Genomic DNA, 72,089 nt, shown 5'->3' with positions numbered 1-72,089 from the left:
AATCTGTGAGGCCAGATAATACCTCTTGAAATCAGAAACTGCCCGTCTATCCTCTTTATTAGGTTTCTGCTATATCAAAAGAGCTATATTGGATCTTTAGCTAGATCAGATAAAAGATATGAGAAAATAATTTAAATATTCATCTAAAGATACTGATGGGACACTATTGAGATGTGTATACCACCTGGAGAAGGAAGGTCATTTTTATGCTATTAACCCCAGATTTCTCAGCTTAAGGTTTCAACACTTTTTAATCTTTTCTTTTATTTTGTATGGGAATTATTTGGGAATTTGTCAAAGAAGTATTCGGTCAATAGAGAGTATAAAAGACGTAGTCCAATTAATCTGAGGACCTGCGTGTAAGATAAGTATCTGAATAAAGTGCAGGGCAACATCTAATAAGACATACAGACTGTTAAGAAATAGTAAGCTATCTGCATACATTACCATTTTTTCAACAATACTGTCCAAGTAATGTCTATTATATTCCCAATGTTAACTGCCACTGGTTTGGCCACTGTGGCAACAGCATAGAAGATAGATCCCATCCTTGCCGGGTGCCTCTATATTATTTAAACCATATAACCATATTCATACCCCTGACGCCACATCTCACACTCAAAAAAATTCCAATAGTAATATTTGCAATATATATTTAATCTCAATGATTATATCTGATCAATTCAATAAAAACTTCCGCATAATTATGCTTGTTCTAGTCAGTCCTCAGTCCTTTACACTCATCAGTGTTATTATCAAGGTCCTTTAGCAGATTATTAATTCCATCATCGGTTGCGTGAGTACTCACTTTTATCCTGACTGTGATATATACCTCTGTGGTGTTGAGACAGTAGACCTGTGGTGGAGTAATTCTCCCTGGGCAGAGAATGTCCTTAGCCAGCCTTCTCGTAAAATCAGGCTCGGGAGACCACTAACTCCACACGGTGCTGGCTTCCTGGTTGCCTGGAATGTATATGCGTTCCAACTTCCAAACATCTGGTTTTGCGGCAAGATGTTCGTGAGTTCACTTCTTTCTCTAACACCAGTTCTTCAGAGTATAATATCGTAATCTGTGCAATATGTATACGCTCCCATTCACTCCCAACGCGTTTCACCCCTGCAGGCTTCCTCTGGGATTGGGAATCTTCTGCAGGCTGGTCTCTTAAGTAGTCAGCACTCTGTGACATCAATATATACACCCACCATATCAATTAGGCACACCTGCTGACAGCCCTGCAATGTATCTAAACAATATAGCATTCTATAGAAACCAGAATGAGTATTAAACTAGATATATATTCCATGAATATATTACTCATATTTAGCAATCAGTGCAACTTCCTCATAATTAAATGGTATTTAGACAGTGTGTAAATATGTATAATGCGTCCAAACTAATTCAACATATTGTCTATTGGTTTTATTGTTTGTCTAAAAAACTCTCCAAATCAAAATCTAAATTCAGTCCTTTTGGTGCCAAAGTGGAAAGTTCAAATATCCATGTTGCTTCCTCCTTAGATATTTAAGTCATATAATCCCATCCTCTCCAAGACTTTTCGATCCTTTTTATGCCCAAAAATTTAAAACTTGAGGGGTCTGCATTATGCTTTTTGGCATAGTCATCTGATACACTGTGTGTTTCAACCCGTTTGCGTATGTTCCTACAGTGTTCACTCAACCTAATTTTTAGACTCCTAATGGTGCGGCCAACATACTGTAGGACGCACGGACATTCTAAGAGATATATCACCCCTGTAGTGTCACACGTGACTTTGTCTTTCACGGAAAAAGCCTTATAATTTGAATTTGACATAAATTCTTCTATTGGTTTTATGTTATGGATAGTAGTAATTTTACATGCTTGACACCTGTGGCAGTGATAAAAGCCTGTTCTCTTATCGTTTAGCCATGTTCCTTTTTTTATGGTTTCTTTTAGTGAAGTTGCGCTTTGCATCAAAACATTCTTTATATTCTGACTCTTCCTATAAATTAATGTTGTTTTTCCTTGAATTATCCCTTCTAATTTCTCATCTTTTAATAGAATGCTCCAGTGTTTCTCTACAATTTCAATGCTGACTCTTCATGGAGTGTTTTTTCTATGTATTCACATCCTTTTTCATGATCAATCATGGTATAAAGTGATGTGATATCGCAAGTCATAAGGAGGTTCTCTTCCTACCATTAAATGTCCTGAAGCGTGGTCAGACACTGTGTCATATCTTTCAGATAGCTTCTCTGTCTAGTTACAAGTGGTTGTAAAAATGTATCAATATATTCTGATAAATTGGCCGTCACTGACCCAATTCCCAATAAAATCGGTCTACCAGGCCGGTTGGTCAGGCCCTTATGAATTTTAGGTAGGAAATAGAAGACTGGAAGTCTTGGGGGTAAATGTATGAACCTCCGGATTCTTCAACTCCGGCGAGTTCAGCGTCTTCAGCGCTTAAATTTAAAGCGGCGCTGCCTTGTAAATTTTTTCACAGTCTTCTGTAAATCAACATAAGACTCAAACTTGTTGAGGTTCCTACTAGGTGCAAATTTTAAATATTTGTTTAGTGCTCTGATTTGATTATTGATAAGTTTCTGTTTACTTAAATTAAAAATGTCTTCTTTTTTATTTCCATTTCTATTTATCTTCTTATTTTTGGTCTTGTTCCTGATTGCTCAAACTCCTCTTTTATTTAAAGGCACATACATAACAGCCATAGGGCATTGATATAGAATCTTAACCCATGTCAAGAACTCAGGGCAAATGTTCTTAGACAGGATTTGCATTAAATCATTTTATGCAATTGATTAAAATGCATTCATGGCACCCAGTGGAAGGACAGAACATGTGTCTATAGAGTCAAGGGATAGCTGTAAGTTAATCTCCAAACATCTTACATTATTACTGGTAGATTTACCAGGCATAAAACCAGCATGATCTCTATGTATTATAGTATGTATAGCAAAGTCCAGTCTAATATCTAAAAATGAAGCAAACTTTTTAAGTTTATGAGAGATGTAGAGTGGTATATTAAACAATTGTGCCTTTATCTTGTTTGGAAAACACCACTATCAATGCATTCAACATAGATTTTTGTATTGAAATCCAAACAAAATTTAAACATTTATTTAAAAATATTAGATAAAGAAGGTCTTATCCTGCCCCCCCCCCAAAAAAAAAAAGATACACATACTGTTTTTAAAAAATAATAGCAACTAGCTACCTTTCACCTTCTCCAGTCTTTAATTCTTGAAATGAGTCAGCTCTTGCTTCTTTTTCTCCCAAAGGAAACCTTGATTGACAATTTGTGCATATATCACTCATGTGACCATTTTCAAGCCATCCCTCTCGCTGACAAAAATCTAAATTTCCTAGTTTCAGTTCAGAGAAATAAAGAAATAACAGACTAGTTTTAGATCTAACACAAAGCCTGTCTTCTACTCCATATGTTAATGCTGTCACTTGTCTCAGGAAGAAATAAAGTCAATAGAAAATGATACTGGATGTGATAAATGTCAATGTAATTGGTCACGATGAACAGCTAATGTTTATTAAAAGTGACAGGCTGAGGATTTTCTAAACTTGGGAAATAAATATTTGCCAGATTATTTACAATGGAGAGAAAACATGGAGACAGAATCCAGTTGATGCCCAGTAGCCAGATACAGAGACCAAAGACCCAGCAAGCAGTGACCTGCCTAAATGGTCCAGCCCACCACAAAGGTGAAAATCTTGGTGTGAGTATGGTTGAAAATTTTGCAGAGGTCCCAAAAAGCACATGGATTCCAGAATCTAATACAATTTACTGACATTCACCTACAAGACCCTCATCAATACCACCACTTTGTGCGCTAAATCTCATCTTAAAACAGTTTCCCTCTTACTCTCTTTGATCTACCTCTGGCCTCTGCCTTGCCTCATCTCTGGTAACCACCCCTCTCTCTTGCCTACAAGACCTCTTCCATGCCACTAACCACTTATGGAATTCCCTATCATGCTTGATCACACTCTCCCACAACCTTCATCATCATCATCATTTATTTATATAGCGCCACTGATTCCGCAGCACTGTACAGAGAACTCACTCACATCAGTCCCTGCCCCATTGGAGCTTACAGTCTAAATTCCCTAATCTACTCACACAGACTAGGGTCAATTTTGATAGCAGCCAATTAACCTACTAGTATGTTTTTGGAGTGTGGGAGGAAACCGGAGCACCCGGAGGAAACCCACGCAAACACAGGGAGAACATACAAACTCCACACAGATAAGGCCATGGTCGGGAATTGAACTCATGACCCCAGCGCTCTCTTGAAACCAATTTCGTCATTAGAGCTTAACCTACACCCACCTATACTACCCACACTAGTGCACTGGGCACATGTGCAAGACCTAGCAAATATATTTCTTACATGGTGGAACACATGGACATAGTTTCACGTATTGCCATTTTCATCACACAATCTCTCTGAGGGGAATATAACTTTACACTTTACTCAACTGCATACTATAATACTGAACAAAATTGATTGATACACAAATAGCATGCAATGTAATTAAGAATGAAACACAATCAAACCAACATCCATCATTTACCACCTTCAAAGCCAATAGGAATCTTCTTTCCTGGAGTAGTCTATCAAGAAAAGGAAAATACAAAATGCTAATAGGCAGTCGAAATTTTATAGCTACACTGCTAATGAATGATGTAGTATCTAGTAGTAACTAGTGGAGACATTATGGCACCAGCCAGTGAGAAGCAGCAGGTGTCATCCTCAGCAGTACATATTTTTACACAAGTCCACTACTACCCATAAATATAAATTTTTCAAAAACACATACTATATTTTATATGTGTATGTCACTATCAGCTATATCTCTAAGAGAATTAGTTGACTTGCATCTCCACACCCATACTGTATTAAACTTATACTTGCCCACTCACAGACTCCTTGCAAGACCTATCCAAACATACGTGGCAACATGTATAAGATACGTTTCACTAAATATGGCTGCTTTTCATTGTCCATAACCAGTAGAGAACAGTCAGTATCTTAGATGTTTATTGGCTCATCTTGCTCTTATAAGAGCTGTTCCCTATGTGCATACATACACACCACTGGAAGGTAGTGCCTGTTAGACATCTTTACATGATCTACTTGGCCTTCTTTTATAGCGTTATTGCCCAAAAGGTTTAAGGGGGGTTAACAAACCTCCCTTAACTAACAGAGACTGACCCCCTTATTTGTGCACAAGAATCAGCCTGGTCACTTTACATTCACGTTACATTTACTAACTTAGTGTCAGGGGTGTCTGCCCTCCTCTCTTAGTGCAGCCAACTAACCCTCTCAGGCCCTGAGCCTTAAGTCTGACCTGGAGGATCTCATTTCCTACTCACATATACCTCATAGCTTTTCCCAAGGAATAATGTTACATCAAAGCCCAGGGGTATTGGTCAATCCCAATGGGTGCACTGAGCTTCGCTGTGGAGCCCACAAGGAACTGAGTGTTCTGAATTCATGAAAACCTGTCAGGTGTTACTGAGATTGACTCAATGGAGAGAGTCAGCCTAACACTGCTGTGCTCCCCCCTAACATAACAGAGTTTTATTGATTCTTGTGACATTTGACCAGGATCAACAATTTAAAAAATCCTTAACATACATTTGAAATTTGTTGGCCAGTTATACCTATATCATGTAAATTAATGGCCACTCTCATTTCTTGATTACCTACCCAAATATTAATTGTGGACCCCTGGCATTTACCCAGTATAAGAATGGAGCATAATTCTTTTGAATGGCATTATTAAGTGCCTGTGACAGGACCCATCAAATCCACCTATAACCAGGCCAGCACCACAATTGCAACACAGTGGTTTGTGGAGATTGTTCTATCTAATCTGGTGCACCACCCACAGTTGAGGGGCGCTGGGCCAAATAAAATGAACCTAAACATGCTCCATCTGTAGAATCAGAGAAGGAAACAGCCATTTTAATTTATGGTGGTATTATTTATATACACAGTCATCACAGATTAATGGTATGACAACAATCAACTATTTACTTTATATCTGACTGTTATTTTTAAGCCTTTTATTTATTCCACTACAGTGTTGCTCTACATGTTAATTATAAGGTGATTTTTTATTGCTCCTCTGTGAGCTCATTGAATTATCCTCACATCAAAATCCACAGGGATCTCTCCCCACAATAAAAGTATCACAGAGCTGGGGATTTCTACTGTCAGATCTAGAATCCACAACACAGACATGACTGCTGAGAGGAGGAAGCTACCATTCCATTAGATGACTTCAGCTGCATGACACATATTGTAAGAACAAACCATCACAGTTTGCCTGTTATTATGAACACTCAATAGTAATATATTGAGCATAAATTGGCTTTATGGGAAACTGTTTCTTCAATGTTCGGGTTCAGATGCCCCCTTGGAAATTAGGTCAAACACCCTTCCTACATCTCCTAAAACAGGTATTGCATTTTATATTATAACACACAAATATCAACTTTAAATTTCAGTGTACAAATAAGCTTTCAAGTATTTGTGTGCTTCATGAAAAAACAGGCAGTATTTAACTTATGTGTAAAACAGAACACTTATTTGCACCCCTTCCATTGTAACATGGTTTTGTCCAGGAGACTGAAATGAGTATCCTCTTCATTTGAGATCCTTAATGAATCAGGCCCCATGTTTGTAAACCAAAGTGTAAATTGATGTTTTTGACACTTTAAATTAAGAATAAAATTTGCATATTTTCCACAAACTTTATATTAAGGAGATTTACACTAACCTCTTAATTATCTGCTTCTCTACTGTGGTGAAATAAGACTATAATAGAGCTGTTTCTAATTTATGTGATCTGATGATTTCAGCTGACAAATGTCTCCCAATCTTCCCCCTCCTTTTTTTAACACAAGGGCACTTGGTAGATAAGACCACTGTTTATTTATCTTTATTAGTTTCAGCAACACATGCTGCTTTTGGCAAAATAATTACTCCTTAATGAAAAAAAAAATGTTTTTTTCAACCATAAGACTCTAGGAAAAATAATTAAAATGTTTGCACATAATTTTGCAATCAATCGGGGAATATAACTGAAACAATCAAGTGGGCATCTCCCATGTTGTGCTATCAGCACATAAACTAGAGCCCCTCCATAACAGGTAAATACCTACTATTAAGGATCAGGATATTTAGGAACATTTTTGGGTCTTGGGATTCATGGATAAAAAAATCCATGACCATACCCCTTTACTTTTACTATCCTTCTCCATTTATTTCCCATTGTTTTCTGTTTTCTTGCCATTCCTTTACATATATTACACATTACTACCTACAGTGAATGCAAAAAGTATTCACATCCTTATTGGAATTGCAGGTGTCTATGATATAAAGCTTAAAATCAAATAAAATCTTTTCAAAACCCAATAAAATTTATTTCAGAAAAATCTAATGAAATAATGTCAGATTATTTCCACCTTTATTTTAACCTTGCAAACAACAAAACTCTAGCAAAAAAGCAAAAGCAAATTTCTAGGAAACATAAAAATATAAAAAACTATGGATGCATAAGTCCCAATCCCCAAACAAATGCTATGCGGAAACACCTTTGATTTTGATTTTTTTTTTTTAGCAAATCTCAACGTTGCACACCTGGCCTTTGCACATTATCCCACATTTCCCAGGAAATAGATCTATGAACAAGAGTGTAATTAGCAAAACTCTTATTTGTGCATTGCTGTGTTCATATACTTTTTTTTGATTCTTTAAAAAATGTGGTAGAGGACAATACTTTCTAGTATTACTTTTTTTTTTATAAATTAATTTTGTGTTCAAACCCTTATTGTAGCTCCTGTTTCTTCTCCCACTTGTAGGACTCGCCAGAGTGGGAAGACTTTGGTGTGAGATTGTCTGATTAACATATATTGCACAATGTAGAACTAATATTCCCCATGTTATTACAGAGCACAGCTTGAAGTATCTAGAATAGTAATAACAATGTCTTTGGGCAGAGGATCAATGACATTTTGATTACAGGATATATCTGTGAAGAAACTGGTGTCAAAGACATTAATCAGTCATTGGAGCAATTGTCTATGAAGACTGCTAATGTACAATTCAGACAGATCTTATTTTCTTAAAAAAAAAGTTTTTACATTTTTTTATTGTACTGTAATACAATCTATTTTAGTTTTAATTTTTGCAGAAAATGTGCCCCAATATGTTACTTTTACCTTTGTTTTATACCATGAAAAGGTGAATCTGTGCCACTGCAGTAAGTGAATAGCATAATTACGCAGAACTCCAAAGAGGATTTAATATACCGTATTTCCCCATGTATGAGATGCACCCATGTATAAGACGCACCTAATTAATTCAGTTATGTTGAAAGTAGTTTCAATGCTATTTTAGTATGTAAAATCCAGTGTGTAGTTTAAGGCTAATAGAACAGAACCGACAGAAAATTCAATGTTGATCCTTCCATAAATGGCTTACTAAATTCAAACTCCTACACGTGGCCAATGGTATTTAGAAAGTAGAAAAAAATAATAATAAAAGCTGTATTTCTATATTGTGCACCATTGATGTTGTACAAGGATGGAATGTACACAGACAAATGTAGAAGAGTTGATGTAGAAGAGATCAGCAACTAATATTATGAAATGATCTAATTGTGAATTTCTTATGAGTTGGCTCTGTCCCACTTATAAATCGACTTGGTAATTTAATAATATAGGGAAGTATATGTAAACTCACATACAAAAGGTAAACTAAAATTAGTTCAAAGTAGACTAAACTTCTAGCAAATAAGTGAAGATACTTGCTTTCTAAAATGGCCATTTCTTTATAAACCCAAGTGTAGGATATAGATATATATATATATACATATATATATATATATATATATATATATATATATATAAATATATGTAGTACTATAGAGGTAGAGCATGCTGTGATTGGTGAATGTGATGTATATTTGTCCATAATAGTATATTCTGTCCGTTATCTTTCCTCATAACATAGACTCTAGAATTCCAGAAATTCAGAGTGGTGGAATTGTATGGACCTTTAAAAAATTAACTTGGTGATCTGTATTGTAAAGACAAATTGTTTAAAAGTAAGTATCACTTTAAGCACATTTTGGATACAGGAAATAAATTGACATAAATTTAAAAAATAGCATTCAAATAATCAAATATTTTTTAGCTAAAACATGAGGCTATCCAAGATGAGCATGAAGTGATATTGGGATAGATAAACATTAGTTTCTGTTGGTGATTAATGTACTACAAAATAAAATAATATCAGTAAAATATGCTTAGAAATGTGCCATCTTTCCAGAGGTACCCAAGATAACTGTTGTAATGTTTGGTGATAGTTTATCATAGTTTGCAATATGTTGAAAGATAACAAATTACTTTTTTCAGGAAAAATCGTGGTCAGTGACCTCTTCCTCAGAATGTGTGAGGACAATCAGACTGAAGTCACAGTGTTTTTACTTCTTGGATTTCAAGGTCTATATAAATTCAAAATTCTACTCTTCATCGTCTTCCTCTTCTCCTACATTGTGGTACTAAATGGAAACCTTGTCCTTATTGTTTTAGTGTCGACAAGTGATCATCTCAAAATTCCAATGTTCATCTTCCTTAAACATCTAGCAGTAGCCGATGTCCTAATAACCACCACCATAATACCAATGATGTTAGATATTATATTAAGGGATGTAAAAGAAGTACCTGTCTCTAGCTGTATCATGCAGCTGTACCTGTTTTTAATTTTTGGATCAGTGCAATGTTTTCTTATTGTTATAATGTCTTTTGATCGCTATTTGGCCATTTGCAATCCGATGCGTTACAATTCAATAATGGTGCCTCACGTCTGCCTCAAAATGATTGTTGGATGTTGGTTATTGGTCTTCATTTTATCAAGTGAAATAATTATGGTTTGCCAGTTGCAATTTTGTGGTCTCAATTACATTGACCATTACTACTGTGACTTTGGCCCAATAGTAGAATTGTCTTCTTCAGACACTTCAATGTTGTTATTGGTTGATTTTTTCATATCTATTTTAGTAGCCTTCATTCCTTTTTTCTTAATTATCATAACCTACATCATCATTTTCTTCACAATACTTAACATTTCATCCAACAGTGGAAGAAAAAAAGCCTTCTCCACATGCAGCTCCCACCTTGCCACTGTATGTGCATATTATGGAACCCTGATCACAGTTTACCTGGCGCCATCTGATGAGAGCTCATTTAGCACAAACAAGTTTAGGTCTCTATTATACATTGTGGTGACTCCTATGATGAATCCCATTATCTACAGCCTCAGGAACCATGAGATCAGACGGACTCTTCAAAAAATGATTGTAAATATTCAAATACAAATGAAAACAAAATAAAAGAAGACATACAGACAGCAATAAAATATGGCCCTAAAACTGCAAGTCTACACATTTTTGATCATAAATACTGACTACAAAGTGGTCTATGAATTGAAAAAGGATAGAGCTGCCATGTGTAATAAAATGAAATATATTAATTTTCATAGGATTCAGATTCTGAATTAATGAGTTACCCTAAAAGAATAAGGGGTGACTGTTATGGACTTATTAAATATCATGCTAAGCAAGGAAACAAGAGGCTACCTTATCAAGATTTGTGTGTAAATTTTTTGTGTTATAGAAGAGATGATAGTTTAACAATTGGCCTGAAACATGCAACATTTTTATTATTATTATTATTATTATTATTATTATTATTATTATTATTATTATTATTAATATTTTGATTTTACACATTACATATTTTTTTGCATAGCACCTTTTTCCCAATAGGACTAAAATTACTTTACATTGTTGCAGAGCGTGAGGCAGCTTCCTTGGTCCATTTTTGTTAGAAAACATTTAAGCTGTCAGTATGTTTTGGACAGTTTGGGAGAAACTAGAGTACCTGGAGGGAACCCGCACATTGTCATATTTAATTTTTTCAAAAAATTTTATGATTTCCAAGGCAAATGATTAAATAGCTGTGGACTGGTTTGATGTTGTAAATAATACTGTAGGACACGAGCGGTTTATGTATACTAGTCGAAACTTGACTAATAAATATGGGAAAATTTGGCATCCGTGTAGGACTTCTCCTTATGCTATGGAAAACTGCAGTAGATGGATGATACTCCCTGGACAGACACCAAGGCACTACTATTTTAATATCCGGATATTATAAATAAATATGCTTATTTTGAAATGATAAAGACAGCTTTTTGTGACTAAGGAAACTTCACAAAAAAATTATTAAAATGTATATTTTATTCTTATATTTCATGTTTAACCACCAATAATTTCTGATTTACACTATGCTTAAATATTGTAAGTTTGATCTTATGACACTGTTACTACCCCTGCATGGGTTTAGCTTTAGTTTAATGTTGTTAAGGTTTTTTAATAATGCAAACAATTTCAATAAAAATATTGCTTAAATAAAAAAAAAAGTAGCTGTGGAAGTACATGATAATTTGGTTATTTACTATGATGAAAACATAATTTGCAATAATTATATCTACTGAGATCCTTATCAAACGCACAAAACAATTTCAGATTATCTCCTTCCAGAATCACAATAACATAATTCAATGATTATTTACACAGTATAAACAACTGTGAAAATAATCTTGATCTTTAGTGACATTATCACTTTGTGTTTGGTTCTTAATGATGTTTGCAAATTTTTTAACTTATTCATTGTATGTCTGTTTGTGGTTGACTGATTTGCATATCCTTGGTGCTTTTTTTGGCATTTTAAATCCTTTGGCAGTATTTTGCCTCTAAGCAGTAGATTGCAAAACGTTGCCTACTATCTGATTAATGCTCACCAAGGGCCTGATTCATTAAGGATCTTAACCTAAAAAACGTCTTATTTCAGTCTCCTGGACAAAACCATGTTACAATGCAAGAGATGCAAATTAGCATTCTGTTTTGCACATAAGTTAAATACTGACTGTTTTTTCATGTAGCACACAAATATCAACTTTAAATTTCAGTGTACAAATAAGCTATGAAGTATTTGTGTGCTACATGAAAAAACAGTCAGTATTTATCTTATGTACAAAACAGAATACAAATTTACACCCCTTGCATTGAACATGGTTTTGTCCAGGAGACTGAAATAAGAAGTTTCTTAAGTTAAGATCCTTAATAAATCAGGCCCCAAATAAATAAAGCATTTTGCACTTGCTGTAGGGTGCACTGTTATGTTATAGATGTGACAAATATGAGATTAGGTGCATCATGTGGCCATTAAGGTAATGCAATTTGGCACTTCATGGAAACATGACAATTTATGTTGCCAAAGTTCCGCAATTCTTGTGTTTGTGTTGAATCATTTAACATGTAGTACCCTTAGTCTACCACCAGATGTCATATTGAGGCATTCGATGTGCGCATGTGCAAGCAGTCCCATTCATGAACAGAATAACTTCTTAAAGAAATAAATTAATAAAAATGGCAGTGTAGCACCGCCATACAATATGTTATTAGCCAAATATAGCCTTCATTTGTGTGGCCAAAAAAATAGCCTGCAAGCCCCATGCCGAAAAGCACTGGTGCTACTTCTGACAAACAGTTGTTTTGGGAATCTGGTTAATAAGTAAAAATCAGAGCCCCGGAAACACCAGTTTCAGGGTCTGCCATCCCACTCCTGAAAAACTCTCCCTCAATTATACTATTATTAACTAACTAACTAACTAATTAACTAACTAACTGACTAACACAAGTGGCTTTAAATGTAGTTGTTTATTTTGTTTTCAATGGATTACAACTTTCCCAGTATATTACAAGAATATAGAAAAAAAAGATTTATAATAGATAACATCAAAAGTGTTTTATTTCAGTTCCAACAAGGATAACCCTTGTGACAGTGCTTCATTTATTTATACTGTACTTACTGGCCTTCTTGTTCTAGTTCTTACTTATTTACTTAAATCAACAATTCTGTAAATACATTTATACACTGAAAACTCCTTTAAAATAAATACATTACTGTACTATATCATGTTTATGTTTTACACTGTATGTGTGTACTGTACTTGTGTACTCTATGTGTGTACAGTCATGGCCAAAAGTTTTGAGAATGACACAAATATTATTTATTTAATATTATTGTTTTATTATTTATATAAGTATACTGTCTCAGTTTTTATGATGGCAATTTGTATATACTCTAGAATGTCATGAACAGTAATCAGATGAATTGCAATTAATTTCAAAGTCCATCTTTGCCATGACAATGAACTTTATACCCAAAACAACATTTCCACTGCATTTTCGTCCTGCCACAAAAGGACCAGCTGACATCAGGTCAGTGATTCTCTCATTAAAACAGGTGAGAGTGTTGAGGAGGACAAGGCTGGAGATAACTCTGTCATGCTGATTGAGTTAGAATAACAGACTGGAAGCTTTAGAAGGAGAGTGGTGCTTGAAATAATCGTTCTTTCTCTGTTAAGCATGGTTATTTGCAAGGAAACACATGCAGTCAATATTGCTTTGTACTTGACGGGCCTCACAGGCATGGATTTTGCTGCTAGTAAGGTTTCACCTAAATCAACCATTTATCAGATCATCAAGAACTTCAAGGAGAGAGGTTCAATAGTTGTGAAGAAGGTTTCAGGGCACCCAAGAATGTCCATCGAGCTTCAGGACCGTCTCCTAAAATTTATTTAGCTGTGGGATCGGGCACCACCAGTACAGAGCTTGCTCAGGAATGGCAGCAGGCAGGTGTGAGTGCATCTGCATACATAGTGAGGCAAAGACTATTGGAGGATGGCCTAGTGTCAAGAAGGCCAGCAAAGAAGTCACTTATCTCCAAGAAAACATCAGGGACAGACTGATATTCTGCAAAAGGCACAGGGATTCTACTACTGAGGACTGAGGTAAATTCCTTTTCTCTGATGAATCCCCTTTCAGATGTTTCTTGGAAAGCATTTGTCCGAAGAAGGAAAGGTGAGTGCTACCCTTAGTCCTGTGTCATGTCAACAGTAAAGCATCCTGAGATCATTTATGTGTGGGGTTACTTCTCAGCCAAGGGACTCACTCACAATTTTGCTTAAGAATACAGCCATGAATAAAGAATGGAACCCAAACATCCTCCAAGAGCAACTGTTCCCAACCATCCAAGAACAGTTTGGTGATGATCAAAGCCTTTTCCAGCATGATGGAGCAGCTTTCTGATAAGGCAAAAGTGATAACTAAGTGGCTCAGGGATCAAAACATTGAAGTTTTGGATCCGTGGCCAGGAAACCCACCACACAGTTTTAGTGCTTACATTAATTCCAGTGGAAGTTCAGAACACTTCAGCTATGGAATCTGCATATCGTTGTTGACTTTTATGCACCATGCGCTATAGCAGTCGTTGACCCTATTCTGTGACTTTACGCGGTCTTCCGCTTCATGGTTGAGTTGCTGTTGCTCCTAAATGCTTACACTTTCTAATAATATCACTTATAGTAGACCATGGAATATCAAGAAGGGATGAAATTTCATGAACAATCTCATCGCAAAGGTAGCATCCTAGCACAGCACCACGCTTGAATTCACTAAGTCCTTCAGAACAACCCATTTTGTATTACAAATGTTTGCAAATGGAGACTGCATGGCTAGGTGATTGATTATTTACACCTCTGGCAATGGGTCTGGCCAAATTCTTTTGTGCATAAATTGTATGTGTGCATACACCTCATCATCATAATTATCATCATCATTTATTTATATAGCGCCAGAAAATTCTGTTGCGCTTTACAATTGGGAACAAACAATAATAAAACAAAACTGGCTAATACATACAGATAGAGAGATAAAAGGGCCCTGCTCGCAAGCTTACAATCTATGGGACAATAGAAGTTTGATACACAAGGGTAAGTGCTACATCATATTGCCCATTGGTCTAGCAAGAATGCAAAGGTAAAAATTATTGAGTGGGCACAGCAGGGTTGTTGTCTTGTGTTAGTTGTGTAGAGGGTGGTAATAGGGTAACCTATAGAGATTAAGATGGTGGTTGAGGAATATTATAAGCTTGTCTGAAGAGGTGGGTTTTCAGAGAAAACGCTTGAAGGTTTGAAGACTCGAGGAAAGTCCTTTATATGGTAAAAGGAGGATGTAATGAGAGTGAAAGGGAGATGCAGATCTTGTGCAGAACGTAGTTGTCAAGTTGGTGTTAGGAACCCCTCCAGCCGGCACAACACAACCCGGAGTCTACTCTGCCAGTCAGGTGTTCACTGGAGCCCCTGATGGTGGGGACAGACTGGGCTGCAGACTGACAGAGGGTCGTGAAGTGTGTACCGGCTGGGGAGAACCCAGGCAAGAAGAGTCAGGTCCACGCAGAGGTCAAAGGCCGGCAGCAGGTAACAGTAATGATGAACAAGCTGAGGTCAGAGGTCACAGGCAAAGTAGCAGAACGGGTAAACAAGCCAAGGATCAGGGTCACAGGAAACACAAGCAAAGTCCAATACGAAGCCAAGGGTCATACACGGGAAGTCAAACGTAGATACAGGATACAGGAACTGGAACAAGCAGGTCAGCAGACTGGAGCACAGAAGCTATAACCGGCAATGAGGCAGCAGACCTCATTGCCTTAAATACCCAGCTGAACCAATCACAGGTTGAACACACTCCTGCAGGTTAATAGAGCAGTCACTAATAGAGCCAATCAGGGCTTGCCCCTGGCCTGCACAGTTGCAGGCTAATGCCTGTAATTGCCTCCTATAATCTGCCCATATTAATTAGCCCACAGGCTGTAGAACGCTGCGCCCGGCTTCCTCCTATTGCCGGGACGCAGCTCTGAAGCGTCTGCTGGTTGCCCCGGCAACGGCCGAGTTATGGCCGGAAATGACGTCCCGGTCGCCATGGCTACGGCCGGGACGCGGGTGAGTGAGTCGCGGCGGCTGGGCACCGCCGCGGCTCGTAACAGTACCCCCCCTTGAGGAGGGGTCGAGGGACCCCGACATCCCGGTTTCCTAGGGAATTTTTTGAAGAACTCCTTCAGTTTCTTTGGGGCATGGAGTTGTCTCCGCGGAACCCAAGATCGCTCTTCTAATCCGCGATTCCTCCATTGTATAAGGAAATGCACCTGTCCTTGAACATTTTTAGAATCAAGGACCTTTTGAATCACGAATTTTTGTGGCCCACTGGAACCTCTCCCAGGCACACTTGAAGACTGGGCTTAACCAGGATAAAGCACTGGCTTCAATAGAGAACAATGAAAGGTGTTTGGAATTCTTAACGAGCCTGGAATTTTTAACCTAAATGTGACGGAGTTCACCTGCTTGATGATAAGAAACGGCCCGATGAACTTAGGGCCCAATTTCTTGCAAGGTTGTCTGAGCCTGATATTTTTTGTAGACAGCCAGACTTTCTGGCCAACCTTAAGGGAGCAGGGGGTACGGTGTCGGTCCGAAATTTTTTTTGCAACAAGTGAGGCTTGTTTTAAAGATGAATGTACTTTCTTCCAGACAACTCTGAGATCCCTGGCAGTGGAACGGATCTCCTGGATACCAACGGACTGGAGTGAATACAAAGAGTTAGATCTGGGGTGGAAACCATAATTGCAAAAGAACGGAGAGGTTTTCGTGGATGAGTGACAGGAGTTGTTACAGGCAAATTCTGCCCAGGGCAACAAGGAGGACCAGTTGTCATGGAACTCCGATATGTAGCATCGCAAGAACTTCTCCAAGGACTGGTTAACCCTTTCAGTCTGCCCATTTGACTGAGGGTGGTATGCAGATGATAAACTGACCTTGATTCCCAGGAGGGTACAGAATGATCTCCAGAACTGCGCTATGAACTGGGAACCCCGATCGGAGACGATGTCTGTAGGGAGTCCATGGAGGCGGAAAATGTGTTGAATGAACAAGACTGCCAAATCTCGAGCAGTAGGCAGCCTAGTGAGTGGAATGAAATGCGCCATCTTGCTGAACCGGTCTACCACGACCCAAATGGTATTGTGTCCCGCAGAGGGTGGCAGATCGACTATAAAGTCCATGGACAGATGTGTCCAAGGTTTTGCAGGGGCGGCCAACGGAACTAACTGACCTACCGGGCGAGTCCTGGGAACTTTGTTCCTGGCACAAACTTCACAGGACCGGACGTGACTCTTGACGTCAGCAGACAGAGACGGCCACCATACAGTACGGGAAAGGATTTCCAGTGTTTTGTAGACTCCAGGATGCCCAGCAGTCCGACTGTTGTGTGCCTCATCAAGGACTGTCTTCCTTAGATGAACTGGGACAAACAAACATCCTGCCGGAGTGTTATCAGGAGCCAACCTCTGGAACCTTTGTAAGGTACAGCTCAAATCTTGAGTTAATCCGGCATGAATCATAGACACAGGAACAATAGGCTCTGGGCAGGTGACCGGAGCATGATGTGCCAGGAAACTTCTAGACAGGGCGTCCGCTTGAATATTTTTGGAACCAGGACGATAGGTGATAATAAAGTTGAACCGAGTGAAGAACAGCGACCACCGAGCCTGTCGGGGGTTCAGACGTTTGGCTGACTGTATATACTGTAAGTTCTTATGATCCGTTATAACGGAGATCTGGTGTGCAGCGCCTTCCAACCAGTGTCGCCATTCCTCAAAGGCCCATTTAATTGCCAGCAATTCTCGGTTTCCCATGTCATAGTTGGTTTCCGCTGATGAAAACTGACGGGAAAAAAAGGCACATGGATGTAAGCGGTGGGTCTGGGGGTCTTTTTGTGACAAGACGGCCCCAGCACCGACGTCAGACGCATCTACCTCAAGAACAAACGGTACCCTAGGATCCGGATGTCTGAGAACCTGAGCAGACACAAAAGCTTTCTTCAGGGTTTTGAATGCATTTACTGCCTGTTGTGACCAAACAGTTGGATCACCTCCTTTGCGGGTCAAGGTGACGATAGGAGCCACGATATCAGCAAAGCCGCCAATAAACCCTTCTGTAGTAATTGGCGAATCCCAGGAATCTCTGGACCGCCTTGAGGTTATTCGGTTGTATCCAATCCAGAATTGCTTGGACCTTGGTTGGGTCCATGGAGAAACCTTCTGAGGAGATTAGATAACCGAGGAAGGATACCTTCTGGACCTCGAACTCGCATTTCTCGAGTTTAGCGTAGAGGTGATGTTCCCGTAATTTCTGTAGGATTTGTCTGACATGACCCTGGTGCACAGACAACGATTTTGAATATATGAGGATGTCATCTAAGTAAACAACAACAAAGTGTCCCAGGAACTCACGTAACACCTCATTAATCAAATCCTGAAATACGGCAGGAGCATTACTAAGGCCAAACGGCATGACCAGGTATTCGTAATGGCCCGAGAGCGTGTTGAAAGCCGTCTTCCACTCATCACCTGCTTTAATACGTATGAGATTATAGGCCCCACAAAGATCAATTTTTGTGAAGATAGTGGCTCCTCTTAATTGATCAAAAAGAACGGAGATGAGTGGAAGGGGGTAGGTGTTCTTAACCGTAATAAGGTTCAGCCCTCGATAATCGATACAGGGTCTGAGTCCACCGTCCTTCTTGGGTACAAAGAAACACCCTGCTCCTACTGGGGACTTGGATGGCCTGATGAAGCCCTTCTCCAAGTTTTCGTCAATATACTCCTGCATGGATTTGGTCTCTGGACCGGAGAGAGGATACAAGCGTCCCTTGGGTAATTTAGAGCCCGGAATGAGCTCAATGGCACAGTCGAAATTGCGGTGCGGTGGTAGTGTGTCAGCAGCCTTTTTGGAGAAAATATCCCAGTAGTCATGATACTGAGAAGGGAGCTGCTCCGGAATAGACTGAATAATACGTAGAGGTAGTGTCAAGCAAGACTGTGTACAATGGGGGCTCCACTGGACAATTTCTCCTTTTGCCCAATCCATGACGGGGTTATGGCAGGATAGCCAAGGGTGGCCCAGAATTAAAGGAACCGATGGACATTCGATAAGACGTAAGACTATGGATTCCGAATGGAGAGCGCCAACGTTCAACTGTAGTGGTGGGGTCTTCCAAGTAATCTTGCCTCCTGGCAACGGACTACCATCTAAGCCACATACCGTAATGGCAGATTGGAGTTTAATCCGCGGAATCCCAGCAGAGCGGGCAAACTCGATGTCAAGGAAGTTGCCAGCAGCTCCACTGTCAATGAAGGCTGATAGTTTCGTAGAACGAGCACTGAACGTGAGCTGTGCAGGGACCAATAGTGCATTTTTCGGGGAAACGATCTGCAGACCTAAGTGAACTTTCTCCTCGTTCCCAAGGCATGCTCGTTCCGACTTGTTTGGGCAAGAACGGGAGAAATGGCCCTTTGTGCCACAATACAAACATAAGCCTTGTGTCCGTCTCCTGTCTCTTTCTTCAGAGGAAAGACGATATGCTCCCAATTGCCTTGGTTCCTCACCAACCTGGGAGATAGGAACGAAGGTGGATGGAGGTGATGCTGTTTCCTTTTCAGTTTTACGCTCCTTATATCTCCTGTCAATTTTAATGGAGAGGTGCATCAGATCCTCCAGAGAGCTAGGAGATGGGTATTGCACCAAAGAATCTTTAATCTGTTCGGATAGGCCGACACGAAACTGACTACGTAAGGCAGGGTCGTTCCATCCACTATCAGGTGACCATCTACGGAATTCAGCGCAATATTCTTCTGCCGACCGTCGGCCTTGTTTCAAAGACCGTAGATGAGCTTCCGCAGAGGCCACTCGATCCGGGTCATCATACAGTAGACCCAATGCCTCAAAGAAGGAGTCTACGGACTGAGTGGCAGGACTGGTCTGTGGCAAAGAAAACGCCCAGGACTGGGGGTCACCCTGTAGAAGGGAAATAGTAATCCCAACTCTTTGCTGCTCTGAACCGGAGGAGCGGGGTCTCGTCCGAAAATAGAGCTTACAGCTCTCCCTGAAGTTCCGAAACAGGGTTCTATTTCCGGAGAACCGATCCGGTAAATTCATTTTGGGCTCACAGATGGGATCTAGAGTAGGTTGTGAAGTTTTTGTGGCTTTTTCTTGAACAGACATACGCTCAGCCAATCCCTGCATCCTCTGATACAAGGACTCAACATGGCCTGCTAGGGTTTGTGCCGGAGACGGTGTGGATCCACTTGCATCCATTCTAACCTTGTCTCCGTGAGTGGGCCGGTTATAATGTTAGGAACCCCTCCAGCCGGCACAAAACAACCCGGAGTCTACTCTGTCAGTCAGGTGTTCACTGGAGCCCCTGATGGTGGGGACAGACTGGGCTGCAGACTGACAGAGGGTCGTGAAGTGTGTACCGGCTGGGGAGAACCCAGGCAAGAAGAGTCAGGTCCATGCAGAGGTCAAAGGCCGGCAGCAGGTAACAGTAATGATGAACAAGCTGAGGTCAGAGGTCACAGGCAAAGTAGCAGAACGGGTAAACAAGCCAAGGATCAGGGTCACAGGAAACACAAGCAAAGTCCAATACGAAGCCAAGGGTCATACACGGGAAGTCAAACGTAGATACAGGATACAGGAACTGGAACAAGCAGGTCAGCAGACTGGAGCACAGAAGCTATAACCGGCAATGAGGCAGCAGACCTCATTGCCTTAAATACCCAGCTGAACCAATCACAGGTTGAACACACTCCTGCAGGTTAATAGAGCAGTCACTAATAGAGCCAATCAGGGCTTGCCCCTGGCCTGCACAGTTGCAGGCTAATGCCTGTAATTGCCTCCTATAATCTGCCCATATCAATTAGCCCACAGGCTGTAGAACGCTGCGCCCGGCTTCCTCCTATTGCCGGGACGCAGCTCTGAAGCGTCTGCTGGTTGCCCCGGCAACGGCCGGGTTATGGCCGGAAATGACGTCCCGGTCGCCATGGCTACGGCCGGGACGCGGGTGAGTGAGTCGCGGCGGCTGGGCACCGCCGCGGCTCGTAACAGTTGGGAGATATTTTGAGACAAGTGAGGAGATGTTGGTGCAGTTTGTTGATGGCTATGTATGTTAGTAGAAGAATTTTATATTGGATTTGTTGAAAAACTGGCAACCAATGTATAGACTGACAGAGTGGCTCAGCAGAGGAAGAACAGTTTGGCCACTCAATTAGTGTCATAAGGTGTGGTTGGGCACCCAAATAACCCTTACACTTTATCTACACTATTTTATGGTACTGTATGGATACATCAATTTATGTGTGCATACACCTGCAATATTCTACTGATGTGTGTTTTTTTCAAATAAAACGTAATTTCAGCTAAAAATATCATCACTTTGTAGTATGGGTGCACACCCAAATAATCAGTTGCCTTTATCTACAGGGAAGTGATTTGAACAGGATGGATTAAGGATTCTCATGGTGGCCTGAAACTTATTGCTCCTTAGTACAGAGAACTGGAAGCAGGTGTACTTCCGCCATGGATGCTGTTTGGCTTTCACGTTCTACACTCTACATTCCCCCTCCCTAAAACACCTCAAACCCCTGACATCATCCAGCGAAAGCAACTTGGAAATAAAAGACAGAATTGCAGACTGTATTGTTTTAGATTTAATACTGCAGAGTTGATAAGTCCATAGTGGAAAGTACGGTGTAGTACTCTTGTATGTACGTCCTCCTCACAAATTATTGTGAATAATGAGGTATGGAGATGTCTATGGGAAAAAGGGGAGGTCAGGTCTGTTATTGCTGTGGTGTACAAAGAGGAAGGGGGAGGCAGCTTACAGGAAGTGTGAAACAGCTGTAGACCCTGTGACATAAAAAAAGAGTGGAAGGGGTTAAAAACAGGAAAGTCAGGATCTTATCTAAAATCAGGAGGTGGATTCTCCCTGTTTGCTAACTATTGTTCCAGCAACTCTTTAACACAGTCTGAATGGCAGCAAATGGGAGACCACTGATGTCATGCTCTACTTCCACCCCTGTTACCTCCCAAACTCTTCACACCACCAATCACAACAGGACAATGATTGAGGGGTTGACCCAGTGAGGTAGCCAGGATTGAGTGTCTTGTGAGAAGGGACAAAAAGGAGATATCTGGGGACGGGATTTTGCTGTTGGAGAATCTTGAGAAAGCAAGGACTTGGATTGATTGAGAATAACCGTATTCTCTCAGGGCCAAAAAGGAATGCTTGAAGCAGGAGCTTCTTGAGGCAGATCGGACAGTGTACCTCAAAGATTGATTCTGTTACCACTCCATCGGGAGACACTAGAAGATTTAGGGAATGTGTGATCCTACATGCAAAGGGAGACTAATACCCAGGGTCCCACCAAGCTGGCGAAGAGTTGGCCGAGTTGCTGGGATCAGCAATATACACAGACTCACCTTACTGATCAATATTTCTGACCCACTGGGATTGTCAGCTGTGGATTTTTTTTACCAGGAGTTTGGGCCTGCTAGGACTCTGTGCTGGGAGGTAACCCGCTGGGTACTTAGTTGGGGAGATTTTACTTGCACTGGTGATTTTCTGACACTTCCTTGGGGAGCACTGTTGTATTTTACTAAGTGTGTGAACTTTGTTTACTGAAAGGGATTATTATCTATTTCCTGCCTCCTTACCTGCATGACCTGTGAACCTATAGGATCGGGTATCTAGTGAACTTTGGTTCCAATCCTGATGTCCTCACAATCAGCTTAAAGTGCATCTTTAGCTTTGACATAGGATGCGCTTAAAGCCTATTTTGCTAAATGTGTGCATTTTGCTTACTATTCAGAGTGGCACAAATCTCAAGATAGTTCATGTACTTTAAGATAGTTCAATGTACAACCTTTATTATTAAATTCCCAATCATTGAGTTGTCTTTTATTTCAAACTAAAATATTTTTATAGGTAACACTATACATTGTCAAATACAGTAAGTACGGAAAATGTGTTATATGTATAACATAAGATTAGCTTAGGTAGATAGCACTGTAATATGTGCTGCATTGTATTGTTCATTCAGAGCAAAAGTGTATCATAGCATAACACTACATATGTATATGCATAAAAGTCTTCTGTCTTCATTCAGTTCAATGTCAATCAACTCTCAGATACAGCAGGAACTGAAACTGCATCATATAAGCGAGCAATGATAGACAATAAATTGAAGTGTTATTCTACACTGTTCTACAGGTGCTGGCGTATGTATGCCTCTAGTGCAATGGTGTGTCCTATGCAAAATAAAACAGCCCATTTAGGTAGATGACATAAAGCTTGTTTTGTTATTTAATTTAAACAAAAAGAGAAAAGGCAAAGTTTCTGGAATAAGGTGCACTAAATCTTCTAATTGATAATATCGATGATTGCCATCCTATAAAACATAACTTTTATTAGGTAGTAACTTAAAAGCGAAATATACTAAAATATAGCAATTAAAATCCCATGGATATAGATAAAAAGCTGGATACACTCAGTATAGTACCTATATAATCCCACTATAAGTTATATGGTACAGAGGTATAATAGTGTGATTAATATGAATAAGTCAGATAGTAAATAAAGAAACATACGCCATAATAAGCAATTGTTATGTCTCTAATATAATGTCTGTTAAATAACAGGCTATACAGGCTTGATAATGTCCAGCTAGCAGATAGAGGTTGAAATAAATATCCCAATTACCTCTTATATTAATCACAAGCGTTGGTATGTAATCCCTTCTGACTAAATCCTGCCGATCAACAGTCAGTTGATAAGCAAACTACCCTGCAGCACACTCAATAGCGTAACATGAAAGGTATGTCAGAAACGCTATTACAGAATAATTGTTGCTAGTATGCAATCCCTTCTGACTAATTCCTGCTGATCAGTAATCGGTTGATGTGCAGACTACCCTGCAGCACACTCAATAGCGCTGCATGGAAGATGTCTCAGAGGCGCTATCACAAAATGATAATAGCTGTTATGGGGAGTGTATTGCTAATCAGACTCCTCTTAGTACAAACATCAAGTGTTGCCAGCTAATGGCGTATTAGCTGGCAATACTTGATGTTTGTACTAAGAGGAGTCTGATTATTTAACTACCCCTATAAGCCCAGAGTTAGAGGGGGAACTTAGCAGGCAGTTAGCAATACACTCCCCATAACAGCTATTATCATTTTGTGATAGCGCTTCTGAGACATCTACCATGCAGCGCTATTGAGTGTGTTGCAGGGTAGTCTGCACATCAACCGATTACTGATCGGCAGGAACTAGTCAGAAGGGATTACATACCAGCAACAATTATTCTGTAATAGCATTTCTGACATACCTTTCATGTTACGCTATTGAGTGTGCTGCAGGGTAGTTTGCTTATCAACTGACTGTTGATCGGCAGGATTTAGTCAGAAGGGATTACATACCAACGCTTGTGATTAATATAAGAGGTAATTGGGATATTTATTTCAACCTCTATCTGCTAGCTGGATATTACCAGCCTGTATAGCCTGTTATTTAACAGACATTATATTAGAGACATAACAATTGCTTATTATGGCGTATGTTTCTTTATTTACTATCTGACTTGTTCATATTAATCACACTATTATACCTCTGTACCATATAACTTATAGTGGGATTATATAGGTACTATACTGAGTGTATCCAGCTTTTTATCTATATCCATGGGATTTTAATTGCTATATTTTAGTATATTTCGCTTTTAAGTTACTACCTAATAAAAGGTATGTTTTATAGGATGGCAATCATCGATATTATCAATTAGAAGATTTAGTGCACCTTATTCCAGAAACTTTGCCTTTTCTCCTTTTGTTTAGATTACACTTTGAGTTTCAAGGTTGCACCCCAATCACCAATCCAGAGACCCTATTTAGGAGATATTTATAGGGATATGTGTATTAATATTGGGTAAAATCTTATAGTCAGTGCGGTGATACAAAACTCTACTCTATATGAACCAATTTTTGTTATTTAATTATTAGATACAGTAGGTATGGACAAATGTGTCATTCCCCTAACTTTACATTATAGACATTTAGATAACACTTCATTATTTTAGTACATTGCAGGAGCAGAGCTAGAGGGTTTTTTTTGGGCAGGGGCGGGAATTTAGTGCCCGACCCCCATTTTCATTCCTAGTCTGTCAGCACAATATAGACATGTGCCTACACGCAGTTTAAACTGCAATCAGAGAGGTCTGGCAAGGATACTCTATCTGCCATAGGCACAAGTGCATAGTGTGCGGCTGCAGACAGCCCAGCCCTGCTTAGGGGTCGATTGCCCTGATCGCCTTCCTCCCTCTGGATCTATCCCTACTACATTGCACTGTGCATAATTCATATAATATCATAGTTATTCCTAGTCGGGGATAGTGAATGCTCATCAAGAAATACTAAGCTTAGCTTAGGATGCCTAGTGGGTTAGAGGAAATTGCTTGAGTTTATATTTTATGAGTGAAAATATACCCGTTTTGAAATTTAAGTAATATGAGCGGATTGAGGAAAAAAATACATGCTGTAATCCTAAAATTGCTCGCTTAAAATTTGCATGACACCCTATTTTATGCATGATCTCAAAAATACACTGCGTAATGAACTAAGAACTTATATGCCCAAGCTGTGAGGACAGATAATATCTCTAGAAATCAGAGACTGCCAGCTCATAATTTTTACTAGGTTTATATTATATTGAAGATCTGTGAAGATCTGTTTTGGTACTAGAAGTTATTAGATTTCTGCTAGATCAAAAGAGCTGTCTTGGAGACCAAATTGTCAGGCTCTAATAAAATGGAACTACTAACCGGTATTTTCGCTACTGAACAAGGAGCTGTGGAGTCTTACCTACCTTTGGTGTTCACTACGAACCCCCGCAAGGAGGTTTGGACTTTGCTGCAAGGGGTACGTCGGTCGCGGTCCTCCAAGACAGTTACCAGTGTAGTGATGGATAAGAGAAGGGAATTGTATTGGAATTTGTCAAAGGGGTATTGGGTCAATAGGGAGTACAAAATATGTATCCTAGTTGATCTTAGGACTAGAGCAGGGTTGTCCAACATGCGGCCCACTGGCCGCATGCGGCCCAGCACGCCTTTAAATGTGGCCCAGAAAGAGTTTTGGTTGTGGCAAGGGGGCAGCACTGTTAATGGAAAAAAAAAATCCTGCAAAAAAAAGAAAAGAGAATACTTACCTCACGGTCACGTCAGCTGGTACTTCGGCTCCCTCCCTTGTCTCTCCTCCTCCGTGCGGTGCTCGCAGTGAATGTCGGGCGTGATGTTATCACGCCCCAACATCCATTGCGGAGCGCAGCACAGAGGAGTCACCCGCGTGAGAAGAACAATCAGCAGCACGGAATTGGAGAAAAGAAGAGAAGAGGACAGGAGAACAAGCCGATTAAAAGGTAAGTTAAGGGGGATTTTTTTTATTATTTCAAGGGACGCTGACCAGTGAATAAAAGTCACCTGGTCCTGGAGGATCATGGACCTTATCTCCCTGCTACATACTTCTACTTGTAATACTAATGGGACATTATATATTATTCTCTTTGGCCCATTATAAGTTGTTATCCCTTAACTAACATAGTGGTGTAATTAGCAAAACAGGTCACAATTTGGGGTCACAGTGGTGTATATGTCAGGTACAGCAGGCCTGGTCAGGGCATCCTGATATACAATGCCTGGCTTAAATGCACTTTATTGATATTGCATCGAAACAATACAAAAAGTGATTATAGTATAATAACTAGAGAGGATTTTTTGAACAGGGCGATTGAAAGGTAAGTATAGGGGGATTTGAAAAAAAAGTGATATATATACATATATATATATATATATATATATATATATATATATCACTTTTTTTCTCATATATATGTGTTAACTATGTTTTCTATGGGTTTTTTTGGATGATCAGCTATCGTTATTGTTAGTGTATCTTATGTGTGGCCCAAACCAACTCGTCGTCTTCCAATGTGGCCCAGGGAAGCTAAAAGGTTGGACACCCCTGGACTAGAGTGTAAGAAAAATATCTGAATAATGTGTAAAGCACTATCCAATGAGACATACAGATCATTAATAAATAATATATATCATCTACATACATTGCCAATTTTCAACTATCTATACCGTCTAAGAAATGTCTATATTATTCCTAGTGTTATATGCCAATAGTTTGTGACAGCCGCATAGGTGACAGAATGCATCCCTGCCTGGTGCCTCTTGATTATATAAAGGGGGAAGAAGGAAGCCACCTGACAAGTACGGAACAGACATAAGACGTTGATGTAGAATCTTAATTTCAAGAACTCAGGACCAATGCTCATTTTAACCAGGATTTGCCATTAATAGAATTATTATATTTCTAAACAAATGAAAGAAATTCCTACCTAGCATCCAGTGGTAGCACAACTCATGTGTCTATATAAGTCTTCAGATATCTTGCATTAATACAGGTAGATTTACCATGTGTAAGTCATTCTGGTCTCTATGTGTTATAGTCTATATAAGAGAGTTCAGTCTTGTAGCTAATACTTTTGCAAATTTATTAACATCTGAGTTGATGAGCAGGATCTCACACGCTCCATCAGGTTAGCCTCTACTCTCTAAGGCTTCAAGCCTGCTCTTAAGACTCATTTCTTTATTCAAGCCTATCACCCTTCCTCCTAACTCCCTTGTCTCGGCTTTTTCTCCCAATCTCCTGTTGGTACCACCCTATTTGTGTCTCCCCTTTCAATTAGGATGTAAGCTCCCATGAGCTGGGCCCTCTTTCCTTGTGTTCTCCTTATAATATTCTACCATCTTCTGTACCTCTTGGCCTGCTTCCCGAGCCCGGTTTTCTTAGGCTTAGGCCTACTTCCTGCTGATTACTGCCAACACTCTCAGTCGCTGTCCCTCATATAATATGATCTACATTACCGTGTTACCTGTCATTTTATTCATTCAGTATGTCTGGTCTTTTCATTTTAATCTTCTTATATCATTTTACGTGTAACGGATCCCTGCATTCTGTATATGTCATGTACGGAGCTGCAGACCCTTTGTGGCACCTTATAATTAAAAGATAATAATAATAATAATAATACATTTTGGGTGGTGTGATCCACAGTTATTCATTCTGTGACATAGGATAGTATGATGTGTTAGTATTAACAGTAAGAATATTTGATGAGCACTATGTAATATTGAGACAAACACAATTCAATTATTTTATGTAAGAGGATACAGTGCGTTGCCTAGTTTATGTTTAAATTGTTAGAAATACAGCTATAAAAACAAATTAAAATGGACAATATCATCAATTCCGCATTATAGACATACCTATAGCATACAATTCTGTGTCTGCATGGACCTAAAAGGATAAAAGAAAAACAAGCTGATATAAGGTGAGATAACAAAAATTTAGGAAACAGAATGTCTCTTTTGCTTTCTTTTTAGGCTGAAATATATCAAGCGAATGATGTAGAAAATCTCACCCAGCTCAGAGTTATTTAATGCACATAGTATATGCTCATAGTATATTCACAATACAGGAATCTACATTTTTAAAGAGGATTTTTCTTTTTCCTTTAAGAAATGTAACAATGGTGTCCATGTGATGAGTATATAATCCGGTAAACAATAGGATCAACTTAAGCGTTTCAAGCGTTTCTCGTGGTTAACCTGCAGTTTTATCAGAAGCGTATAACTTTTCCTTTCCATGTAGTCTGCTTTTATAGTCAAACAAAAGTCAATATAATTGCATTGTTAATCAACGACCAACTGAGTAAGTAATGGGAGAGGCTGTATAGCTGAACTTGTAATAAACAAGATTTCTCAACTAAAACAACAGTTGTAAAAAAAATAAGCATCTTTAACCAGGTCTCATATTACTATATATAAAAGAGCATATACAAAATATGTTATCAAACATAACTGGTTTTTAAAAAGCAACACAGATTTTTGCAGTGCACATGCTCTAATAGTAAATAACTAAACCTTCTACCTAAAGTTTCATCAGAATTGAACTGATGTCTAATGTGATATGCAGGAGGTATATAATCACCGGGTAAAGGTAGATTAAAGTTGCTCCACAGTTGGGACTCAACATGGATCCAAAATTAAATGGCTCCCACCAATATAATTATACTATGGAACACATAATTTCTTAAAATACAAAAAGAGACAGAAAATATCCAAACTCATAATAACACCACTATACTCCTTCTCATGCATTATATATATATATATATATATATATATATATATATATATATATATATATATATATATATATATATTTATTTATTTATTTATTTATTTATTTTTTTATTTGATTTTTTTTTACATAATTACATAGCGGTCTCATCCCACGAAAGCAAAGTTCTTGTCGTACATCTGACATATTGGATGTTACGGGCACGTTGTAAAACATAGCTAACATATCTAGTTTAATAATAATAAGTTTTTATGAAAGTTTGTATGATAGTGTTGTTTGAAAAAAAAATACACATTGCTCTTCTGCAAACACACTGATCATCACTTTACTGTAGTTGAACAATATTATAACATAGTGCAGAATTGACTGACACACAAATAATGCACAAGTGCCATTAGAAATTAAATAAAAACAAACCAACATCCATAGTTTAGCACCTTCAAATTGATAGGAATCTTCTTTCCTGCAGAGTCCATCAGGAAAAGGCAAATACAAAATGCTAATAGACTGACCGAATTTTAATTTTGTAGCTAAACTGCTAATGAATGAGGTAGTCTAAACTGGAGGAATCAGAATGGCACCAGCCAATGGGAAGCAACCGATGTCATCACCAACACATATTTTTAAACGAGCCCACCAGTACTCACAAATATATATGCTTCCTATTATAAATATATTACTAATATGTGTACGTCAAAATCAGCCATATATCTAAGAGTCATGGTGGACTTTCCTCTCCACATCCATAATGTACTGAATTTATGCTTGTCCACTCACACAGTCCTTGCAAGACCTCATAAGTGGCAACAGGTGTAAGATACTCTTCACTCTATATATGGCTGCTTTTCATGGTCCATAACCAGCAGAGAACAGTCAGTATCTTAGATGTTTATTGGCCCATCTTGGTCTTATAAGAGCTGTTCCCCAAGTGCATACATACACACCACTTAAAGGTAATGCTGCTAACATCTTTACATGGTCTACTTGGCCTTTTTTTATAGAGCTGTTACAAAAAAAAATGTTTGAGGGGGTTAACAAGCCCCCTTAACTAATGCAGAATAACCCATCTATTTGTGCACAAGACTCAGAATTGTCACTATATAATTCATGTTACATTTAATTACATTGTGTCAGGGGTGACTGACCTCCAGTCTTTATGCAGCCAGTTAAACCACACCGGACCTTAGCCTCTAAGTCTGAGCTGAAGTATTTCATTTCCTACTCAGACATAGCTTATAGCTTCCAAGGAATACTATTACATAAAACCCAAATTCAAGCCCAGGGGCATTGGTCAGCCCCAAGGGTGCAGTGAGCTTTGCTGTATAGCCTGGATGAAGTGAGAGTTCCCAGTTCATCAAAACCTGTCTGGTGCTACTGAGATTGACTCAATGGAGAGAATCACTGAGAAGGCAGCCTAACACTGCTGTGCTCCCCCCTAACACATCAGTCCTTCAAAGTTCATTGGAACTATGTCAGAGCAGAGGTGTGCTTTTGCTCGTCAGACCCCACTCCCAGATCCCTACTGGATCACCAAGTAAGCAGTTCTTTATTACATATACATTTTTAACATATTTTACATTTTTACATTATATTTTTTTAAGTATTTCCCCCATTTTTGTGGGGAAAGGTGCCCCATACAATTTATTATTACATTAAATTGCTTGAAGATGAATTTTATTGATTCTTGTGACAATTAAAAAAAAAAAACCTTTACATACATTGAAATGTCTTGGCCAGATATACCTTTATCATATGGTAATTAATGCTTACTCACATTTCTTGATTAATCACCCAAATATTAATTGTGGCCCCCTGGTACAGACTTAGTACAAGGATGAGGCATAATTCTTCTGCATGGCATTATCGAGTGCTTGTGTCAGAACCTGTCAAATACACTATTCACCTATAACCAGGCCGGCACCCCCATTGCCAGACAGTGGTGGGTGGAGTTTGTAAGGGAACAGACATTTTAATTTATGATATATATATCTATATACTGCTCTACTTGTTAATTAAATGTTAAAAAAAAATCACAGGTGCTTTGTGAGCTCATGGAATTATCCTCATATATGTATCCACAGGGATCTCTCTCCACTATAAAAGCATCACAGGAGCTGGGAATTTGTACTGTCAGATCTAGAAGCCACAACACAGACATGACTGCTGAGAGGAGGAAGCTACCATTCCATTAGATGTCTTCAACTGCATTAAACATTGTAAGAACAAATCATAGTAGTTTGCCTGTTAGCATGGACACTCTATTATAAAATAAAGACCATAAATTGGTTTTATGGCAGACTGCTTCTGGAATGTTTTCCTTCAGATATCCCTTGGAAAATAGGTCAAACATCCTCCCTATATCTCCTAAAACAGGTATTGTGTTCAATATGAACTACGTAATTTTTTCCATCCATTATATGTCATTCACAAAAATACTGCTTGATGTGACAATTTCCCAAAGAGTAATGGCCATTTTTGTGAAGATTTAGAGTTGACCCCGTGACTCTGATGAGTCCAAGTATATACAGTAACAGTTCTCAGGATTTATGGCCAAAATCTCAGGTTGATCAGCTCACATACATTTACTCAATGATTTTGTTTCCTGCTGTTGAGGTTGCTTAATTTATGGCTATATATAATTATTGGTTGCTTTTACATCCACTATGTTGGCAATTTTCAGTGTTACAAAGACTCTCTAAATGTATCTAGTGCACAGATAAATAGAGTATGTATTATCTGCACAGCAAACTACTTTCAGAGACTATTACCTGTGGACGCTAATTATAAATATAAATATAAATGCCCAATTTGGTATACAGTAGCAGAAGAATTCCATATAGAGTATAGAGTCTCCTATATAAAAATAACAACAAAATAAAAAGGACTGAGCTTTATATTGAGAGTAAATTAGTTATAATAATTTAAGATACTAGTCACATACATTTATAATTACAAAAACAAACATCTCATGTAATACAAATTATTACCATGAAAAACAGTTAAATACAATTTATTCACTGCAAATGAGCACATTGATTATTGTACGATGTGTGAACAAGTAAATTATCTTGTGGCCATAATAAAATTTCTGTGTCCTCCAAACGCTTCATTCAGATTATTAGTGTTAGTTCTTTAAAGGGTAGATAAAGAAGCCCAAAAAACTACTCCTGGGATGATTTTGCCAATAAGAGTAAATTGATGTTCTCGACACATTTAATTAAGTTAAATTTGTAATTTTTTTTTTAAGAAAATCTGTTTTCCAAATTGTTATTAAGGGAATTGTAAATCTCTTTATTATTCTGCTTTTCTCCTGTGGTAAAATAAGACTATATTAGAGCAGTTTCTAGCTTCTCTATATGTGATCTGATGATTTCAGCTGACAAGAGTCTCCCATTCTTCTCTTTCTCTCTTCACCACAAAATAATTTCTAGATAGGACCACTGTTTATTTATCATTTTTACTTTCAAGAACACATGCTGCTTTTGAAAAAATAATTAACACTTAATACAAAATCAAATGTTTTGTTTTTTCAACCATAAGACTCAAGTAAATTAATTTAAAATGCGCAGAATTTTGTTATTAATCGGGGAATTTAATTAAAAGAATAAAGTGTTCATCTCCCTTATTCTGCCATCAGCACATAAACTAGTGCCCTCCATAACTGGTAAATGCCTACTCTTGAGGATCAAGATATTTATTAACATTTTTGGGTCTTGGGATTTATGGATAAAGAAATCAATGACCATACCCCTTTACTTTTACTATCCTTCTCCATTTATTTCCCATTGTTCTCTGATTTTTCACCATTCCTGGCTACTGTTACATGCATCCTTTATGTATATTATACATCACTACATACAGTGGATACAAAAAGTCTACACACCCCTATTGAAATTGCAGATGTCTGTGATATAAAGCTTAAAATCAAGATAAATCATGTCAGTCCAATTTCCACCTTTAATTTGGCTTTGCAATCACCAAAGTTCAAGTGAAAAATAAATGGCCAATTTTTTGGAAACAATGGAAATGAAAGAAAACTTTGGTTGCATAAGTGAGCACACCTCGAACAAACACTTTGCAGAATAATCTTTAGCTTTTAATTTTTCAGGAATATTTTTGAATAAATCTCAATGAATGTTCCACACCTAGACTTTGCATTAGATCCAACTCTTCTCTGCAAAAAAAATATAAGGTCCATCAAACTGCGAGGGGACCTCCTGTGTACAGCCCTTTTCCGTTCTTTCCAGAGGTTTTTGTCTTTTAGAAATAGATTTTTTGATCAACCCTTATTGTAGTTAACGTCCCTCTCTGACTTGTGTCAGGTGGTTTCTTCTGTGTCTAGTAGCAGCTATTGTGTGGGGAGCAGTTGCCATTAAAAGCTGTGTTCATGTAAAGTTCAATCTAGTGGAACTAACATTCCCTGTTTTAATACACAGCTTACTACTCTAGCTACGTCAAGCACAGCTTGATGTATATAGAATAGTAATAATAATATATTTGGTGTAGAAGATCAATGTATTTTGCTTATATATCTATGGAGAAACTGGTATGGTGTAACAATAAAGCCAACAAGTATTTGTGCTGCATGAAACACAGCCAGTATTTGAATTATGTGCAAAATAATAAACTAATTTGCACCCCTTGCATTGTAACATGGTTTTGTCCTGGAGACCATTTACTCTTTTTTTGCCTTACTTTCCTTAATGACCAAGGCCCAAAGAGTTTACTGTATGCAGGATATAGTTTGTTAGCAAATCCTATTTTGCATGGGGTGACACTGTCATAGAGGCATACAGAGGAGATATAGGGGTGTAGCATGTTCTGATTGGGGAATGTGATCCTTGAAACATCATGCACATTCCTTGACACACTGCATAAATCCTTTAGCACAAAATAAAGCCAATTTTACATAATACATAAACCCATTCAATGCAATTAAACTCCATTTCACAAAGTACAGATCCCTTACCAAAGTCAACAGACGATTTTGAAAAGACTATTTAGAAAAGTGGGACGAGAGAAAGTTGATTATAGAGAGAAAACATTAAAGATTTTTGGCAAGCCATTAATTATCACCCTTTCTGCTTTGCTGGTTGTGCACTGAGCATAGTTCATATAACTTTCAACATCTGAGTAATATCACCTGCTGTTGATATTGACAGTGGTATGGACCCTAGAATGAGGGTGAGCATATTGGACGATACTGGAGGAAAGAGTTGAAAATTAGTGTCAGGGAGGTTGGAGAAAGCTAAATGTAGATATTGTGTGGTGAGATTGGGGGGCACTGGAGTTAAGATGGGAAGGGTTTAGCTGATATATATCTTTTTTAAACATTGTAATTAGGCAATATGGGATAGCAAGGGAATTACAACTTAGCGGATTCAACTAGGTGTCAAAGGGCCTTAGTCACTAAGGAGAGCAAAGCATAAAAAGGAGTAACTTTGCACCTGGGCAAAGCCAGGTTGCATTAGAGGTGGAGGTAAATTTAAAATTTGGGCACAGATTTATAGTTGGGATAGGGCATGTCCTAGATTAGTTTTAAATTTTAGTGTAACAATAAAGCCAACAAGTATTTGTGCTGCATGAAACACAGCCAGTATTTAACTTATGTGCAAAATAATAAACTAATTTGCACCCCTTGCATTGTACCATGGTTTGTCCTGGAGAACATCTACTCATTGTTTGCCTTACTTTCCTTAATGAGTCAGGTCCAAAGAGTTTATTGCATTCAAGACATAGTATGTTAGCAACTCCTATGTTGCATAAGGTGACACTGTCAAAGAGGCATACAGAGGAGATATAGGGGTGTAGCATGTTGTGATTGGGGAATGTGAATTTAGGTGAGTGACATCCCCAATTTCCCCATTTACTGCAATGGATAAAACATAAAATATGTTGTAACACAAAACTGGCATGGGAATTTATTTGTACCCCTTAATATATAGCACTTCCCAATGATAGGATATTTAAATGAAACCAGCCCAAACTGATACAGGTAGCAAGTTTTTGTCCACAATAGTATCTCCTGTCCATTAACTTTGCTTTACTCATAACATTGATTCTAGAATTCCAGAATGGTAGAATTGGACCTTTAAATAACATTTCACTTCATGATCTGTAGGATAAAGGGAAATAATTTAAAAGTAAGTATAAATTTATATAGAGGAAAACAATTGACATAATTTAAGCAAATAGTATGCGAATAACCAAATTGTTTTTAATTAGGACATGAGGCTAGCCCAAATGAGCATGAACGGATATTGGGATGGATAAACAATAGTTTATGTTGATAATTAATTTAGTCCAAATTAAACAATATCTGTAAAATATGCTTTGAAATGTGCTCCCTTTCCAGAGGTACCCTGGCTAACTGTGTAATGTTTGGTGATAATTTATCATTGTTTATAATATGTTCAAAGATAACAAATTACTTAAACAGTGTTAACTTTCTTGCAGTAAGAAAAGTGTTGTCAGTGACCTCTTCCTCAGAATGTGTGAGGACAATCAGACTGAAGTCACAGTGTTTTTACTTCATGGATTTCAAGATCTATATAAATACAAAATTCTACTATTCATCGTCTTCCTCTTATCCTACATTGTGGTACTAAATGGAAACCTTGTCCTTATTGTTTTAGTGTCGACAAGTGATCACCTCAAAATTCCAATGTTCATCTTCCTTAAACATCTAGCAGTAGCCGATGTCCTAATAACCACCACTATTATACCAATGATGTTAGATATTATATTAAGGGATGTAAAAGAACTATCTGTCACTGGCTGCATGATTCAGCTGTTCCTGTTTTCCAATTTTGGATTTGTGCAAGGTTTTCTTATTGCTGTAATGTCGTATGATCGATATTTGGCCATTTGCCACCCGATGCGTTACAATTTAATAATGATGCCCCACGTCTGCCTCAAAATGATTGTTGGGTGTTGGTTATTGGTCTTCATTTTATCAAGTGAAATAATTATGGTTTGCCAGTTGCACTTTTGTGGTCTCAATTACATTGACCATTTCTTCTGTGACTTTGGCCCAATAGTTGAATTGTCTTCTTCAGACACTTCCATGTTGTTATTGGTTGATTTTGTCATTTCTATTTTAATGGGTGTCATTCCTTTTTCCTTAATCATCATAACCTACATTGTCATTTTCTTCACCACACTTAGCATGTCATCCCACAGTGGAAGAAAAAAAGCCTTCTCCACATGCAGCTCCCACCTTGCCACTGTATGTACATATTATGGAACCCTAATCACAGTTTCCATGGCACCATCTGACAAGAGCTCATTTAAAACAAACAAGTTTAGGTCTCTATTATTCATTGTGGTTACTCCTATGATGAATCCCATTATCTACAGCCTCAGGAACCATGAGGTCAGACGAACGCTTCAAAAAATGATTGTAAAAATTAAAATACAATTGAAGACAAAATAAAAAAGACATACAGACAGCAATAAAATATGGTCCTAGTACTGCTAGTCTACACATTTTTTTAAGGTCAGTTGTAATCATTAATACTTACTACAGCATGTTCTATGGATAGGACGAGGAATGCTATGGCTTAGTGAGCCAATTCTTGAAGTATGTTTTGTACATTTCTGCTTTGGCCTGTTTTGATTTAGAAGATCCAAAAACTGTATTCTAATTGTTACCATCTGTCATTGATAGGCGCTGCCATGTTTAATAACTTGAAATACTAATTTTCATAGAATGTGGTCTCTGAATTAATGGGTTACTCAAAAAGAACTAAGATGTGACTGATATGGACTTAGTAAATATCATGTCAAATGGGTGGCACACTATATTCCCTTTAAAAAAGAAGAAAATTAGAGTGTGATTTGTGACTGTCATAACATTTTTATGTATAAAAGGATTGTGTTACAGATGTGATGGTGGTTTAACAATTGGCCTGAAACATGCAGAGTTTTTATTATTAGAATTATTTTTATTAATGTTTTTAATTCTAAGAGAGTTCTATAATTTTCTAGTCAAATAACCAAATAGCTGTGAAATTACATGATAGTTTGATTATTTACCATGGTAATCCTTTAACATTTTTTGTAGGTTATAAATTGACAATTAAACTAATTTGCTATAGTTATACCTACTATGACAAAGAGGCTTATTTGTCACACCTCTACTGTATAGAGATAGTAACTGTGGCCTGCAGACTATGACAAAGAGGCTTATTTGTCACACCTCTACTGTATAGGGATAGTAACTGCGGCCTGCAGACAGACCTCTTGGTTTCTCATGCAGCACACAAACATACAGGTGCACCACATGAGTGTAATTAGTTTGTTGTATTCTTTGATTGGGTTGTAGTGCTTGGGTGGAGGATAAAGACTGTTCTTGAGGGTGACTGATGCCAGTTTCTTGGCCGGTGACTAGGCAGGTGAACTTTGTCTAGCTAGAGCGTGGGTTGTATGGTGGAATCCTGACAAAAGTCTGCTGTGTTAATTGTGATATGAACAATAAAAAGCACAATTTTTCCAAGCAAGAAGATGTTTGTGTCTGTCATCTGCTGGGTGTTAATATCACATTGGTGTCATTGTTGGATTTCAAAGGACAGTCAGATCCCGCTATCCCTCCAACCAACCAGATGCAATTACTTATCAATACAACATAGCACAGGGCAGCTTTAGTATAGAAGATACAACAATGCCTGTTCACCTTTGCCCTCTAATCAAATTATTCTGTATTATTTTTCTCAAGGTTTCTCCTTAGTGAAGTGGGCAGGATAGGAGCCTCCATGACATGATTAATGGTGTATCGCATCATTTTGGCAAAATGATGCATTACAAATTTCCTTTCTCCACCACCAAAACGACCCCCCTGCTGCCCCCTCCGTCTTCGCATTCCACATCTCCCTTCCGGGATCTAACAGAGGTGAGGTGTAAAAAGTTGGTAAGTGTGATTCATGCATTCAATCAATGAATGATGCTGTAGTTCAATGCTATAATCACCGTTACCTGTATCTGTGATGTCCTTGCAGGCTGCCCTTCCCCATCTCGGACTGCATTGTTAAAATATATAACGCCAGAAATCAGCTATTGGTATTCACTGTTTGTGATAAAATGATTTTATCACAATAATAACATAAAAACATATTAATTGGGCAAATATTATCTTTATTACACATAGTTTTCAAATATGACATTTTTCATTAAAGACATTTGCTCGGTCTGTAAAAGACAGTACAGATTGTCTATATATGTTAATTTGTGAGTTTGTTAATCCAGTAATAAATACATTTCAGAATGCAGAAGGTTGTGGTGACATTATATATAGTAACATATTATAATATATTGTTAAATATATTATTACATTACATATATGATAAGACACACATTTAAAATATGGCATTGGACACAAGTAGTGAAGCCACAGTTCAGCTAATTCCTATTACTGCATAACAATTACAGGAACGGTGCACAATGTCTTTAATTCAGTTGACCTCCTGAGTTATACACTAATTATTTTATTTATTTCCCAATGCTTTCCATTGTAGATCTCAATATACTCCTGTAAGCCACACTGACTCATTACAATAACCCCCACAGGACTGATACAAATGTGTAACTAAGCAATATAACAATGAGCTCATTAAATACAAACGTTATGAGCTACAATGAAGATATTTAAGACTTGACAGAGAAAGATCCGCAGACAATACTTCTGATATTCTTATGGAATTGCCAAATAAAATGTTTGTTTATGTTGTGTGATTAATAAGGCAATTAACAAACCTTCACATGAAGCAATCAATTCTCAGATTTTGTTTAAGATGTAAATATTAATTTGTATTATGTGCAATAGTTTGTGTACAGAAAAGTATCAGTGCATTATAGTTAGACCAACAACAGTAACCCAGTTGTTTAGTTATATGTAATATAATTGTAGTAATAAAGTTTCCACTGTGATTGTTACAATGCAAGGAGTGAAAATTAGTATTCTGTTTTGCATATAAGTTAAATACTGACTGTTTTTTCATGTAGCACACAAATATCAACTTTAAATTTCAGTATACAAATAAGCTATCAAGTATTTGTGTGTTACATGAAAAAACAGTCAGTATTTAACTTATGTGCAAAACAGAAAAGTAATTTTCACCCCTTGCATTGTAACATGGTTTTGTCCAGGAGACTTAAATAAGAAACTTCTTAATTTAAGTTCCTTAATGAATCAGGCCCCTGGTGTGTAAAAAGGGTTACATTTTGCAAGATACATTTTCACCCAGACTAGTGGGTTTGGGGAAATTGTTGGAGTCTACAGTTTATGATTGAAAATATTCCAGATTTGAAATTTAAGTAATTTAAGTGGATTGAGTGAAAAATGCATGCTGTAATCCTTAAATAGCATACTTAAATTCGGAGATACCCCATTTAATGCTTGATCTAGAATATACACTACGTTAGAGATGTCCTGGATGGACCCAGAATTTATATGTACAAGCTGTGAGGCCAGATAATATCTCTTAAAATTAGAAACTACCAGTCCATCCTCTTTACTAGATTTCTGCTATATCAATAGACCTATCTTGGATCTTTTGTTAGACCAGATAAAAGATATGAATTTTTTTAAAAAAATATTCATATAGAGATACTGCTGGAATACTAGTGTAATACGTATACATATACCAAAAAGAGAATAAAGGTCATTTTTATACTATTAACCCAGGAGGTCTCAGTGCAAGGTTTCAACACTTTATAATCTTTTCCTTTATCTTGTATGGGAATTTTTCCAAGACGTATTGGGTCAATAGGGAGTATAAAAGTTGTATCCCAATTAATCTTAGGACCTGACTACAGGATGAATATCTAAATAATGCGCAGGTCAGCATCCAATTCAGATTGTTAATAAATAGTAAGATATCTGCATACATTACCAATTTTCAACTATCTATACTGTCTAATTAATTTCTGTATTTCTGTAATATTCCCTAATGTTAAATGCCAATGGTTTGACCCCTGAACAAAGTCCTATCCTGCTAGCTACCTTTCACCTTCTCCAACCTTTAATTCCTGCAATGAGTCAGGTCTTGCTTTTTTCTTCCAAAGCAGCCTATGATGAATTTTTCAACTGGTGGATCGAGGCCAAAATTCTGAGCTCCCTGGAGACCTTGATTGACAATTTGTGCATAATCCAGTCATGTGACCATTTCCATGCCATCCCTCTTGCTGGAAAAAATCTAAACTTCCTAGTTTCAGGACGAATGTTTACCATTAGAGTGGCGGCAGGAATCCTATTCAGCAGTCCGCAGAACTCACGAATGGTAATGATGGACAGCAGTTCAGCGAGTAGATAGTCAGCTCTTTGGACGAGGAGCAGAACAGGAGCCAGGAACCCATGGAAGGTACATGAAGATCAGGCACTAAGAACAGGGTGGAGGTGCCTTTTAAACTTTGGAGACAAAACTCCAACCAAAAGGAAGAGGGACAGTGTAATTGACAGAGTAATGGAAAGATGGCGGCACCCAGCCCGGACCGAGCAGACGGCAGGAGAAGGTAAGTAAGCCGGGGATCGCGTATATGGCCCGATTCCCCGGCGCGTGATAGTTTAGAGCAGTATCCAATGAGATATACAGATCATTAATAAATAATATATATCATCTACATACATTACCAATTTTCAACTATCTATACTGTCCAAGAAATGTCTATATTATTCCTAGTGTTGTATGCCAATAGCTTGGCCACTGTGACAACCACATAGGTGACAGAATACATCCCTGCCTGGTGCCTCTTGATTATATAAAGGGGAAGAAGTAAGTCACCTGGCAAGTACTCAACAGCCATAGGACATTGAAGTAAAATCTTAATTTCAAGAATTCAGGACCAATGCCCATTTTAACCAGGATTTCCCATGAATAGTTTTATTATATTTTTATTGAAACAAATTCCTACCTAGCATCCAGTGGTAGCACAACTCATGTGTCTATATTAGTCTTCAGATATCTTGTATTTGACATGACTTACCAGACGTAAAGTCAGTCTGGTCTCTATGTATGTATGGGGAGCACGGTGGCTCAGTGGTTAGCACGTCTGCCTCACAGCACTGGGGTCATGAATTCAATTCTCGACCATGGCCTTATCTGTGTGAAGTTTGTATGTTCTCCCCGTTCACGTGGGATTCCTCCGGGTGCACCGGTTTCCTTCCACATTCCAAAAACATATTAGAAGGTTAATTGGCTGCTATCAAAAATGACCCTAGTCTGTCTCTCTCTGTCTGTCTGTGTGTGTATCTTAGGGAATTTAGACTGTAAGCTCCAATGGGGCAGGGACTGTTGTGAATGAGTTCTCTGCAGAGTGCTGAGGAATCAGTGGCGCTATATAAATAAATGGTGATGATGATGATGTATTATAGTATATATAAGAGAGTTCAGTCTTGTAGCTAATACTTTTGCAAATTTTTAACATCTGAGTTGATGAGCAGGATCTCACATGCGCCATCAGGTTAGCCTCTACTCTCTAAGGCTTCAAGCGTACTCTTAAGACTCATTTCTTTATTCAAGCCTATCACCCTTCCTCCTAACTCCCTTGTATCAGCTTTTTCCCCCAATCTCCTGTCGGTACCACCCTATTTGTGACTCCCCCTTTCAATTGGGATGTAAGCTCCCATGAGCTCGGCCCTCTTTCCTTGTGTTCTCCTTATAATATTCTACCACATTCTGTACCTCTCGGCCTGCTTCCCAAGCCCTGTTTTCTTAGGCGTAGGCCTACTTCCCTCTGATTACTGCCAACACTCTCACTCACTGTCCCTTATATAACTTGATCTACATTAACATGTTACCTGTAATTTTATTCATTCAGTATGTCTGGTCTTTGTACTTTGTTCTTCATGTATCATTTTAAGTGTAATGGATCACTGCATTCTGTGTATGTCATGTGCGGAGCTGTGGACCCTTTGTGGTACCTTATAAATAAAAAGTAATAATAATAAATGTAGGGTGGTATGATCCACAGTCAATCATTCTGCGACATAGGATAGTATGATGTGTTAGTGTTAACAATAAGAATATTTGATGAGCACTATGTAATATTGAGAGAAACACAATTAAATTATTTTATGTAAGAGGATACAGTGTGTTGCTTAGTTTATGTTTAAAATGTTAGAAATATACAGCTGAAATGTATCAAGCGAATGATGTAGCAAATCTCACCCAGCTCGAATTTATTAAATGCATTTAGTATATGCTCATAGTATATTCACAATACAGGAATCTTCATTGTTGAAGAGGATTTTTCTTTATTCCTTTAAGAAATGTAGCAATGATGTCCATGTGATGAGTATATAATCCGGTAAACAATAGAATCATCTTAAGCGTTTCTCGGCGGTTAACCTGCAGTTTCATCAGAAGCGTATAACTTTTCCTTTCCATGTAGTCTGCTTTTATAGTCAAACAAAATTCAATATAATTGCTTTGTTAATCGACAACCTGCTTAGTAAGTAATGGGCGAGGCTGTATGGTTGAACTGCTAATAAACACGTTTTCTCAACTAAGACAACAGTTGCAAGAAAAATAAGCATCTTTCACCAGTCCTCATATTAACATATAAAAGAGCATATACAAAATATTTTATCAAACATAACTGTATTTTAAAAAGCAACACTTTTTTTTGTAGTGCACATGCTCTAATAGTAAGTAACTAAACCTTCTACCTGATGTTTCATCAGAATTGAACTGATGTCTAATGTGATATGCAGGAGGTATATAATCACTGCGTAAAGGTAGATTAAAGTTATTCCACAGTTGGGACTCAACATGGATCCAAAATTAAATGGCTCCCACCAATATAATTATACTATGGCACACATAATTTCTTAAAATACAAAAAGAGACACCACTATACTCCTTCTCATGCATTACATATATATATATTTATTTATTTATTTTTTATTTGATTTTTTTTACATCATTACATAGCGGTCCAACAAAATTCTAACTTTTCAAGTGTCTCATCCCACAAACGCAAAGTTCTTGTCGTACATCTGACATATTGGATGTTACGGGCACGTTGTAAAACATAGCTAACATATCTAGTTTAATAATAATACGTTTTTATGAAAGTTTGTATGATAGTGTTGTTTGAAAAAAAATACACATTACTCTTCTGCAAACACACTGATCATCACTTTACTGTAGTTGAACAATAGTATAACATAGTGCAGAATTGACTGACACACAAATAATGCACAAGTGCCATTAGAAATTAAATAAAAACAAAATACAAAAAGAGACAGAAAAGATCCAAACTCATAAAAATACAATTATACCCCTTCCCATGCATCACAATGATGATATGAGGAATTCCCCTTCATTAATTATATATATATATATATATATATATATATATATATACAAGTTAACCCGTACATGATACTCATGCATTCTAGTCAAATCAAGCTACTTAAGGTCTTAAAAAGGTTCTTGTTATGCATTTGGACCTAGCCCAGGCCTCCTCAGGGGAAGAGCGTTACTTACCGACGCAAGCGTCCTTTTTAATGTGTGTTCATGAGGTAAAATTAACTCACGAAAATGAGTTTGAGCCCTCAACTCGTAAATTTAGCCTTTACTACCCCTCCCATGGGGGGAAGGGGGGATGATGGAAGTTAACTGACTTCAATATTATAATTTTTTTTGTCAAATAATGTCAGTATACCAAATTTCAGGTCAATTGGATGAGCCCTTTCTGAGAAAATAGTTTTTTCCATACACACACACACACACACACACACACACACACTCTAACACACGCCGCTAGGCTTTTACTTTTATATATTAGATAATGCTATGAATTTAGTAGGTCAGTGTATAACTCCGCCCAGCAGGTGGCGCTGCAGCTTGTTTTTTTTTTTTTTTTCACACACAGACTAACACACGCCGCTAGGCTTTTATATTATAGATTATATATTATTTTTTTTACATAATTACATAGAGGTCCAACAATATTCCAACTTTTCAAGTGTCTCATCCCACAAAAGCAAAGTTCTTGTCGTACGTCCGATATATTGGATGTTGCAGGAACATTTCAAAGCTTAGATAACATTTCTAGTTTAATCATAATAAGTTTTTATGAAAGTTTGTATGAGAGTGTTGTTTGAAAAAAAAATACACATTACTCTTCTGCATACACACTGATCATCACTTTACTGTAGTTGAACAATAGTAAAATATAGTGCAGAATTGACTGACACACAAATAATGTGCGAGTGTCATTAAACATGAAATAAAAACAAACCCACATCCATAGTTTAGCACCTGGAAATCGATAGGAATCTTCTTTCCTGCAGAGTCCATCAGGAAAAGGCAAATACAAAATGCTAATAGACTGACTGAATTAAAATTTTGTAGCTAAACTGCTAATGAATGAGGTGGTCTCAACTGGAAGAATCAAAATGGCACCAGCCAATGGGAAGCAACCGATGTCATCACCAAAACATATTTTTAAATGAGCCCATCAGTACTCACAAATATATATACTTCCTATCTACTATATAAATGCCTAGTGGCGTGTGTGAAAAAAAAAAACAAGCTGCAGCGCCACCTGCTGGCCAGAGTTATACACTGACCTATATATTTCTTAAAGGAGAAGTGACAGTTGGGAGTGGTTGGTGGTTGCCAGGGGTGACAGTGGGGAGTTTTTAACACCTTAAGTAGCTTGATGAAGGATGTGGCGATGAAGATGAAGGATGAGGTGATGGAGAAAAATGATGAGGTGGTAACATGTGGACCAAACCACGTTAAAAAAGGGCGCTTGCGTCGGGAAGTAACGCTCTTCCCCTGAGGAGGCCTGGGCTACGCCCAAATGCATGACAAGAACCCTTTTAACACCTTAATTAGCTTGATTTGACTAGAATGCATGAGTATCATGCACGGGTTAACTTGTTATAAATATATTACTAATATGTGTATGTCAAAATCAGCCATGTCTCTAAGAGTCGTGTTGGACTTTCCTCTCCACATCCTAATTGTACTGAACAAATGCTTGCCCACTCACACAGTCCTTGCAAGACCTCTCCAAACATATGTGGCAACATGTGTAAGATACGCTTCACTCTAAATGTGGCTGCTTTTCATGGTCCATAACCAGCAGAGAATAGTCAGTATCTTAGATGTTTATTGGCCGGTCTTGGTCTTATAAGAGCTGTTCCCCAAGTGCATACATACACACCACTTGGAGGTAATGGTGCTAACATCTTTACATGGTCTACTTGGCCTTCTTTTATAGAGCTATTACAAAAAAATGTGTGATAGGGTTAAAAAGCCCCCTTTACTAATGCAGTAATAACCCACCTTTGTGCACAAGACTCAGAATTGTCATTATATAATTCATGTTACATTTACTTATTTTGTGTCAGGGGGGACTGCCCTCCTGTCTTTATGTAGCCAGTTAAACCACACAGGCCCTTAGCCTCTAAGTCTGAGCTGAAGTTTTTAATTTGCTACTCAGATATGGCTTATGGCTTTCTTCCAAGGAATAATGCTACATCAAACCCAAATTCAAGCCCAGGGGCATTGGTCAGTCCACAAGAGTGCACTGAGCTTTGCTGGATAGCAGAGGAGGAAGTGAGAGTTCCAAACCTTTCTGATGTTACTCAGATTGACTCACTGGAGAGACTAAGGTGACAGCTTAACACTGCTGTGCTCCCCTCTAACACATTAGTCCTTCAGGGTTCATTGGAACTATACGAGAGCAGAGGTGTGCTGCTGCTTGTCAGGCCCCACTCCCATATCCCTACTAAATCACCAAGTAAGCAGTTCTTTATTAAATATACATTTTTACGTTATATTTTTTAAAGTATTTCCCTTATTTTTGTGGGGGAAGGGTGACCCATAGACACTTAGTATTAAATTAATTTGCTTGTACATGAATTTTATTGATTCTTGTGACAATTAAAAAAAAACCTTTACATACATTTGAAATGTCTTGGCCAGATATACCTCTATCATATGGTAATTAATGCCTACACACATTTCTTGATTACATGTCCAAATATTAAATGTGGCCCCCTGGTACAGACTTAATACAAGGATAATTATTTTTCTCGGCATTATCGAGCGCCTGTGGCAGAACCCGTCAAAGAGAGTATTCACTTATAACCAGGCCGGCACCGCCATTGCCATACAGTGGTGGGTGAAGTTTGGAAGGGAACAAACATCTTGATTTATGATGCTCTACATATATATATATATATATATATATATATATATATATATATATATGCTGCTCTACATGTTAATTAATTGCAAAAAAAATCACAGGTGCTTTGTAAGCTCATGGAATTATCTTCACATATAAATCCACAGGGATCTCTCCCCACTATAAATGCATCAAAGAAGCTGGGAATTTATACTGTCAGATCTAGAAGCCACAACACAGACATGACTGCTGAGAGGAGGAAGCTACCATTCAATTAGATGTCTTCAGCTGCATGAAACATATTGTAAGAACAAATCATAGTAGTTTGCCTGTTAGTATGGACACTGTATATTAATATACAGACCATAAATTGGCTTTATGGCATACTACTTCTGGAATGTTTTCCTTCATATATCCCTTAGAAATTAGGTTAAACATCCTCCCTACATCTCTTAAAACAGGTATTGTGTTTAATATGAACTACGTAATTTTTTCCATCCTTTATATGTCAATTACAACATTACTGCTTTATGTGACAATTTCCCAAAGAGTAATGGCCATTTTTTGTGAAGATTTAGAGTTGACCCCATGACTCTGTTGAGTCCAAGTATATACAGTAACAGTTCTCAGGATTTATGGCCAAATTCTCAGGTTGATCAGCTCACATTTGTTCACTCAATGATTTTGTTTCTTACTGTTGAGGATGCTTAATTTACGGCTATATATAATTATTGGTAGCTATTACATCCACTATGTTGGCAATTTTCAGGCTTACAAAGACTCTCTAAATGTGTCTAGTGCACAGATAAACAGAGTATGTATTATCTGCACAGCAAACTACTTTCAGAGACTATTCCCTGTGGACGCTAATTATAAATATAAATATAAATGCCCAATTTGATATACAGTAGCAGAAGAATTCCATATAGAGTATAGAGTCTCCCATATAAAAATAACAAGAAAATAAAAAGGACTGAGCTATATAACCAGTGTAAATTAGTTATAATAATTTAAGATACTAGTCACATACATTTATAATTACAATGACAAACATCTCATGTAATACAAAGTATTACCATGAAAAACAGTTAAATACAATTTATTCATTGCACATTGATTATTGTACGATGTGTGAAAAAGTAAATTATATTGTGGCCATAATAAAATTTCTGTGGATTTCAAACACTTCATTCAGATTATTAGTATTAGTTCTTTAAAGGGTAGATAAATAAGCCCAAAAAACTTCTCCTGGGACTTTAAGAATGGGATGATTTTTGCCAAAAGTAAATTGATGTTCCATACACATTTAATTAGGTTAAATTTGTACATTTTATTAAAAAACAATCTGTTTCCCAAATCGATATTAAGGGAATTGTAAATCTCTTTATTATTCTGCTTTTCTCCTGTGGTAAAATAAGACTATATTAGAGCTGTTTCTAACTTCTCTATATGGGATCTGATGATTTCAGCTGACAAAAGTCTCCCATTCCTATCCTTCCCTCTTCACCACAACAGAACTTGGTAGATAAGACCACTGTTTATTTATCATTTTTAGTTTCAAGAACACATGCTGCTTTTGACAAATTAATTAACCCTTAATGCAATATTAAATGTTTTGTTTTTTCAACCATAAGACTCAAGTAAATTAATTTAAAACGCACATAATTTTGTTAATAATTGGGGAATATAATTAAAAGAATCAAGTTAGCATCTCCCTTATTCTGGCATCAGCACATAAACTAGTGCCCCTCCATAAATGGTAAATGCCTAGTCTTGAGGATCAGGATATTTAGGAACATTTTGGGATTTATGGATAAGGAAATCAATGACCATACCCCTTTACTTTTACTATCTTTCTCCATTTATTTCCCATTGTTCTCAGATTTTTCACCATTCCTGGCTACTGTTACATCCATTCTTTATGTATATTATACATCACTACATACAGTGGATATTAAAAGTCTACACACCCCTATTGAAATTGTAGATGTCTGTGATATAAAGCCTAAAATCAAGATAAATCATGTCAGTCCATTTTCCACCTTTAATTTGGCTTTGCAATCACCAAAGTTCAAGTAAAAAACATATAGCCAATTTTTTGGAACTAATGAAAATGAAAAAAAAACTATGGTTGCATAATAGTTTTTCTGCAAATACTTTGCAGAATAACCTTTAGCTTTTAATGTTTCAGGAATATTTTTGAATAAATCTCTATAAATGTTCCACACCTGGACTTTGCATTAGATCCAACGCTTCTCTGCAAAAAAAATATAAGGTCCATCAAACTGCGAGGGGACCTCCTGTGTACAGCCTTTTTCCGTTCATTCCAGAGTTTTAGTCTTTTAGAAATAGAATTTTTGATCAACCCTTATTGTAGTTAACGTCCCTCTCTGACTTGTGTCAGGTGGTTTCTTCTGTGTCTAGTAGCAGCTATTGTGTGGGGAGCAGTTGCCATTAAAAGCTGTTTTCATGTAAACTTCAATCTAGTGAAACTTTTATTCCCTGTTTTAATACACAGCTTACTACTCTAGCTACGTCAAGCACAGCTTGACGTAGCTAGAATAGTAATAATAATATATTTGTTGTAGAGGATCAATGTATTTTGCTTATATATCTATGGAGAAACTGGTATCAGAAAAATCAGTCATTGGAGCAATTGTCTATGAAGACTGCAAATGTACAATTCAGACAGATATTACTTTTTAAAAAAATATAGATTTATTTTACACTGTAACTGTAATACAAACCATTTCTTTTAATTTTTTTTGCAGAGAATGTGCACCCTATTTGTTTTCACTATTCTGTTGCTTTTACCTCTGTTTTACACTATCAGAAAGTGACGTTGTGCAACTGAGATGAGTAAAAAGTCTTTTTACACAGAATTGCACAGAGAGTTTAATATACTTACATTTAGTTATGTCGAAAGCAGTTTCAGTTGTGTTCAAATAAGTAAAATCCGATATATAGTTTAAGACAAATAGAACAGAACCGACAGCAAAATCAGTTTTGATCCTTTCTTAAATAGGTTCCTAAGCTCGTACTAGTGGCCAAAGGAATTCAGAAAGTAGAAAAAAACTATAAAAAACTGTATTCTGCACCATTGACGTTGTACAAGGGGGGACCGTACACAGACATATGTATAGCCTTGATGTAGAAAAGGTCAGCCTCTAATGTTTTCAAATGATCTAATAGTGAGTTTATTATGGGATGTCTCTGTCTCACTTATGAATCGACTTGGTAATTTATTAATATAGGGAAGTATATGTAAACTCACATACAAAAGGTAAACTTAAATTAGTTCAAAGTAGACTAAACTACTAGCAAATAAGTGAAAATGTTTGTATTCTAAAATGACCATTTCTTAAAAAACCCAATTGTAGAATATATATATATATATATATATATATATATATATTTATAACTGAGTTGGTTTTGTCTCAGTTTTAAATCGACATGGCAATTAATTTATGCATGGAGGTATATGTAAACCCATACACAAAAGGTAATCTTACATTAGCTCAAAGTAGACTACACCACTAGTGAGCAAGTCAAAATGTTTGTTTTTTAAATACCCATTTCTTAATATATCCAAATGTAGGATATATACAGTATATATATGTATATATATATATATATATATATATATATATATATATATATATACACACAAATATAAGCATATTGATGAAGTTGTTATAGTTGGATGTGCACTAACAATGTTGTACATGTTATAGATATTACTAGGCACTATTGCATAGACTCTTGCAAATTCACTGCAGCTACAGTATATTACAGAGCTCTATGCACTTATACTCCACCATAGCCCATTTCAAACAACACTTCCAACATTGTCCAGCCCAATTTGCACAGATCTCTTGAAGCTTCATGCACATTCCGTGAAACACTGCATAAATCCTTTAGCACAAAATAAAGCCAATTTGACATAATACATAAACCCATTTAATGCTATTATACTCCATTTCACAAAGTACAGATCCCTTATCAAAGTCAACAGACCATTTTGAAAAGACTATTTAGAAAAGTGGGAACAGAGAAAGTTGATTATAGAGAGAAAACATTAAAGGTCTTTGGTAAGGCATTCATTATAACCCTGGCTGCTTTGCTGCTTGTGCACTGAGCATAGTTCAGTATACCTTTCAACATCTAGGTAATATCACCTGCTGTTAATATTGACAGTGGTATGGAACCTAGAATGAGGGTGAGCATATTGGACGATACTGGAGGAAAGAGTTGAAAATTAGTGTCAGGGAGGTTGGAGAAAGCTAAATGTAGACATTGTGTGGTGAGATTGGGGGCACTGCAGTTAAGATGGGAATGGTTTAGATGATATATATATGATTTAAACATTCTAGTTAGGCAATATGGGATAGCAAGGGAATTACAATTTAGCGAATTCAACTAGGTGTCAAAGGGCCTGAGTCACTATGGAGAGCAAAGCATAAAAAGGAGTAACTTTGCACCTGGGCAAAGCCAGGTTGCATTGGAGGTGGAGGTAAATTTAAAATGTGGGCACAGATTTATAGTTGGGATAGGGCATGTCCTAGATTAGTTTAAAATTTCAGTGTAACAATAAAGCCAACAAGTTTTTTGTGCTGCATGAAACACAGCCAGTATTTAACTTATGTGCAAAATAATAAACTAATTTGCACCCCTTGCATTGTAACATGGTTTGTCCTGGAGAACATTTACTCCTATTTTGCCTTACTTTCCTTAATGAGTCAGGTCCAAAGAGTTTACTGTATGCAAGATATAGTTTGCTAGAAAATCATATGTTGCATGAGGTGACGCTGTCAAAGAGGCATACAGAGGAGATATAGGGGTGTAGCATGTTGTGATTGGGGAATGTGAATTTAGGTGGGTGACATCCCTAATTTCACCATTTACTTCAATGGATAAAACATAAAATATGTTGTAACACAAAACTGCATTGGGAATTTTTTTGTACCCCTTAATATATAGCACTTCCCAATGATAGGATATTTAAATGAAACCAGCCCAAACTGATACAGGTAGCATGTTTTTGTCCACAATAGTATCTCCTGTCCATTAACTTTGCTTTACTCATAACATTGATTCTAGAATTCCAGAATGGTAGAATTGGACCTTTAAATAACAATTCACTTAATGATCTGTATGATAAAGGGAAATAGTTTAAAAGTAAGTATCAATTTATTTAGAGGGAAATAATTGACATAATTTAAAGAAATAATATGCGAATAACCAAATTGTTTTTAGTTAAGACATGAGGCTAGCCAAAATGAGCATGAACGGATATTGGGATTGATAAACAATAGTTTCTGTTGATAATTAATTTAGTCCAAATTAAACAATATCAGTAAAATATGTTTTGAAATGCGCTACCTTTCCAGAGGTACCCAGGCTAACTGTGTAATGTTTGGTGATAATTTATCATTGTTTATAATATGTTCAAAGATAACAAATTACTTAAACTGTGTTATCTTTCTTGCAGTAAGAAAAGTGTTGTCAGTGACCTCTTCCTCAGAATGTGTGAGGACAATCAGACTGAAGTCACAGTGTTTTTACTTCATGGATTTCAAGATCTATATAAATACAAATTTCTACTCTTCATTATCTTCCTCTTTTCCTACATTGTAGTATTAAATGGAAACTTTATCCTTATTGTTTTAGTGTCGACAAGTGATCATCTCAAAATTCCAATGTTCATCTTCCTTAAACATCTAGCAGTAGCCGATGTCCTACTAACCACCACCATTATGCCAATGATGTTAGATATCATATTAAGGGATGTAAAAGAAGTATCTGTCACTATCTGCATCATCCAGTTGTACCTGTTTTTCAATTTTGGATTTGTGCAAGGTTTTCTTATTGCTGTAATGTCGTATGATCGGTATTTGGCCATTTGCCATCCGATGCGTTACAATTCAATAATGATGCCCCACGTCTGCCTCAAAATGATAGTTGGGTCTTGGTTATTGGTCTTCATTGTATCAAGTGAAATAATTATGGTTTGGCAGTTCCAGTTTTGTGGTCTCAATTATATCGACCATTTCTTCTGTGACTTTGGCCCAATAGTACAATTGTCTACTTCAGACACTTCCATGTTGTTATTGGTTGATTTTGTCATTTCTATTTTAATATTCTTCATTCCTTTTTTCTTAATCCTCATAACCTACATCATCATTTTCTTCGCCATACTGAACATTTCATCCAACAGTGGAAGGAAAAAAGCCTTCTCCACATGCAGCTCCCACCTTATCACTGTATGTGCATATTATGGAACCCTAATCACAGTTTCCATGGCACCTACTGATAAGAGCTCATTTAAAACAAACAAGTTTAGGTCTCTATTATACATTGTGGTGACTCCTATGATGAATCCAATTATCTACAGCCTCAGGAACCATGAGATCAGACGAACGCTTCAAAAAATGATTGTAAAAATTCAAATACAATTGAAGACAAAATAAAAAAGACATACAGACAGCAATAAAATATGGTCCTAGTACTGCTAGTCTACACATTTTTTATGGTCAGTTGTAATCATAAATACTTACTACAGCATGTTCTATGGATAGGACGAGGAATGCTATGGCTTAGTGAGCCAATTCTTGAAGTATGGTTTGTACATTTCTGCTTTGGCCTGTTTTGATTTAGAAGATTTAAAAACTGTATTGTTGCCATCTGTCATTGATAGGCGCTAACATGTTTAATAACTTGGAATACTAATTTTCATAGAATGTGGTCTGGGAATTAATAGATTACCCTAAAAGAACCAAGGGGTGACTGATATGGACTTAGTAAATATCATGTCAAATGGGTGGCACAGTATATTCCCCCAAAACAGAAGAACAATAGAGTGTGGTTTGTGACTGCCATATCATTATAAAAGGATTGTGTTACAGAAGTGATGGTGGTTTAACAATTGGCCTGAAACATGCAACATTTTTATAATTAGAATTATTTTTATTAATATTTTTAATTCTAAAAAGTTGTATAATTTTCTTGCCAAATAACAAAATAGCTATGAAATTACATGATAATTTGAATTATTTACAGAGGTGAAGTGTAAAAAGTTAGTAAGTTTGATTCATGCATTCAATCAATGAATGACGGAGGCTGTAGTTCAATGCTATAATCACTGTTACCTGTATCTGTGATGTCCTTGCAGGCTGCCCTTCCCCATCTCGGACAGCATTGTTAAAATTTATAAAGCCAGAAATCAGCTATTGGTATACACTGTTTGTGATCAAATGATTTTATCACAATAATAACATAAAAACATATTTATTGGGCAAATGTTATCTTTATTACACATAGTTTTTAAATATGACATTTTTCATTAAAGACATTTGCTCGGTCTGTAACAAGACAGTACAGATTGTCTAAATATGTTAATTTGTGAGTTTGTTAATCCAGTAATAAATACATTTCAGAATGCAGCAGGTTATGGTGACATTATATATAGTAACATATTATAATATATTGTTAAATATATTATTACATTGCATATATGATAAGACACACATTTAAAATATGGCACTGGACGCAAGTAGTGAAGCCACAATTCAGCTATATCCTATTACTGCATAACAATTACAGTAACGGTGCACAATGTCTTTAATTCAGTTGACCTCCTGAGTTATACACTAAATATTTTATTTATTTCCCAATGCTTTCCATTGTAGATCTCAATATACTCCTGCAAGTCACACTGACTCATTACAATAACCCCCACAGGACTGATACAAATGTGTAACTAAGCAATATAACGATGAGCTCATTAAATACAATCGTTATGAGCTACAATGAAGCTATTTAAGACTTGACAGAGAAAGATCCGCAGACAATACTTCTGATATCCTTATGGAATTGCCAAATAAAATGTTTGTTTATGTTGTGTGATTAATAAGGCAATTAACAAACCTTCACATGAAGCAATCAATTCTCAGACTTTGTTTAAGATGTAAATATTAATTTGTATTATGTGCAATAGTTTGCGTGCAGAAAAGTATCAGTGCATTATAGTTAGACCAACAACAGTAACCCAGTTGTTCAGTATTATGAAATTAATTTTAGTAATAAAGTTTGCACTGTGATTGTTGTAGTGTTATTATGCTATAACTATGTACGTTAGTGAGTTGTTGTTATTGTTGTTGTGTCTTTATTTATAAGGTGCTGTATGAGGTCTGCAGTGCCGTACGGAGGGAAAACAGTACATAGTATAACAGTACAATACAGTAAATAAATAACACTACAACGCTCAACACAGCTACTTGGTGCAAGGAACATATTCAGCGCAGGCTGAAACCTGTACCCATTAGCATGGACACAACTAGCAGGTAAAGAGCCAGTGAAATAGGTGCAAAAACAATAGAAGAGTGGAATCAATGGGCAGAGAGCCTAAGTAGGTGGTGTGTTGTGCAGCTAGTGAGCAAAAGTTATAGGTAATTAGCAGGGGCGGGCTGGCCCGGGGGGCAGGGGGGCAGCGGCCCCTCGGGCCGCTCAGTCTTACTGCTATTAGGGCTGGGGGTAGGCCGGCCAGCCGGCTGCCACCCGGATGCAACATACACATTTTCACCAGCGGCCGCATCTGATGACACGGGAAGCGGCCGCGTCAGTGCACAGGCGGCCGCATCACACGACAGGCGATGCGGCCGCGTCATCAATGACGCGGCCGCTTCCCGTGTCATGGGATGCGGCCGCCTGTGTGGCCCCCGGGCTGACATCTCCCAGCCCGCGCCTGGTAATTAGAACAGGAGGGTAGAGGGCGATGCTCACTGATTAAGTGGAGGCCTGGTAGGCTTTTACAAACAGGTGAGTTTTAAGTTGAGTTGAGGGATAATGGTGGAGTGGAACTAGTGTAAGTATAAAATAGGTGCTATTCAACATTAGGGATGGTCAGTGCTCCTGCTCCAGAAGAATCACTATGGAAATGATGAGTTTTTTAAACTATGCATCACAAATAGAAGCATGGGACTCTCATTTCAGACAACATTTGGGTGTAACATTTTGTAAGTTTCTCCAACAGATTTTGGTTTCATGTGTAAAGACACCCCTTACTTGACCACAGGGACTAATGAATGAATGAATGAATGAATACAGAAGTTGGTGCTTTAAAAAAATAAGCTCTAAACCGCTGCATGTAAAAACAGTGTATATATACGCAGAGGCGCACGCATGGCAAGATGTGTCCAGCTCTACATCAGCAGCATATGATGCAGGTTTATGTCAGGAATACTTATACCCAGAATCACTTACACGCAACCAGGTCATAAGCACAAGAAAATGTTTTTATTATATTTTTATAGCAACAAACTATATAACTGTATAATAATATAATAGTCCTTCTCACATGCGAGTGAAATCAGCAAAAAATGTAATTTTAAAATACTTCCACAAAATTATATAATATAGGCATGATCCATAAACAAAGGACCTATCAGCTTCAGAGATGATTTTGCAATCAGCCAATTAGAAGCTGTTAGCTAGTGCTGGCGACCTTCTGGTAAACTTAGAAGTTTTAAGATTACAATTATAAAATAAGCTGGTGTGTAAAAAGGGTGAATATCCTCAAAGAGTTTCTATTTCGATTTGCAAGATACATTTTCACCCAGACTAGGGGGTTTGGGGAAATTGTTTGAGTCTACAGTTTATGAGTGAAAATTTTCCAGATTTGAAATTTAAGTAATTTAAGTGGGATGAGTAAAAAATGCATGTAATCCTTAAATAGCATACTTAACTTCTGAGATACTGTATTTAATGCTCGATCTAGAATATACACTACATTAGAGATGTCCTAGATAAACTCAGAATATATATGTACTAGCTGTGAGGCCAGATAATATCTCTTAAAATTAGAAACTACCAGTCAATCTACTAGGTTTCTGCTATATCAATAGACCTATCTTGGATCTTTTGTTAGACCAGATAAAAGATATAAAAAAATAATTTAAATATTCATATAGAGATACTGCTGGAAGACTATTGCAATACGTATACGGTATACCAAATAGAGAATAAAGGTAATTTTTACACTATTAACCCAGGAGGTCTCAGTGCAAGGTTTCAACACTTTTTAATATTTTCTTTTATCTTGTATGGGAATTTTTCCAAGACGTATTGGGTCAATAGAGAATATAAACGTTGTATCCCAATTAATATTAAGACCTGACTGCAGGATAAATATGTAAATAATGCGCAGGTCAGCATCCAATTCAGATTGTTAATAAATAGTAAGATATCTGCATACATTACCAATTTTTCAACTATCTATACTGTCCAATTAATGTCTGTATTTCTGTATTATTTCTAGTGTAAAATGCCAATGGTTTGACCCCTGAACAAAGTCCTATCCTGCTAGCTACCTTTCACTTTATCCAGCCTTTAATTCCTGCAATGAGTCAGGCCTTGTTTTTTTCTTCCAAAGCAGCCCATGAGGACTTTTCAACTGGTGGATCGGGGCCAAAATTCTGAGCTCCCTGGCGACCTTGACTGACAATTTGTGCATATTCCACTCATGTAACCATTTCCATGCCATCCCTCTCGCTGAAAAAAATCTAAACTTCCTAGTTTCAGTTCAGAGAAAGAAAGAAATAACAGACTAGTTTTAGATGTGATATAAAGCCTGTATTCTACTCCATATATCTTGCTGTCATTTGTTCCAGGAAGAAATAAAGTTGATAAAAACGGATACCTTCATTTTGTCTACATTGGAGGTGATCAATGTCAAAGTAATTGATCACGATGAACAGCTAATGTTTATTAAAATAAGCAGCTTTCATGTTTGCAACAGGCTGAGGATTTTCTAAATCTAAAAATTTGTCAGATTATTCACAATGGAGAGAAAACATGGAGAGAGAACCCAGTTAAGGGCAAGTGGCCAGATAAAAAGGCCACTGAACCAAGGCCCAGCCTGCAGTGACCTGCCAAAAATCTCCAGCCCAATTTTCCCACCACAATTGTGGAAATCTTGGTGCAAGATTTGGTTGAAACTGAGCAGAGGTCCAAAAAGCACGTGAATTCCAGAAACCAATTCAAATTACCCACAATCACCTACAAGACCCTCAATAATACCTCCACTTCATACATCAAATCTCATCTCAAAATGGTCTCCCTCTTACTCTCATAGATCTACCTCTAACATCTGCCTTGCGTCATCTCTAATAGCCATCTCTCTTGGATACAAGACTTCTTCAAGGACACTAACCACTTAAGCGCTTGATTGCACCATCCCACAACCTTACATTTCTTACATGATGGAGCACATTGACATAATTTCATGTTTAGGTTCCATGTTTTGACATTTTCATCACACAATCTCTCTGAGGACAGAATATCTTTGCACATTACTCAACTACATACACACTGTTCATCACTTTACTGTACTCGGATAATAGTATTTTAATACTGTACAGAATTGACTGATACACAAATAGCGTGACAGTGTCATTAAAAATGAAACACAAAAAGACCCACATCCATCATTTACCACCATCAAAACCAATAGAAATCTTCTTTCCTGATGTAGCCTATCAGGAAAAGGCAAATACAAAATATTAATGGACAGTCAAAATTTAAAATTGATAGCTACACTGATAATGAATGTAGTAGTATCAACCAGAGAAGTCACTATAACACCAGTCAATGAGAAGCAGCTGGTGTCATCATCAGCACATATTTTTACACGGGCCCACAAGTACCCATAAATATACATTTTCGAAATAAATATATTACTAATAAGTGTATATCAAAATCATCCATATTTCTAAGAGGATTGGTTGACTTGCATCTCCACACCCTTACTGTACTGAACTTATACTTGCCCACTCCCACAGTCCTCTCCACACCTCTGGAGGCATATGGAGCAACATGAGTAAGATCTACAAACTTTCAAGCATTCTCTGAAGACCCACCTCTTCAGAAAAGCTTATAATATTCCTCAACCACCCTCTTAACCTCACTATATTACCCTATTACCACCCGTTACCCGTTACCCGTTATGATTGGTTGCTATAGGCAACATCCCCACTTTTTCAATCCCGCAGCTTAGTAAATCTAGCCCTTAGCCTCATGTGTCAAACTCCCATTATCCCATAGATTGTAAGCTTGCGAGCAGGTCCTTCTCACCTCTTTGTCTGTTTTACCCAGTTTGTTTATTAGTTTACTATATATGTCCTCAATTGTAAAGTGCTACGGAATATGTTGGGGCTATATATATAAATGATGATGATAATGATGAAGATATGCTTCACTATAAATATGGCTGCTTTTCAATGTCCATAATCAGTAGAGAACAGTCAGAATCTTAGATGTTTATTCGTTCATCTTGCTCTTATAAGAGCTGTTCCCTAAGTGCATACATACACACCACTGGAAGGCAGTGCCTGTTAGACATCTTTACATGGTCTACTAGGCCTTCGTTTATAGAGTTACTTCACAAATCGTTTGAAGGGGGTTAACAAACCCCCTTAAGTAATGCAGACTAATCCCCTTATTTGTGCATAAGACTCAGCCTGATGACTTTACATTCATGTTACATTTGCTTACTTATTGTCAGGATTGTCTGCCCTCCTGTCTATGTGCAGCCAGCTAACCCTCTCAGGCTGTCACATTGTCCGAGTTTGAAATTGCCGAGGTTGCACATGCGCGGTAGGACCGGCACAATGATGACAGAAAGTGAAGAAACACCATGCAGAACGTGGAATAGGTGAGACGTGTGATACAGGTCCTGAGCCTATAAGTCTGAGTTGAAGGATCCCATTTCCTACTCAGATATACCTGATAGCTTTTTTCAATGTATAATGCTACATCAACGCCGAATTCAGGTCCAGGGATATTAGTCAATCCCCAAGGGTGCACTGAGCTTCGCGTGGAACCCATAAGGAACTGAGTGTTTCAAGTTCATGAAAACCTGTTGAGTGTTACTGAGATCGAGAGAGTCACTAAGGTGGCACCCTAACACTGTAGTGCACCCCCTAACGTAAGTTTTTTTGATTCTTGTGACATTTGACCAGGATCAACAATTTAAAAAATGAAATTTCAGATGTATGTAAAATATTTTTTAAATTGTTGATCCATATCATATGGAAATGAATGCACACTCACTATTCTTGATTACCTACCCAAAAATTAATTGTGGTCATACTTAGATTAACAATAGGGCATCATTTGTTTGAAGGCATTATCGAGTGTGTGTGGCAGCAGGGCACATCAAATTCACCTATAACCAGGCCAGCTCCACAATTGCAACCCAATGGTGGGTGGAGATTGTTCTACCTAATCTGGTGCACCTCCCACAGTTGAATGTTACTAGGTCTTATGATGGTGATATATATAAATATATATATATATATATATATATATATATATATATATATATATATATACATAGTGGTCACAGATTAATTGTATGCAAAAGTGGAAATCAATATAATTACCGTATATATGAGTGTTATTCCTAAGCCTTGTTTTTATTTCAGTAAGCTGCTGCTCTACATGTTAATTAAATGTTAAAAACATCACAGGTGCTTTGTGAGCTCATGAAGTTACACTCACATATAAATCCACAGGGATCTCTCACCACTATAAAATCATCACAAGAGCTGGGAATTTGTACTGTCAGATCTAGAAGCCACAACACAGAGATGACTGCTGAGAGGAGGAAGATACCATTCCATTAGATGTCTTCAACTGCATGACACATATTGTAAGAACAAATCATAGAAATCTGCCTGTTATTATGGACACTCTATGGTAATATATTGACCATAAATTGGCTTTATGGCAGACTGTTTCTGGAGTGTCTTGGTTCAGATGCCCACTTGGAAATTAGGACAAACACCCTCCCTACATCTCCTAAAACAGGTATTGTGTTTTATATGAGATACATTATTTATTTCCAATATTTTTATTCACAACATTCCTGCTTATTGTGACAATTTCCCAAATAGTAATGGGCATTTTTATGATGATATAGAGTTGACTTAAATACATTTAAAGTTCTCAGGATTTATGGCCAAAATCTCAGGTTTATCAGCTCACGTACCTTTCCTCACTGTTTTTATATCCTGCTGTTTCGGGTGCTTATTTTAAGTATAATTATTGGTAGCTATTATATTCACCATGGTGTTGTTCATGCTTGTAAACCAAAGAGTAAATTGATGTTCCTGACACATTAATTAAGGTAAATCCACACATTTTTTTAAAAAAAATAATCTGTTTCCCCAATTGATATTAAGATGATTTACAATCTCTTCTTATTTATCTGCTTCTTTCCTGTGGTAAAATAAGACTATATTAGAGCTGTGTCTAACTTCTCTATATGTGATCTGATGATTTCAGCTGACAAATGTCATAGCAGTCTCCCATTCTCCTACTTCCCTCTTCACCACAACAGAACTTAAATAGGAGCACTGTTTTTTTTTTATCATTTTTAGTTTTAAGAACACATGCTGCTTTTGTAAAAATAAATAACCCTTAATGCAAAATTAAATGTTTTTTAAACCTTAAGACTCATGAAATGAATTTAAAATGTTTGCACATAATTTTGTTATCAAACGGGGAATATAATTAAAGCAATCAAGTGGACATCTCCCATCTTGTGCCATCAGGACTTAAACTAGAGGTAAATGCCTACTTTCAAGGATCAGGATATTTAGGAACATTTTTTTGGGTCTTGGGATTCATGGATAAAGAAATCCATGACCATACCCCTCTACATTTACTATCTTCCTTATTCATTTATTTCACATTGTTCTCTGATTTCTTACCATTCCTGGCTGCTGTTACAGCAATGTTTCACATATATTACACATTACTATTTACAGTGGATACAAAAAGTATATTGAAATTGCAGGTGTTTGTGATATAAAGCTTAAAATCAAGATAAAGTCATTGTCAGACCATTTTCCATCTTTACTTTAACCTTGTAACCACCAAAATTCAAGTGAAAAACAAACGCCAATTTTTAGGAAATAGTGAAAATAAAAACCCTATGGTTGCATAAGTGTGCACACCCCTACATTGTTTGCAGAAGCACATTTTGCTTTTAACCTTTCAGGAATCTTTTTTAATAAGTCTAAATGAATGTTCCACACCTGGACTTTGCATTCGATCCCACTCTTCCCTGCAAAAACATTTGAGGTCCATCAAACTGTGAGGGGATCTCCTGTGCACAGTCCTCTTTAGTTCATTCCACAGGTTTCAATGGCACTTTAGTTAACAGCCAGCACATGATCACACAAATATTATTAAACCAATTAAAACAGAGTGCCCAAGTATTGTTTTGTTCCCTACCAGGATAAATCCCTAAGACGACTCCTGTTGAGATTGAAATTCTACTTGCTTCCTTATATTTCTATATATTTCTTCTTTTCTCTGCATCAAAATTCCGACAACAGTGAAGAGAACTAAGGACGTGAGTGCAATTAGTTGAACTCTTATTTGTGCACAATATGGTCACATACCTTTTGGGATTTTTGCCTGCTCTCTCAAGAGTCTGGGAGAACTCCCAAAAATTCGGAAGTCTCCCGGACATTCCTGGAGAGTAGGCAACTATGACTTATACTCCACCTTAGTCCATTGCACACACCACTTCCAACATTCTGCAGCCTAATTTGCACAGATCTCTTGACACGTCACGGACATTCTTTGACACACTGCGTAAACGCTTTAGCTTAAAACAAAGCCAATTTGACATAATACATAAGCCCATTTAATGCAGTTATACCACAGTGAACAGACCATTTTGCAACATACTTTAAAAAAGTGTGACCAGAGAAAGCTGAGTACAGAGAGAAGACACCTGAAGTTAAGGTTTTTGGGAAGACATTATTTAATCCCCTGTCTGCTTTGCTGGTTGTGTGCTGAGCATCGTTCAGTATACCTTTCAACATATGGGTACTATCACCTGCTGTTGATATTGACAGTGGTAGGGTATGGAGCCTAGAGAGAGGGTGAGATTATGTCAAGATACTGGAGGATAGAGTTGGAAAACAGTGTAAGGAAGGTGGGAGAAAGCTAAATGGAGGCATTGTGTGGTGACATCAGTGGGTACTGCTGGGAAGTTGGAAAGGGTTTAATAGCTGATATACATATTTGGTAAACATTGTTGGTAGGTAATATGGGATAGTGGGGGAATCACAACTTTGTGGATTCAACTCACAATGTAAAAGAGTTTACTGTATGCAGGATATAGATTGTTATCAAATTATATGTTGCGTGAGGAGACACTTTGAAGAGGCATATGGAGGGATAGATAGAGATGGAGCATGTTGTGATTGGGGAACGTGATGTTAGGTGGGTGACATCTCCATGAGATGTTCTTGTCCACAATAGTATCTCCTGTCCATTAGCTTTGTTTTCCTCATAATATTGACTCTGGAATTCCAGAATGGTAGAATTGTATAGACCTTTAAAAAACAATTCACTTGATGATCTGTATGATAAAGGCAAATCGTTTAAAAGTATTAAATATAAATTTAAACAAAATTTGGTTATAGGAAAATAATTGACATCATTTAAAAAAATAGAATTCAAATAATCAAATTGAATAGCCAAAATGAGCATGAACTGGTATTGGGATGGCTAAACATTAGTTTCTGGTGGTGATTAATGTACTCCAAATTAAAACAATACCAGTAAAACTTGTTTTGAATTGTGCTACATTTCCAGAGGTACCAAAGAAAATTGTTGTAAAGCTTGGTGATAAGTTATCATAGTTTAAAATATGTTCAAAGATAACAAATTACTTAAACAGTGTTAACTATCTTGCAGGAAACAAAACGTGGTCAGTGACCTCTTCCTCAGAATGTGTGAGGACAATCAGACTGAAGTCACATTGTTTTTACTTCTTGGATTTCAAGGTCTATATAAATACAAAATTCTACTCTTCATCGTCTTCCTCTTCTCCTACATTGTGATAATAAATGGAAACCTTGTCCTTATTGTTTTGGTGTCAACCAGTGATCATCTCAAAATTCCAATGTTCATCTTCCTTAAACATCTAGCAGTATCCGATGTCCTAATAACCACCACCATTATACCAATGATGTTAGATATTATATTAAGGGATGAAATAGAAGTATCTGTCACTAGCTGCATTATCCAGCTGTACCTGTTTTCCAATTTTGGATTTGTGCAAGGTTTTCTAATTTTTGTAATGTCGTATGATCGATATTTGGCCATTTGCAATCCGATGCGTTACAATTCAATAATGGTGCCCCACGTCTGCCTCAAAATGATTGCCGGGTGTTGGTTATTGGTCTTCATTGCATCAAGTGAAATAATTATGGTTTGGCAGTTTCACTTTTGTGGTCTCAATTACATTGACCATTTCTTCTGTGACTTTGGCCCAATAGTAGAATTGTCTTCTTCAGACACATCCATTTTGTTAGTAGTTGATTTTGTCATATCTATTTTAATGGGTATCATTCCTTTTATCTTAATCATCATAACCTACATCATCATTATTTTCACCATACTTAACATTTCATCGAACAGTGGAAGAAAAAAAGCCTTCTCCACATGCAGCTCCCACCTTGCCACTGTATGTGCATATTATGGAACCGTGATGACAGTTTACACGACGCCTTCTGATGAGAGCGCATTTAACACAAACAAATTTAGATCTCTATTATACATTGTGGTGACTCCTATGTTAAATCCCATTATCTACAGCCTCAGGAACCATGAGATCAGACGAACTCTTCAAAAACTTATTGTAAATATTCAAATACAATTGAAGACAAAATAATAAAGACACACAGACAACAATAAAATTTGGCTCTAGTACTGCTAGTCTTCACATTTTGTTAAGGACAGATGTGAATAAATACTTACAACATGTTCTATGGATTGGAAGAGGAATACTATGCCTTAGTAATCCAATTCTTGAAGACTTCTTTGTACATTTCTGCTGTGGCCTGTTAAGATCTCAAAACTGTACTTTATTTGCCTTTATCTGTCATCGATGGCACTGCCATGTTTAATAACTTTGAATACAATTTTTAATAAAACATAGTCTCTGAATTAATGTTTTTCCAAAAAAGAACTTATGAGTGACTGATATGGACTTAGTAAATATCATGTCAAATTGGTGGCAGAGCATTGTCCCCCATCAAAAAAAAAGAAAACTAGTGTGTGACTGCCATATCATTATTTATGTATAATGATTGTGTAACAGAAGTGATGGTGGTTTAACAATTGGCCTGAAACACGCAAACCTTTACTTTATAGGGATAGGTATAAACCAAAGGAGTCTGCAGGGACAGTCTCTTGGTTTCTCATGCAGCACACAAACACAAAGGTGCACCACATGTGTGTAATTAGTTTGTTGTTTTCTTTGATTGGGTTGTAGTGCTTGGGTGGAGGATAAAAGACTGTTCTTGTAGACAAGGCGACTGATGCCAGCTACTTGGCCGGTGACTAGGGAGGTGAACTTTGTCTAGCTAGAGAGAGGGTTGTATGGTGTCATCCTGACAAATGTCTGCTGTGCTAATTGTGATGTGAACAATAAAAAGCACCATTTTTTCAAACAAAAGGTTGTTTGTGTCTGTTGTCTGTTGGGTGTTAGTATCACATTTGTGTCATTGTGGAATTAAAAAGGACAACCAGATCCTACTGCCCATTCAACCAACCAGATGCAATGGTTGTGAGTACAAAGTATTGAATACCACTACCAAGTAGCAAACTGTTATAAAGCTGTCAATTGCAGGGGTGAAACATTTACTGTGTTGTAAGAAATAGCAATAAACCTGTGAAATGTGGAGCAGCTGTCATTTAATATATTAAGAAAAAAACATATTTGTCAACATAGCACAGGGAAGCTTTAGTTTAGAAGATTTAGCAATGCCTGTCCACCTTTGCCTTTAAACATACAGTATTCTGTATTATTTGTCTCCAGCTTTTCTTCCTAGTGAAGTGGGCAGGATGGGAGCCTCCATGACATGATTCACGGTGAATCCCATCATTTTGGCTCCGCCACCATGGCAAATTGATGTGTCGCAATTGGCTATTCTTCGCAAACCAATACACTTAAAAACTTTTATTGCATATTTATCTCATCTTCACAAGACAACTGGAAAGAACTCTTACCCATGGCAGAATTCTTCCACAATAACCAGTACCACTCCTCTTCTGAGTCTACACCCTTTTTTACAGTCTATGGTCTTCATCTCAATTCCAGCCTCTTCCTCCTGCCATTGTACCTGCTGCTAATAACACCTTACATCAGTTCTCTAAAATATGGAAGGAAGTCCGTTCTTCCCTGTTAAAGACTTTCCATGAAATTTGCCCCTCGCTTCTTTGGTCCATTTCTCATAGAGCGAGTCATCAACCCAGCAGCTTACAAACTCAAACTTCCTTCATATCTACAAATCCCAAATTCCGTGCACATATCGTTGTTGACAGATTTGGTCTTGAATATGTTTCATTCTGCACTCCCTGAGACCCCTAAAATTGAAACTCAACGAGGAGTCGAGTATGAAGTGGAAAGGATACTCGATTCACGGGTTTGTCATGGTCATCTTCAGTACCTTATTGATTGGAGGGGTTATGGCCCAGAAGAATAAGCCTGGATCAAAGCCACTGATATATATGCTTCATGCTTGGTCTGTATTTTCTATGCAAAATTCCCTTTGAAGCCCAAGAGTTGTCTAGGGTCTACCCTCAAAAGGGGGGTACTGTCATAAACCAGGCTCTCAGGTTCTGTCACGTAACTCTTCACTGCTTTTTCAAGTTGTCACTGCGGTCCTCAGGCTCTTCTGGTTTCAGACTGCTCTGTAAGATGCTATCCAGTCTGTCTTCACTCCAGAGATCCCTCCAGAATCAGAGTATGGGCGTGACCATCTTGGATTTGTTCACATGATTCCTCTCAGCCAATCAGGTAATAACAGCCTCCATAGCAGATTCCCTTCAAAACCAGATCATGGGAGCTGCCATCTTGGACTTAGTCACCTGATCCATCTCAGCAACTCAGAGTGCTGCTTCAGCCCAGCTGACCGCAGTCTTCAATCAGGAATCAACAACCACTATAAAAGGACTTCTTGGAGCCCTTACTTGTTGTCTGTGCAACATTGTATTTCAGACAACAACCTGGTTCCCAGAAGTCTGCAGCCTTGCTATCAATCCAGCTCAGACAGTGGAGTCTGCATTCCATCTCCAGTCCGTTTCCAGCACTCTGATTCCATCCATTCTGGTTCCATTCCAGTTATTGCATTCCAGTTCCATTCCCATGAAAGCATTTTGATTTCTGTCCAGTTACAGTGATCCACTTCCAGCATTCCTGTTACATAATTGCGGTTCCAGTCCGATCCAGCAATCCAATTCCTGTTTGCTCTCATCTGCTAGTGTAATCACCATCTGTACAAGTCCATTCACTACATGCAGAGGAACATTATCAGGTCACCCTGCTTTGTTCACGTAGTCAACAGTCCAGCTCCAGAGACACAACTCAGGGTACAGACAGATCCTCAGGCATGACAATCTCCATATATCCAGCAGTTCTTCTGACCCTCATGCTGCTTTATCCTGCTAGCGGTACTTGCGGACTTCTTCCGGTTGAATCCCTGGACTGCCGAACATCTCCACGCTGCTGCTGCGCCTATCCACAGCTGTTCTTCTCCATGTTGCTGTTCTTCTCCACGTTTCTGTTTATCTCCACGTTGCTGTTCAAATGCAGGTTGCTACCCTCCACTGATCTTCCACTCCACATGGCTTCCCTGTCCCCTGGATCACTACTTCCTAGGTGCCTCACTTCCACAGTGCAACCATCTCCCGGGATTACAAGCAGCCATCACTTAGTTGAGATCCCCCTGGTCTGCAGGCCCTCATTGTGCACGTCTGCACCACGCCCTGCCTACCTACTCAGATGAGCCCTGAGCTTTTCCCATTCGGGTGGTGTTACCCACCCTGCTTCTGAGGTCTGCCTCTACTGCCCCCCTTCTCTGGTGTCCCCGGAGTCCTGACTTTGTGCCTCTGCTGTTCCCCCTCCTCTGATGTCCTTGTATATCCATGATCTCAGGACTCTAAATCTCCCTTGACTGAAGTCCCGGACCTCCCCATGCCTCCCGGACCCGGAGCTGGTCTCCTCCAGACCTCCTATCTCCTGGTCATTCAATATACTCCCATGGTCTTTCTGCTCCTCTTGTGGTCTCCTGCATTTTACAGACATCCCCCATGGACATTTGCCATCCTCTGTGTTGGTATAATACTCTTCTCTGCATCTTATGATACTGTATGCTCCATCTGATATTGTATCTATTGTTACCCTGTTTTTAACTGTATGACTTGCTTTCTATGCCATATTTTTATTTTGTATTTTATTTTAATTTTTATTTTTATTCTACTCTTTTTACATTTCATATCATTTTATCATTTTGCATTCTGCATTCTTTTGCACTCCAAATAATTCTGCATTTTATTCATATCATTTTATCTCATATTACACCTTTTGTCAAGCTCTTTGCCATACTTTTATTTTCCTCTTTTTCATCTCATGCCACTTTATCTCATTTTATCTCATTATACCTTTGTCAATATTTTTTTTTCCCCTGCTCACTGCTACCATATCACCGTAAACTGACGGTTCTCATATTTCCTCTGTCTTCCTCATTTCCTTTCACCATGTTCCCTACCGCCCCCTCACACTCTGTAGCCTACCCACCTGCTGTCATTTTCTAACTTGCCTCCTATTTTATTTCTCTGTGCCACCTCCCCTCTATCTTCATATTCTCCACATATCTTCTCTCTCTCCACTTATCTTCCATCCCTCTGTTTTTTTCTTCGTTTTTGCCCTCCTACTCTTCCCCTCCTGCACCACCTCTCTCTCTCCTCACTATGCCTCCCTGCACATGTCCCATACCCATACTCTCCCCTTACCCCATTTCACTCCCTAGTCCCTGCACTCCCCCACGCTTCGCTAACATTGCCAAACTCATTCACATCTCCCCACTTCCCTCTCTCCCTTTCTCCTGTGTCCTCTGAAATGTCAGATCCGTCTTCAATAAACTGCCTTCAATTCACAACCTCTTCTTATCCAACTCTCTTAACCTACTTTACATTACTGAGACCTGGCTCTCCAGCTCCTCTGCTACTCTGCCCACCTCCCTCCTACAATTTCTTCCCCCGACTCCCCTCCTGCTTTTCTCTGCACCTTTCAGTTTTCCAGCTTCTAATGAGCTGTGCTTTGAGCTACCTGAGTTATAGTGTTATTGTCTATATACTGTGCTGTTTTATCTTTTACTGTCCAATTGTTTGTTCCTGTATGGCACTGCGGATATTTTGTGGCACCCTAAAAATAAAAATTAATAATAAAAATAATAATAATAATAATAATAATAATAATAAAGTTTGCACTGTGATTGATGTAGTGTTATTATGCTACAACTCTGAAAGTTAGTGATCTGTTGTTGGTGTTGTTGTGTCTTTATTTATAGAGAGCCACAAGAGGTCCGCAGCACAGTACAGAAGGAAAACTACAAGACAGTACATGGTATAACAGTACAATACAGTAAATAAATAACAATACAACTCTCAACACAACTACTGTTGTGCAAGGGATATATTCAGAGCAAGCTGAAACCTGTGCCCATTAGCGTGGGCACAACTAACAGGTTTTGAGCCACCAAAATAGGTGCAAAGTCAATGGAACAGTGGAATCAATGGGCGGAGAGCCCAAGAAGGTGGTTTATAGTGCATCTGGTGAGCAAAAGTTATAGATAATTAGTACAGAAGGGAAAAATTAAATTTTAAACTACCCCCACAAAATCATATAATATAGGCATGGTAAATGAACAAAGCACCAATAAGCTTCAGAGGTGAATTCACAATTAGCCAATCAGAAGCTGCTAGCTAGTGCTGGTGAACTTCTGGTCTGTTTAGAAGTTTTAGGCTTACAATAATAAAATAAGGTTACCCTTGTATAACAAGGGTGAATAGAAACGTGTAACCAGATACAACTTAATAATATCCGAAAGCTATACAGATTGTCAAATGCAAGAGGAATGGAGATCATAGCGCTGATATAGTCATTGAGCCTTACCGAAAATGTTTAATAGGATGCTTTAATATAAGATATATTAATGTGACTTCCCTGGGCTTTTAGATACACTTCACATACATCACCAACAATATCTCCAATGCTAAAATTGCTAAAATATTTTCATTAGTAGGCGGATCTACTGGGGTAGAAAATGTATTATATAAAGTAGAAATACATTTAGTTAAAGGGATTATAAGGATGGTAAACTCTAGTGTTGAAGTGAAGATAGTAGAACCTCCAAGTCTCAATGTGTGCCCACTGTGGCATAGCTCAAGACATCTATTGAAGGATAGCTTGGAATATTATGTTTTAGCTGTAATTGCTGTAATGACATAAACATGTTATCTTCAAAGAGTTTCTATTACATTTTGGTAGATACATATCAACCAGACTAGAGGATTAGGGTTAATTGTTGGAGTCTACAGTTTATGACTGAAAATATTCCAGATTTGAAATTGAAGCAATTTAAGTGGATTGAGTAAAAAATGCATGTTGTAATTCTAAACTTGCACGCTTAAAATATATGAGACACCCTTTTTAATGCTTGATCTAGAATATACACTACGTTAGAGATGTCCAAGATGAACCAAGAATGTATGTGCACAAGCTGTGAGGCCAGAGAATATCTTTTGAAATCAGAGATTGCCAGCTATCTTAGAGCTTTTGATAAACCAGATAAAAGATATGAGAAAATAATTTAAATATTCATCTATAGATACTGCTTGGAGACTATTGTAATGCGTATACCATCTGAAGAACAAAGGTCATTTTTTTACTATTAGCCAAGGATTTCTCAGTGCAAGGTTTCAACACTGTTTAATCTTTTCTTTTATCTTGGATGGGAATTTGTCGAATAGGTATTGGATCAATAGGGAATATAAAAGATGCAGTCCAATTACTCTTAGGACCTGAATGTAAGATAACTAAATAAAGTGCAGGGCATCATCCAATGAGGCATAGAGATCATTAAGAAATAGCAAGATATCTGCATACATTACCAATTTTTCCACTATCTATGCTGTCCAAGTGATGTAAACAAACTTGATGTGGAAAATCGTGCTTCCTCTTAAAGTGTATGGTTCAACCCTCCAGGGAAATAGTGTGTAAGAGGAGGGTCTCTTTCCTCCAAAATAAGGGAAACAAGCCGGAGATAACAACAACTGAAGACTCTAAACTTGAAAGGTAAAGACATCTCCTATACAAGCAATTTCCCTGAAATTTACAGATCAGACTCTGCTCTAATTAACTTTATGCTGCCATTTTAGACTCTGGAATTCATCTGTTCTTTGCTTTAACCAAATTACACATCAAAAGAAACTAGTCTTTATAACAGATTGAAATTAGTTACTGGATTTTATTTTGGTCTATTATGGATTTCTATATCTTGGACACTTGATCATTACGTGGCATTTTACTATTTGTTTTCTAGCTATCACTATTTATTGATGTTGATTGATTTCTGGCCAGAAACTGTACTGATTGATATTGCATTATCAGTTTAATAAACCTTTTTTGCACCCATATATGGGATAAGTAACATTATTGCATCATTACATTATTACCATTATATATTACTTTTGCATAACACTTTACTCTTAGTGCCGGACCATTTTAATGTGGTTATTTATGTTAACTTATGCTTTTTTGCCTTGTGTTTTATTCTAGACATTTCACTGCGCCTGGGAATTTAAACTTCTACTGTCTAAGTAATGTCTATATTATTTCCAATGTTAAATGCCAATGGTTTGGTCACTGTGGCAACAGTGTAGAAAGCAGATTGCATCCCTGCCTGGTGCCTCTATATTATTTAAAGGGGGAAGAAGGGAACCACCTGGCAAATATTGATATAGAATCTAAACCCATTTCAAAAAATAAGTCCAATGTTCATCTTAGCCAGGATTTGCCATGAATATAGTTTTATGCAGATGATTCAAAAGTATGCATTGCACCCAGTGGAAGGACAATACATGTGTCTATAGAGCCATGGGATAGCTGTAAGTTAACATCTTATATTAATACTGGTAGATTTACCAGGCATAAAGCCAGGCTGGTTACTATGTATTATATAATGTATTACACAGTCCAGTCTAGTATCTAATATTTTTGCAAGCCTTTTAGCATCTAAGTTGATGAGAGATATAGGGAGGTATGATCCACAATCATTAGTGCCTTTATCCTGTTTGGAAAACACCATTATCAATGAATCCATCATCAAAAAAACACACACAGCTTTAAAAAAAATAAAAACATCTACCTACATTTCACCTTCTCCAGCTTTTAAGTCCTAAAACAAATCAGGGGGTAAATGTATCAATGCCCGGTTCTTCAACTCCGGCGAGATCGGCGTATTCAGTGCTTAAATTTAAAGCAGCACTGCCTTGTAAAGGGAAGTTTCCCTTTACAAGGCACCGCCGCTTTAAATTTAAGCACTGAAGACGCCGATCTCGCCGGAGTTGAAGAATCCAGGCATTGATACATTTACCCCCAGGTCTTGCTTTTTCATGTTACATTTGCTCACTTAGTGTCAGGGGTGTCTGCTCTGTTATCTATATGCAGCCAGCTAATCATCTCAACTCTTGAGCCTCTAAGTCTGAACTGGAGGATCTAATTTCCTACTCAGATATACATGGCATTTTCCCAAGGAATAATTCTACATCAAAACCAAATTCAGGCCCAAGGGTATTGGTCAGCCCTCAAGGGTGCACTGAACTTTGCTGTGCTGCCCAGGAGGAAGTGAGAGTTCCCAGTTCATCAAAATCTGTCTAGTGTTACTGTGATTGACTTAGTGGAGTGAGTCACTTAGGTGGCAGCCTAATAC

General features: G+C 37.6%; 4 protein-coding genes across 4 annotated transcripts; all 4 read left to right on the top strand.

Moving 5' to 3' along the window:
• Positions 1-9,472: 9,472 nt before the first annotated feature.
• LOC142150499 (olfactory receptor 11L1-like) lies at positions 9,473-10,417 on the top strand. The gene has a single exon (XM_075205696.1). The coding sequence runs from the start codon at positions 9,473-9,475 to the stop codon at positions 10,415-10,417; it is 945 nt and encodes a 314-aa protein (XP_075061797.1).
• Positions 10,418-35,575: 25,158 nt separating this feature from the next.
• Positions 35,576-36,520, top strand: LOC142150498 (olfactory receptor 11A1-like). The gene has a single exon (XM_075205695.1). The coding sequence runs from the start codon at positions 35,576-35,578 to the stop codon at positions 36,518-36,520; it is 945 nt and encodes a 314-aa protein (XP_075061796.1).
• A 15,235-nt stretch (positions 36,521-51,755) lies between these two features.
• LOC142150497 (olfactory receptor 11L1-like) lies at positions 51,756-52,700 on the top strand. The gene has a single exon (XM_075205694.1). It carries the CDS (start codon positions 51,756-51,758, stop codon positions 52,698-52,700), a length of 945 nt encoding a protein of 314 aa, XP_075061795.1.
• Positions 52,701-63,040: 10,340 nt separating this feature from the next.
• LOC142150496 (olfactory receptor 5AN6-like) lies at positions 63,041-63,985 on the top strand. The gene has a single exon (XM_075205693.1). It carries the CDS (start codon positions 63,041-63,043, stop codon positions 63,983-63,985), a length of 945 nt encoding a protein of 314 aa, XP_075061794.1.
• Positions 63,986-72,089: the final 8,104 nt, after the last annotated feature.

This window comes from Mixophyes fleayi, chromosome 4 (assembly GCF_038048845.1).
Source record: "Mixophyes fleayi isolate aMixFle1 chromosome 4, aMixFle1.hap1, whole genome shotgun sequence".
Classification (NCBI taxonomy): domain Eukaryota; kingdom Metazoa; phylum Chordata; class Amphibia; order Anura; family Limnodynastidae; genus Mixophyes; species Mixophyes fleayi.
The sequence above is the reverse complement of the archived record's forward strand: the minus strand, read 5'-3'. Positions and strand labels throughout refer to the sequence as shown.

Coding starts and splice junctions, on each gene's coding strand:
- LOC142150496 (XM_075205693.1), top strand. CDS start 63,041: ATGTGTGAGGACAATCAGACTGAAGTCACATTGTTTTTACTTCTTGGA.
- LOC142150499 (XM_075205696.1), top strand. CDS start 9,473: ATGTGTGAGGACAATCAGACTGAAGTCACAGTGTTTTTACTTCTTGGA.
- LOC142150497 (XM_075205694.1), top strand. CDS start 51,756: ATGTGTGAGGACAATCAGACTGAAGTCACAGTGTTTTTACTTCATGGA.
- LOC142150498 (XM_075205695.1), top strand. CDS start 35,576: ATGTGTGAGGACAATCAGACTGAAGTCACAGTGTTTTTACTTCATGGA.